The sequence below is a fragment of the Hydra vulgaris genome, chromosome 12 (assembly GCF_038396675.1).
Source record: "Hydra vulgaris chromosome 12, alternate assembly HydraT2T_AEP".
NCBI classification, from domain to species: Eukaryota; Metazoa; Cnidaria; class Hydrozoa; order Anthoathecata; family Hydridae; genus Hydra; species Hydra vulgaris.
The window spans coordinates 32,140,722-32,212,500 of NC_088931.1; the positions used below are offsets into that span (position 1 = coordinate 32,140,722).

The 71,779-nt window shown below is 27.3% G+C and overlaps 2 protein-coding genes and 1 long non-coding RNA gene across 3 annotated transcripts; 2 read left to right on the forward strand and 1 right to left on the reverse strand.

Annotated features, from left to right (window-relative positions):
• The first annotated feature begins 6,073 nt into the window (after positions 1–6,073).
• Positions 6,074–8,829, forward strand: LOC136088663 (uncharacterized). Its single transcript, XM_065812946.1, has 2 exons — positions 6,074–6,639; positions 7,091–8,829. The coding sequence occupies exon 2, from the start codon at positions 7,586–7,588 to the stop codon at positions 8,516–8,518; it is 933 nt and encodes a 310-aa protein (XP_065669018.1). The 5' UTR covers positions 6,074–6,639; positions 7,091–7,585; the 3' UTR covers positions 8,519–8,829.
• Positions 8,830–11,995: 3,166 nt separating this feature from the next.
• LOC101234380 (cysteine-rich hydrophobic domain-containing protein 2) lies at positions 11,996–39,422 on the forward strand. The gene is made up of 6 exons (XM_065812948.1): positions 11,996–12,292; positions 18,505–18,559; positions 24,051–24,206; positions 27,764–27,820; positions 38,622–38,681; positions 38,777–39,422. The coding sequence occupies exons 1-6, from the start codon at positions 12,180–12,182 to the stop codon at positions 38,825–38,827; spliced, it is 492 nt and encodes a 163-aa protein (XP_065669020.1). The 5' UTR covers positions 11,996–12,179; the 3' UTR covers positions 38,828–39,422.
• Positions 19,814–20,541, reverse strand: LOC136088664 (uncharacterized). Its single transcript, XR_010642380.1, has 3 exons — positions 20,377–20,541; positions 19,934–19,947; positions 19,814–19,858 (listed from the first exon to the last, which is right to left on the reverse strand). It is a non-coding gene; the product is annotated as an uncharacterized LOC136088664 (long non-coding RNA).
• Positions 39,423–71,779: the final 32,357 nt, after the last annotated feature.

Sequence of the window (71,779 nt, forward strand, 5' to 3'; positions counted from 1 at the left end):
AATATTGGAGAATAGTTTAAGAAATATATTGATGTTTATTAATTTATTGGGGATAATTAGTAATATATTGAAGTTTTACTTATGTCTAATTGTCGTGTAGTTCTTCATTTGAACAAGTAAACTATTACAATGTACGTGTTTTCGAAGATCATGGTCTTTTTTATGTCTTAGAATTATAAAAACCATTAGAAAAAAAAAGCAATTTTTTAAAAACTTTTTAAATCTTTTTTTCAAAATATGTGTCCGGGTTTTAACATTACGTTTGACGCTCTAACCACAGCCTACTATATAACCTATAACCTATAACTTTAACCTACTAAGAAAGCGCGACAAGCATCGTTACTTAAAAAGCTCGTTAAAGTGAATTTAAATAAATTTCCTTAAAATCTTTCAGAACATACGATCATGATTTTATAAATAATTAATTTAAACTTATAAATTAAATGCAAAAGTAAAACATAATGTTATTAGAGACTTTAAAAATGATTTGTGAAGCAATTGATTTCTGATTTAAATAATATTTAGATCTTTTTACTTTGATAAGGAAAATCATGAAAATAATTATTTATAAAAAGTAAAGCACTGTAAACCCAAAATTTTTAAATTGAACCTTCTAAAAAAAAACTAATCAACTTAATCGGAATGACAGGAGTAATGCAACAAGAGCAATAAAGCTGAAGTCTTTAAAACAAGCTTCTATGAACTTGAATGAACCAAAAGATTCTTTACATCAGCATGTTAAAAAGGTTTTGCTTGAAAGTAGTTTACATATTAAATCATTTGTTATTTTCGAAAACTGGTTTAGATAAACAAGATAGAGATCGAAAAATGACATCAGCTATTTTAAACTGTTTTTTAGTAAAATCAATTGCTTTAAGCGGGAGTTTCTTTATTTGACAATAAAACTACAATGTGCATTAACTGAAAGTTGCAAATCTCTTTGAATCTCTCTTATTTTATTTTTTTTTTTTTTTTACATATAGTTCATTATGAAACATAATTAAGAGTGAGTTATAATTAATGAATTTTTCAAAAGTCTGTGTAAAATATTTTCTCGCATGTTTTTATGTATAACTGAACGTAAATATTTAACTTTTTGATTTTTATTAATTTTAAGTGGATAGTTTTACATAAAAATGGGTAGTTTTACATAAAAGCCATATATTTAGATGAAATTATGTCAACAAAAAGTTTATAAAAAAACATAGTTTAAATTTTGCAACTTATTTGGGTTTAGAAAGACAGTTTAAAAAAAAATTCATATATTTTTATTTTTAAGTTTAAAAAAACAACAACATATTTATCTTTTTAGAAGATAAAACTTTAACTTAATGCAGAAAAAATAGTTAACTTCCAATTGAATCTTTTCGCTTTGTTTAACTTTAACTTATTTTTAAAGACGCATCTCTTTGTAATTGTACAAAAAATGGAGTCTTTAAAGAGGTTTATAAATGTTAGTTTCTCGAACTTATTTTTCAAATAAGATCGCTTTAGTTAACTTTAGATTTTTTTATTTTTGAGATAACTCATAATTATTTATAAAATATCTGCTCAATTTGAAGCATTTTAAAACCAAAAATTGCTGGTATCTAATACACATGTATATACGGTGGAGAAAATTGAATTAGCCTCACTAAGTACTGATCCAATATTTTGTAAATCTGTAAGCAAGTTTGTGCGGTGTAACTTTTGTATCCTCACACATATAATTATTGTTACAAACAACAACTTTTTAGATTATAATATAGCATAATTAAATAGCGGCACATTTGATAAAACCATAAAATATATAATACTTGATATTTGCGGTAACAAGTAGAATTAGCCTCATCAATAATTATTTTCAGTTTACTTGTATATATGGTGATGCGCATTTGTGACTTGATTTTTTGTTTTTATTTGTAAGTTAAATAAAGACTGTGAAATCAATGCTCATAAAATTTTTAACATTTGGTTTTTGATACCTTAGTTTGAAATGGGGCGTGGTAAGCGTTTAACGAATGAAGAATTAGCGTAATCAAAGCAATTTCTAGAAAGGTTTATGAAAATAGTAAGCAATTTGAATACACCTTGGAGCTGAAACTCGTATCTAAGAAACTTGGAATGAAATATCTATAGAAACTATCCAAAATTTTGTGACTAGTATGTCAAGTCGCATATTTGAAGTCATTAAAAATTTAAGAAGCAAGACTAAATATTAAAAAGCCTAAAAACAAAACATTTTCTTTATTTTTTTGTATATAACGTTAATGAGGCTAATTCAATTTTCTCCACAAATTGAACACTTTTAGTTTTTTTTCCATTCGTAATTAATTAAACATACCAATTTATAAACTTTTTAGTTGCAGTAGAAGATAATAAGAAATAAAGTAAGTTTAATAATTGTTTCACTGCCATTTTTGTTAAATTAGAACAAAAAATTCTATTTTCTCCGCTGTACAAGCTAACTGGACCCGTAAAAACTTGAGATTGCCGGTTACACTATGCGGTAAACTTTGGGTAGGCTTTGCCGTGTATTCAGTATACTAAAAGTTGCTATACAGTTTAGCGTAACTATATACTTTTTTTGTAAACTTTTTGGAATAGCTTGATAATTTAATAATATAAATTATTATTATATTATCCTAATGAATTAAATTACTATACCATAATTACTGTTTGACTTATCATGATTAAAGTATTTATATTTTTAGTTGGTTTTTTTAATATAGCGTGATAAAAATCCATTATCAAGTGGGAGCTGATATTTATTAAAAATTTCAACCTTTTTTTTTTTATCTAGAACGTGAGAACATATAACTAATGGTCATTAGTATAATAAAAAGCACAAACAAAACATTAAATAAAAAATACACACATTTGTTTAAAAACCAAAAACACATCTAATGCCTCCACAATTGCAAGTTCTAAAGTAGCAGAACGGGCTTATTAAAATAATTCTTTATTAGGTTTAAGGAAATAATTTCTTTTCAGATCAACCGCAGCTTATTAGGACTAATTACTTTAACACATTAGCACATTAACAACCTTAGCACATTAACATTTAAGCACATTAACAACCTAAGTATTGCTACGATGACATATGAATCAGTTTTTTTTAAAAAGGCGCATTTGCTCAAAACTTCTTAAGGTGGTAGTATACCATTAAAAAAAAATCTTGCATTTCAACATTTTTTACAATTTTTAATAGGGCATAACATATATTATATGATTAAAATAAAAGTAAAAATTTAAAAATTTAAAAAAATTAATTATGCACATAATTGTTGATAGACAAAAGCCTAAAAATGAATAACTGGCGACAGGGTTTTTTCAGTAACCGTAAATAAATTTGAACTGAAATTTTGGCTTGTGATCCTTTACTTATGCAATTACAACATAGACTAAAAGTTTTGGATTTTGACCAAAAAAAGTCAAAATATATGCATTTTAGTCATATTTGGAAGTTTTGGTGTTATTTGAGAACACAAAATCACTCACAAAAGTAGAACACAATTAGCTGTAAACATAATTCTAGTAGAGGTTGCAAATACATGTGTTACAAACAAGTGTACCAAATTTCAGATCAAATCGATTATCGGTTTGAAAAATATCTCCGTCGCCAGGCTATAAAACATGATTTTGAGAAAAACTCAATTTAAAAATTAAAACAAAAAAAAAATTGCTCAAAACTCCCCACTTCCATAAACTGCACCTTCTAATGTTTCGTTTTGATCACAAAAACCTTTTTGTATAGCTCTTAGTTTCTTGCGTCTTAATTTCACTATACTTGTGCATTGCTTTTCTGCTTTAGAAATGCGCTTTGAGTCATTTATAAGACAAAAGTTATGTAGATTGCAACCTACTGTTATTTCAAGCTTATCAAATAACGTCTCTAAAAATTGTAGTCCATTATTAAAGTATAGGACAGCTGATGCTACTCCAACACATAAGGCAGTTCTTTCAACAAATATATCTTTGGGACACCGCTTCCAAATCAATTGATTCAAGGATTCATTAGGATTTTGTGTTTTACCGTGCAAACACTTTTCTAAAAGAATATCACTTCCAAAATCTATAAATATTGGTTTTATAAAATCTCGAACAGCAGCAGGAATACAAATATTTTCTTTGTATGTTTTTTTTCCAGTTACTTTATCAGCCTGGAATTTGCACCAAGAATCCTTAGTGCGCAAACAAAATTGATGGCGTGTTTCATTGTCATAACTTTCAGAACAGTGAAAAAGAACAGCTGCTACACTTTTTTTCATTGCATATAAACTACCAATGTTCTGTCTGATTGCTTTGCCATAGTAATTTTGCAATGTGTTAATAACATTTTCTGTCAAACAACCTGCTCCTCCTAGTTTTTTACCATCACTTAAAATTTCTTTGCTGCTTTTTTTTAAGTTTCTTAAACGCGTGCCAACTCGTTTTTGAATATGACCAATGCACTCTGCTTTTTTAATTTCTACATTATGTCCATAAGGTTTAGCAGCAACAACACTGGTATAAGAACTACTATCTCTGTCACCAAGATATGTGGTATACCTTAAATTGTTTTTCTTTTCAGAACGATGAAAAAGTTTTAAAACACCACTTGATTCCATAGCCAATGATGATCCAGTATGACTAATTTTACACTTTTGGTAATGTGATGATTGAAACTTTTCATATTCAACTGGGTACGTGTATTTTTTTAACTTCCATATCGAACATAATTTACATGTTTTTGTTTCTATATGAAAGTCAATACATTTACTACTTTCAACTGAAATTGCAGAAACAACTCCGTTATTTGAAGTAAAACCACGCTTTTGCCATGAACCATCAAAGCTACACATAATGTCTCTTGATGTTTTACTTGCAGGGATTAATTCATCAGCAGCATTTTTCATGTTCTGGTCAACTAAATTTTGATAAACATCTAACAGGTTATGTAAAGTTTTATTGTAGCTTTTTTTGTTCATAGGTGGCTTCATATTCATTATTCCACAACATTTTTCTAATGATGATAACTCTTTACCCATTTCACGAAAAGCCACAATGACACGTGTGTTAATATCAAATGGTTTTTGTCCACTACATTTGATTTTACTAGGTTCTTGTTGTTCGATTAAATTTTTTTTACAATATGTAGCAGATGAAAAAAACTCAGTTTTCCAATTGCAACTGTGACAACATATTTTTAAATCAATACTTAAACCATACTTTTTTGAGGAATCAAACATTAAATAAACATTATCTTCACACAAATTCGGGCATTTCAGTAGCGATATAACGTTTTCCAACAGACTAAAGTTCATGATAAAGTTAAAATCTGAACTTTGAAAATCTTGAAAATCTCTATCAGCAATATTTAATTTTTTTGAAGAAGCAGAATGTGTGGCAGATTCAACAAAAGATAAAGTTTTCGTTTCTGAAGAAGGAATCTTTGTATATCTGTTTCCACGAAATTTTGCTTTTTTATTATTATATATTCTATTTGATAATTGTTTTCTCTTTGATCCACCCATATTATTTTTATTTTAAAAAGATAAAAGATTTACTATAGCATAAATAATAAAGTTTTGAATGCAGCTTGAAACCAAGAAGCGAATTACGTCAATTAAGCCATCATACTAAACTAATTAACAAGAAGTCGTTGCAGTCTACAATTTTGCACTTAAAAGAGTTGACAAAGTAAGTATTTATGGCTTTTTTTATGGTTTAACTTGTTTCTATAGCGCATAACAACGGAATAAACAAAGCGTTGCTAGGGGGGAAAATAAAAAACATTTTATACCGATACATTATAAACAAGTTTTAACATGTGAAGCTTTTTTTATTTAATTAAATCAACTAAAAATTCGAAATCTGCGATGATTATATTGGTTAAATAATAAAAGTAAAAAAAAATATTTTTTTTTACTTTTATTGGTGTACTACCACCTTAAGGAAATTCGCCCTTAAAAAATACTGATTCATATGCGCAACGGTTTACTCCCGGTGTTTTATAATGTTTTTAGAAATTTTAAGCATTTTTAAAAGTTTTCTACTTTTCGTTTGTTATGGTATATAATATTTTTATATATGTTAGGTATATAGGGGAGAGTTGCCGAAATTGGAACAGCTCCTTAATTGGAACACTTAGCTTTATTTAGAAACTGGAACTTATTCTACTTTCATGAATATTTTTTCTTGTAAAGAAAATAATTTTCTTTATTTTTTGAAACTTCTAGTATTTAAACTTAAAAACTGCACGTATGTGAATAAAATTACTTTTTTTTAAAGAAAAAATTTTTTGCGATCTAATTTTATCGTTGCATTTAAACGATTACAGAAGCTTAACGATATTGAGTTTGATGATAATTTTTTTAAAATTTTAAATTTTAAGGGTTTCAAGTCTATGTGATATTAAGAGCTTATATCGTAAGTTGTTACTTGTATGTAAATATTTTGCTACAACACCATGGTCCTATGTTGCCCAGAATGGAACTTCAAAAGTTGCCGTAATTGAAACGATGTCATCTCATAACACGCTACTTGACGTCCGAATTATCAGAAAATTTCATTAGTCCGACTGTATAATATTTTTTAAAGCGAATTTCTTTTATAGACATAGTATTATTGTTAAACACTTGTTGCTTTTTTGGAATTGGTATTTAGTCTTGCTTTAAAGTATGAAATGATTTTTCACAAAATTTTTTTCATAGTCTAAAGTCTAGTCATAGTCTAAAGATATAAAGTTGATTGTAAACATCGTATACTTTAATTAACAAATCATTTTATCTTTTAGTAAAAAATAAAATGTAAAAGTTTTACAAAAGTTATACATTTCTATTTAACGGATAAACTTGTAAGACAACATAAAGTATATACCCAGCATAAGTTTTTTACTGTATATAGAAGTTAATATATAAAGTTGCAAACTTTATATAGTTTATATAGATTTTGATTTATATAGTTAATGATTAACTAAACAAAAATGATGAAAAATAATGATTATATAATGAGTATATAATTAACTTAATCATATATGAATAACAAATAAATATATGAAAAAATAAGCCTGTAATAAGATTATAAAACTCTCCTTATGTATCCTCATAGTAATTTGCTTTTATTTTAGATGCAAACACCACGAAAATATGGAAAATGGAAAGTAGAAAACTTGAAAAAGGCTGTTGAAGCAATAAAACAAGGAGAAATCAGCTTAAATGAAGCCGCTTATGAATTTTGTATTCCAAAAGCAACTTTGTCAAGGCATATAAATGAAAAAAACAAAGTTGCTGTTGCAAATGTGAAATTTCATGGTCGACTTACCACCTTACCTAATGAAATTGAAACAGAACTAGCTGATCACTGTTTATTATTAGAATCGATGTACTTTGGATTAAGGATTGATGATCTTCGTTGTCTAGCATTTGATATTGCGGAAGCTAACAACATCACACATAATCTTAACAAACAAACACGAATGGCAGGAAAAAAGTGGTATTATGCATTTATGCAAAGGCACCCACAACTGTCGCTTCGTGGGCCTGAATCAACATCAATTGCACGTGCACAAGGTTTTAATAAAGAGTGAGTGCAATCTTTCTTTAATTTACTTTCAAAGTTATACATGGAAGAAAAGTTAACTCCAGACAGACTTTATAATATGGATGAAACTAGTTTATCAACAGTACAAGATGGTCAGATAAAAATTATTAGTGCAAGGGGCAAAAATCGAGTTGGAATTATGACTAGTAGTGAACGAGGAAATTCAGTAACAGCTGTAGTTTGTGTATCTGCAGCAGGGTTTTATGTTCCACCAATGTTAATATATAAACCCAAAAGAATGAAGCCAGAAATAACAAATGGTGCACCTCCAGGAACTGTATTTAGTACTCAAGAGAAAGGATGGATGTCAAATGAAGGTTTTTTAGATTGGCTCAATCATTTCATTAAAGTTGTTAAACCTTTAAAACAATCAAAAGTTTTGTTGATACTTGATGGTCATGTTACACATTCAAAAAATTTGGCAGCGATATATCTAGCACGAAATGCTGGAGTGCGTATGGTATCACTACCTCCCCATACTACACACAGACTGCAACCATTAGACGTTGCGTTCTTTGGACCACTTGGTACATACTATGATGAAGCTATGCTAAAATGGATGCCGTCACATATATCACTACCAGTAACAACTTGGCAAGTTGCAGAATTATTTGGTGACGCATATAGTCAGGCAGCATCATTGAGAATTGCTATGAAAGGATTTCAGGCTAGTGGGTTGTGGCCTTTGGACATAAATGTATTCACTGATTCTGATTTTACAGCCTCTTCATTTACTGATGTTGGTCCTTCAAATAATCTTCAGTCATCTGAAAGTATAGATGGGATGACAAAACTATCTACAGATAAATCAAGTGAAAAAAAATTAAAATGTCATGTTTCAGTTTCAACTTTGTCTCTTTTGCCAGTGGTTTCACTTGAAGTAAAAAACAAAAAAGAAGATCACGAACAACTCAGGCGGCTGATCTTACAAGCTCCCCATATAGGCGTGCTCTAGAAATTACACCAAGAAATCAAAAGCACTCACTAAATCAAATAGCTTCCAAACAAATTAAAAAATCTACAAAAAAAAAGCTCACACTAAATCCAATAACTGCCAAACTATTGCAAAAACCACAGGAAAGCAAAGTAGCACTTGACTCAATCACCATGGACCAAATGAAATTGAGCACATCAAATAAAATCACCATCGCCACCACAGCACACCACATATCACCACTACCATCCCAAGTGCAGAAGCTGCCAGAAAAAAAGACTTACGAATTGCGAAAAAAGGATTAAATATTTGCTGTAATTTTTATTTGTTATTATATCTTTTAAATATCTTTTATTAAAAAGCTAATCAATTAATTTTTCCTTTGAGCCATAAGTTTTATAGCTGTAATTTATTCAAATATTAGAACTGTTCTAATTAAAGAATATATGTGTTCCATTCAAGGAGACTAGTTGCCTTTATTGGAACAAAATGGTGCCTTGAAAAATCAAAGTTTATATCCAATAAGGGTGCGATCAATAGAGTCGAATCATTAATAAAAGCATAGTAGGGTTGTATATCTATATTATTTAATTCATAAATGTTTTCATAGTTAAGCCATCTTTGGTTAATAAATATTTTTTCCTAAAGTGTTCCAATTAAGGCAACTCTCCCCTAATATCTATAAAACTTCAAAAGTGTTTTACTTTGTATTTTAAAAATCGAAGTTTCAAAATACTTATCCGAACTTCCCAAAAAAATTATTTTATCAACTTGAAGTTCTCACGTTTGGGGTGGGGGGGGGGGATAAAATTTTAGATCTATTTTTTTCTCAGCCTCCAATCATCTCAACCATCCAGAGAAATTCTGGATTCCGTTTTCATGTTTTCTGAGTGCACGAGAAAAGAAAAATCAGAACATAAAAGAACATCGACTACTCCAACTACATAGCATAATTTTATTGGTATCGCTCAGAATTCTCCACAAAATTTTTTTTGTCAGCTGTCACTTGAAACAGGTATCCCAAAATCGAGCGTTCATTGCATTTAAAAGCGTGCGCAATAGAAGTTTTATTTCAGCGCAAGTTTATACTCTCAACGAAGATAATCCTGATCAAAGGATTATATTCTGCGTGTGGTATGTGCAGACAATGATATGTTTCCACTGAAAACTGATAGTTCTCAGTGAAAACATTGAAAATCAACCCATATTTAAATTAATTGGTTTGATAAAATGCCATAAATGCAGTTACTGGGTACAAAAAAATTCTCATCTTACAGTGAAACGTCACTTGAAATTTTCTGGAGTCACAGAATGGCATTATCTCGACAGGTTGCGAAAATTTGCTAGTCATAATGTGCTCGAGAGTTTTTAAAAACTGGAATCACAGATGCCATTTTCCAGCAGGAAAGAAAACAAGATTCAGTCGAGCGTTTATTAAAAAATTAGTTTATATAAAATTGAAAAGAGCTCTGGAATGAAACCCAATGAATGAAAGATTAAATGTTAGACCTACCTCTAAAGCCTAACTTCAGAGATAAAATACGACATTTAGTGAACTGAGGATAATGAAGCTTTGCATCAGACAGCACCATTATACATCAATTTTTTACAATAATAAATAGATGTTTGTCTTCAATCGTAAACTCCATCTCAAGTTTGTAAACTCAAATAGATTTGTTCACTTAAAAAAGATGAAAAAAAATATTAGAACTTGATACAGCAGCTGCACACTAAGCTAAAAACTATGGAGTAGAATGAGGCTTGATTTAGAACCGACAAAAAGGAATAAAAGCTTTCATTCCTGTTATGATCCAGGTGGTGACGTAGGAGATTTATCAGCGGAAAGAAAAGACATCTGCTCAAGGATTGTCCCGAAGAAAATTACGAAACGAGTCCCGGTTAGCTTTATGATAGGAGTAAGTAGTGCGGTGATAAGGTGAGTCCAAAGCAGTACAAGATGAAAGTTTTATAGAGATCATCCCTTGGTTAACCCCAGCTAAAGAAAAACAAGAAAAAAATGAACGCAAACTAGGGTCACGGACAAGACACAAATCAAAGAGTGAAAGTGTTTAGTGATCAGGGTTGTCTGCAAAACGAGTCACAAAGTTAAATATCTGAGTTAGAGACTGAGTTGTGAAGAATTATAGGCTTTAATACCAGCAGAGCCAAACTATTCAGTGTGATGAGCATTAAAGTCAAATATTATTTGGCATTGAATATTGCCAATATTTTATATATACCAATAAAAAAACAATTGTGGTAAAGAGAAAGGGAATGATCCATTTGATCTGAAATTATATCCAAAAGAGTGCAGTCTTGAGAATAAATAGAACAATAAAACTTCTCTTTTTCGACAGGAAAAAGAGAAAGGTGATAAAGTGAAGAGGCACTTAGAGAAAGAATAGTTCAAAAATTCTGATTTTTTGATAAATACATAAATTGATGCCTAAGTATACCCCCAAGCATTTAAATTAGTCTCACAAAGAGCAGGCAAATCTGATAAATTTTGCATAAGATAAGATTTAACTGACGGAAGGTTTCCTTAAAATTTAGATTTAAATAAAACTTGAATCATTCATAGATAGAGCACGTCATGCCAAGCAATGAGCTATGTAGTTTGTTTCATAAGTTACTTTAAATAAACACTTTTGATCAAGCTTTACCAAGTCATACTGTATAATTAAAGAGTGCAGTCATTTTTTATAACCATTTCAAACAACAATAACATTTAGATTAGTAGTGGAAATATTGATATGAAAGTATCGATATTTTTAAACAATTCATTAATCCTTCAAAATCATTTGTTAAAATATCAATATCTTTTAATAATTCAGCAAAAAATTTCATTTTAAACTTTTACTATAACCTTATATTGCATTACATTGCATTATTGAAATTTTGCATAGATAAAACCGTTATTGTGAAAAATTACACACACACACACACACACACACACACACACACACACACACACACACACACACACACACACACACACACACACACACACACACACACAAACACACACACACACACACACACACACACACACACACGCACGCACACACAAATATTGAACATAATATTAAGTAAAAATCGGCAAAAAGTTATATTCTTTAATGAAATGGTTTTCAAAATCTGTAAAAATAAAGCAAATATAATTTTAACTAAGCATTTATAAACAAAAACTCGAGCTGAAAAATAAAGATTTTAAGAGTTGCTAAAAAAACAAGTTTAAAATCTTTTTCATAGAAAAATAATTAACTATTTGTAATTTAATTATTTAAGTTTAATAAATTTTTTTCATATTATAATTAAAAACTTTTGAAATTCGAATTATTTTGTTGTTGTTTGTTTTTCTTTTTTTCTTATCCGGTATCTACCAGACGTCCGTTTTAATAATTCTCGACAATCCGGCTGATAGCATAAATGCTATTCGGGTCTGTTAATTATATCAACTTTTAATTTTTAGACTCGAATTTGTTTTAAATATATACAGAGTTAGCTATCCTTCTAAAATTGCTTTAAAATTTTGAATAAATTTTGAAATTTTAATATAACTTATATTGACTCCACGAACTATTTAAAAACAAAACCTGCCAGTCGAACTACATTATATAAGTGATGTTATGCGTTTTTTTAATAAATGAAAATTCCTAATGACAATGCTTTTTAAATTCTTATGGAAAGATTTGATATGATAGAAGACGCTTTACAAGATTATGGAGATGGTGAAACTGAACCTTTTCGAAGATGCGATCCTATAAGAATTTCTGGCGTTGGTCATCTTACTTTGTTAGTTTGTTTTATATGTTTTTTAAATAGTTTATAATCATATTTTAAAATTATTAATTTAATAGTCTCAAAATATGATTCAAACGTCCTAATAAATAAAACTGTAATTAAAAAGTTTAACTAAAAAAGTCTGATAATAAATCAGTTTCGAACAATTTTTACAAGTTTTATTTATCTTACCGAGTTTTACTGAATTTTAATACTACTTTTTTTTATCTTGTAGAAAATCTCATTGATTAACATATTCCAAACAAAAGTTTTGACAATTTTTAGTGCTCAACTTATAAACAAAACAAATCATTTTATCAAAAGTGTGGTTTTTCTTTTATTATATATTGTAGGTATGTGGTAAAAAAAAATCAAAATTCTGTGGTATTAAAATCAAAAATGTCATTTGAAGTAGTTTTTAATAACTAAAAAAATGATACCAAATGTTTTATTTTTTGATGTCATTTAAGAAAGTTATGAGTTTTTTAGGCACAAAATTTTTTATAGGGAAAGTTGAATAATGTTGTGACAGCAATTTTAGGGTTGGCAGATGTCCCGATTTTACGAAGGAGAATTCTGCGCCAAAATATGTAAAAATATTTTTTTTACTTAGTTCTCCTTCGTAAAATCGAGACATCTGGCAACCCTAAGCAATTTGTAATTATCAACTTAAATTAATCATAACTTCCATAAAAATGATCCAATTTACATAGATTTGGTATCAATTGAAAGCTGCAAAAAATAAGAAACATTTTGTAAGTAGTTCGAATAAATACAAATGATCGGGGGCAGGGGGGGGAGGTAGTGCCTTTGACACACCCAAAAGTGGATGAGGTTTTTGTAATTAACAACATAAGTCAATGAGATTCACAATTTATTTGTTGATAAATTAGTGATCAATAGAAAGTTAAAGAAAGAATCAATTGTTGCTGGGTAGCAAAGATTAATGAGTATATTTAGGGGTGTATATAGGTGGTAGGGGGGCGGGGGGTGGTAGTTAGTTAAGGTCGGTGGTGTAAGTAAATGATTTTCAAAAGTTTATATTTTTAGGTAAAATAAAATATGTAGTAAAAAAAAAGCAGTAGAAGAAAAAAAAGGGGTCAACACAAACTGATAGTTATATTCATTTTTTTCATAAAAGTTAAAACTACAAAAACTTCAAAGCCGCATAATGTTTTTAAAAGATATGTGGCTATTATAATAGCCTTTTTTAAATATTACCCAACGTTTAGTTTTCAGTATAACATAAGGTCTCCATAGATTATATCAGCAGCAAGTTCGTATTTTGAAATGTCATAATCCACTGCATCATTATCATAGGATTCATTATCTTTCCTGTATGCTACAACATAAACTTGCTTACCATTTTTTACCTTCATTTTTTCAAGTTTACCAAAATAAAGAACTTCTTCTTGCATATCTGAATTAAACCATAAATGGCAAATGTTTCTACCAACTACTGTATCTGATAGCATATTGGAGAGGTCTGATAATTGCTTAGACTCTAGTTCTTGAAATTTTGTTGAAATATCTGACAAACTAAGGTTTTGAATTTGAATAGCCAATGTTTTTCTACTTTTATCCTCCTTTTTTTTGCTTCTTCAACATGTTACGACCAATCATTTCAAGCTTTATTTCATAAATATTTTTTTATTTAACTCTCTTTTTTTTCTGGTTTTGTTTATTGCCCAGTAGACAACTTTCATTTTCTCATTTTTATCTACTTGGTCAATGTAATCACTTACATTATTTTTTATTGCTCTTAAGTTTGATGACAAAAAACATAAAGTAGAGTTAGCAGCACGATGTTTAGCAGCACTGAACATACCCATGACTTCTTCTGCATCAATATTATGAAACCTGGCTGTCTGCGTCTTTTTTTTAAGTTTTTCTGATAGCTCCAAATTAAAATATCTTTTATACTGTCTTTCTAAAACAGCAATAATAGCTGATAAACAAGATACATTCATTTGTTCAACTTCTTTGTTTTTTGGGCACACCCATTTGTTTTTTGGTCACACCCTTTGTTTTTTGGGCACACTATTTCTTCAAAGATCTTATCATTTTCAATTATATTTATGAACAAATCTTTTGTGCTAAATAAAAATATAGGATTGTCTTTTACATGATAAAGATTTTTTAAAACATCTTTAACCAATTTTATCTCTTCAATATGACTTAAACTTCCAGTAGCTGACTGATAAAATAATGCCATCCATGGTCCTGTTAAAGTTTTTCCCAATAGCCCTAAGACGCATATTTCTTTTTTAGCTGTTTCATTAATAAAGTCTATTCTTAAACTTTTTTGTAGCCCTCCACATGAAACTGTACTGGTACTTGTAATTTAATAAATAAGTGGTACTGTTAATTAAATAAATAAGTTGTAGTGCTGGATTATTATACCACATATATGAAACAAAATATGCAATCTGTTCCCTCTGTAATGGGGAATGAGTCCTTTGGAAAGTTTCATCTCATCTAAAAAGATTTTAAAACCTTTAGGATCTCCTTTACCATCTTTGTATCGCATCTTATTCAATTGTAAAACTATATTACCAGCGATAAAATCTTTTCCAAACAGCACTCCATTATGTGTTTCAATCATTTTTAATGCAGACCTGCAAGAGCTGATATTGTTTCAAGAGGGTGTAAGTTACAATTAAGTTTATTTAAAACTTTTCCCCATGAAGAATTTATTAGCTGAACAGTTGCATGATTAGTGGCAACACGGTTAGTCATAGAGTTTGAAATGTTTTGAATAATTTTTGAGCGGCTCTTTTGATAGTCACAATTATGGAAATCAAAATACAAAAAGGCAAGTTGATCTATTAAAGATACAACATGAGTTTGATAATCGTGTGCAGTACCACCTGACAGCTGATCTATTGCTATAACATGACACTTTGTTTTGGTTGTAAAATGAATAGAGTTTATATGTACTCCTTCTTGGGTTGTTGCATCAAACCCAAGAGTAAGATTAGCTGTAGAAATCGCAATTTCAGCAGCATGAAGGTCGCTGATTATACCTAATTCACGAACCATCTCTTCAACTGTGCTACGATGTGGGAAATTTTCTATATGTGCAATGCCTAAATGTTTAAAAAATTTTTGCAAACAAAATTGGAATACTTTTTGTTGGTACCTGGTTAACAATGGCATCATATATCATTAATCATAGCTGCCATGTAAATGTTTTTTTATCATTTTTGAATGGCAAATGTTTATTAGCAGAATCCTTTAACTTATCCAATTTGTATAGCAAGTTCATACTTTCATGTTCTAGACCCTTTATCCGGTTATCTTTAATTAAATTGGTATAACTCCAGTCATTTTGTTTTTCTTTTTTTTTAAGCTTTATTATCTTTATATGCTTTTTAAAACATTTATTTTCTTTTAGTATCAAACTTTTTGCATATGTAAAATTGTCTATAAATACTGAATACTGCTTTGCTAGCCCAATTTTAGAAAATGTAACAGGAAAACTTTTTTTTTGAATTCATATGAACAGCAATGCTATAAAATATATTAATAATAAATGATATTTATTTTGCTAAACCAATACAGATTTAGAAAGTCGAATTAAAAACTAGTTCAATTGTCACGTGACATCAGAATCAAAACATTTCACGGCATATTAACTGCCTTAATTTTTTTCAGAAAAAGTGAATCCACTACCAAAATTGCCAGCGATTTTAGCATATATTCCAATCTATAAAATTTCCTAAAATTTTCAGAATTAAAAGAAAAATACTTTTTCTTGTTGATATTTTAAAAATTGTCAAGAACAAACTCTTTCTTCGATGATAACTTGGTTTTCCTTTTTGATCAACTTTTTCAGCTTGTCTTAAATGTCATTTATTTGTAAATACTTAAATGTATTTTATACTGAAATTAATAATTGAAATATGAAGATTATAAAAAACAACTATACCTATTCCTAAACCATCAACAAGTTTAGTAATATCATTAAGGCAGAGGATGACCTTGACGCTTCATGAAAAATTCGGAAACACTTTTTTAAGCAAATTTTGGCTAATGTAACATTTAAGGCCATACAGCCCAATGTTAAACTCGTTGGAAATAATATGATCTAAAATTAAAAGTAACGTTAAAAATGTGATTCACATTCCATCTGTATTTAGTGCTGGGATTGTGGAACAACGAATGCAGTATTTGGAAAGAATTAGTACTGCAACAAAAAACACATAAATAGGAGGTGGTTATGCAAGTCCTAGTAAACATACTACGAAGCATTATGCAACAATTTTTAATTATGGAAGATGCCCAAGTTGGTGTTTAACTCAATGTTACAATAATTTTTTAAATTATTGTTTAAATTCAATTTAAATTTTTATTTTTTTTTGTAAATAAGTTATTTGTGTATTATTTATTATTCATCTGATTTCTTAAATGAATTGTTCACAAACAAAAAAAAAAGAAAAGAAAATTCTAACCAACACCTGATAGAATTTTGCCAGTTTTTGCCAAAACTGCAAATGCCTTAATATCACTTTTTTATTTTATTGATTATTTATTAAAAACCAACCTATAGGGCCACCTTAGCCAAATTAGGAACCAACCTTTAATTACAAGGTAAAATAAGTGACAAAATTAAAAAGAACTTTGTTCTAAGAATCTATTTTATAAACTTTTCTTAGGTATAACTATTACGCTCTCAATTACATCTTATGATTTTTTAATTACAACTTTCATCTCAATTACATCATATTTTTTAATTATAACTTTCAAGTTCTCAATTAAATCTTAAAAAAGTGTAGATCATCATTTTGTGTCAGATATACTTATGAAAATTTGGGCTGTTTGCCTGAATTTTATAAAATGTTGGGAGTAAATTCAGATTTATTCCCAACATTTTGAAGTAGCAAGGATGTACTCTTTAGGTTAAAGACTGTAAAATATCAAAATAAAGAAAAATATCCGATTTTATGCTCTGGGTACTTTAAGTTATACTACGTAGAGCTCCTTAAGTTTATACAAAATCTATTATACTCTACATATGCTTACAATATTTTTTTTTACATTTTGACCACTGTTTTTTGTATATTTTATTAATTTAGGCATTAAAAAATGTGCTGAAAAAACTAAACTATTTAAAGAGAAAATTAAAAATAAAAAAACCATAAACTTAAAAAAGAACACATTTAATGAATGATAAATAAAGGATAAATCAGAGAAAATAAAAAGATAAAAATAATATAATTTTTAATTTAGGAGTGTCTCAATTAATAGCTCAAACCTAATAATTAATTTAATTTAAAAGTGTCACAATTTTTTAAAGTTAATAAGTTTTGGTACATCACTACGCTAGTTTCTTGTTTATGTTTATTTATTTTTATATTTATGAAGGAAGACTGTTAGATTAGCCTTAAATGAAGGTTCAAATCCTATTAACGGATAGTTTTTTTTTATGTTTTACTTTCTTAGGTAGACATAAGAAAATATCAAAGTTTCAAGTTTTAAAATAAGTTTCTAAGTAATTAAGCTTGGATTAAATAACTTTGGAAACTTTAATTTTTTCGAAATTCTACGAAGTGAAACACTTTTAAATTTAAATGAAGGCAAATTAATTTTAAGTTTTTATTTTTTCTGGTTTATCTTTTATTTATTTAAATATTTGTTAAGATTTTAATTTTATTTATTTAATTTTTATATAATAGTTAATTTTTTTTTCAGATTTTTTCTTTCAGTTTATACTTTGTTTATTTTTAAATTTTGTTTATGCTTACATTTGTTTATTCAACGTTTTTTAATCTCTCAGATTTTCAAAACTTGCAAAGAGCTGTGGCCAAGTGTCAAAGCAAAATATTAAATGTGTGGTCACATAAGGCATGGGACTGCATGTCTTTCCTGAAAAGGCTTATTATGTCTATGGTATTGAAAAAATCATTAATTAAAAGAATAATAAAAAAGTAGCTTATTAGATGCCCCATCTAATGAGGTATTATCTTTATTATTTTTTAAGTAAGTCACCTTACTTCAGTTAACTATTTTCATTAGTTCAGCTCTTTGGCTTATAAATAAAGGTTGATAAATTAAGGAAGATTAAATAAAATATGTTTTATTATATAGTGTATTGATAAATTGATATTTTAATATAATGTAATTGTAACTTGCAAAACAAACCTAAATGTGAGTTTTAGTTAGTGCCTAAAAAAAAAAAAAATAACAATAATGTTGTTTTTGTTCTAACTTATTTGTTTTAGATTTGGGTTGAGTAACAAGTTTGAAACAGATTTTCCTTCAGGATTGACAGGAAAGGTAACTATTTTTAGACTTTTTTTTTAAAAGACCATCAAATACTTAGTAGAGATATCAGAATGAATAGTATTATGTTAGTATTATAATTGCATATAGTTTTAAATTGTATATTGTATTTATTAAAACATGGCATATTTTTATAAAAATTGTACAAAACAATAAAAAAACTTGAAGTAAAGAATTTTTATTAAGAAGGATAATTTATATGTACATACATGTTTAAATTTTTGAAACAACGTAAAATCCTTTTTTATGAAATTCATAAAATTTTAGGGTTTATATTTTATTTTAAAAGTTTGTAAAAATTTGTGAAAATATATTTTTTTATACTTATTTTTAGTAGTACATTACAATACAACAATTGAAAGTTTTTATATGCAATTTATTCATGATTTTTATCAGTTGTATATTATTAAACTAATTTGCTTTATACACTAGAACAATGAGAAACTTTTGTTTATTTTTTCTTTCTTGTGTTCATTTTTTTCGCTTTAAAATATGTTTTTGCTATATTTGATGTTTTTTCTATTTGGTTTTTTTTCTATTGTTTATTATATTATACTAGCAGAAAGCAACTTGTAATACGGGTTATGGTCAGTCTGTTACATAATTGGGTGTGCCAACTTTGTGTTCAATTTAGCATACATTTTACACGATCCTTGAGCTGTTTTCCACAATTTAATTTAAGGTTGCAAAACCTCAACTTCAAAAATAAATGTCTTATACCTTTTTAAAAAAACGCCTTTAAGTTGAAAGTATTAACCCATCAATAAAAAGAACATTAAAAGTATGAAGAGGTTATGAAAGAACTAAAAACCAGTTAATATCTAACATTATTTGAAAAATTTACAACTGACTTAAAAATTTACAACTGACATATCAGTTTGAGGCAGAACCATTTTCCTCGACATTCCCAAAGTTCAACAGTAAGTTTTCAGTTACTGACACAAAATAATAAGACTTAATCATGATTTAAATTGACAAAAATATCAAGTAACTTCTTGTAATATTTTTATAATAATATGAACTTTAGTTAATTATTAAGATTAATAAGAAGTTAACTTTTGTTTGCTGACCTCTAAAAAATTGAGGTCGGCAAACAAAAATGTTGATACAAAAGTCTTACTATAAAACATAGAAATTTATAATAACTAAGTTTATTATAAATAACTAAGCAATCGATGACAAATACGTTTTAAACAAAAATTTTTAGTTTGTAATTAAGCATTTGTATAACAAATTGAAAAAAATATTTAAACTTTGATCTTTTATATTGCATTAATGCGTCATATGACAAACCTAAAATAAAAATTGTAACAGATAAGTAGATATAAAACAAAAGAAAATAATAGTAATAACTGGAAAATAATTTACCTGCTTTTGGTAACCTGAGCAGCTGTGGCGCAGTGGTAACGCACTTGCCTCAGCAACAAAGGATCGTTGTTTAAACCCCCCACCTTTGGGCAAGTTTTACGACATTGGTTAGGAAAGAGGTGTTAACTTCCAATTAACCCTTTGAGGACAGAGGGACATATTTGTCCCATCCCTTTTATTATGCGTGCCGCTCAACCATTCGCTCTAAATGTTTTCAAATTCAATTATTTTACATTAATACTAATTTGTTTTTTGAAATAATAATGTTATTTGACCATTCTCCGAGTTAGGATAAATAAAGTAGCATGCAACTATGTTTAAAAAGAACAAACAAAAACCTTTATGATCCTCAAAGGGTTAAATTCTCATCCGCAGTGCTCTGTGATAAGACCATAAGAACTTTTTTGGATACCTAAATAAAATTAAAAAAAAACAACAAAAACCTGTTGTGATACTGCAGTTGCTGTCGTGATGCAGCAGTTCTTGTTGGTGTTGTTCAATTACCTTTTTTCATGTTGGCTTTTAGTTAACTTTTGTCACAATTGATTTAAAATATTATTAATTAAAAAACAAAATATAAAATGCTTCAAGGGGCCAAACTATAAACATTAAAGTTATAAAACCAAATCGAGATATAAAGAAGTTGTATTTATATAGGTAAATATATTGTCTTGGCTTTTAGTAAATTTTAAAAGCAGTGAATACAATAAATGTAAGTACCAATTAATTATTTTTAACAATAGAGTGCAGCATCACTATATTAGAATAATAGAACAATAGAATGCAGCATCATTTTGTTAGAATAATATAACAATAGAATGCAGCATCACTATATTAGAATAATAGAACAATAGAATGCAACAAAAGTCATAAATATCTCCACTGATAAAAGAGATTTACAACCTTTTGGCTGCTTCTTTTCCTTAAGTGTCTCCCAACACCCCGGTATAAATGAGCCCTCCATTTGAAGGTGGGCTCATCCACACTGCCATTGCTACACCATTTATCATAGAACCTCTCTGAGAGAGGTCTGAATGTTTTAGGATTGATTAGTCCAATAGTTTTCAAATGTTAACAAATCTAAAATTACAAATAGAAGAATATAATAAAATTTCTTCATATTTGTAATTTTATTTAATCAAACTATAAAGCATAACCTCACCATTTTCTTTTGAAACAGAAGATGATGCTAAAGAAATTTAAAAAAAAATTATAACAAATTGAGAAGAGTTAAACATGTTAAATTTTTTATTTTAATAAAAATATAGAGCATAATGCTACCAGTTAAAAAATGTATGTCATATTTATTAAATAATTCGTCCACCTATTGCACTCCATACAAAATATATAAAATATAAAACACAGCCCTACTAGTTACGCTTCTACCAGGCATTAAAGACAAAAAATATACCTCAAAATAATCAATAAAATAATATTAACATAAACTAAAATTAAATCAATAAAATATTATAAACTATAAACTAAAATTAACTTTAAATTAAAATAAATATTTTATTTATTTAACTAAACTAATCATATAATTTATACTTAGTTTTTGTTCAAACTCTCCTAGAAAAAGAAATAAAATTAAGCTAAAGTACTTGAAGTTTAAAAATTCCAGTTACAGTAAAAATAAACAAATTTCTCTTAACAGATATCTAATAGCAAAAACATTGACTGATTTCATTTTTCACTTCTGTGTCTAAACAGTTAAAACACCTTAATGTTTAGACGTTAAAATATCTACTAAATACATACTAAATGTCACATTCAACTAACTAGTGTAACTAATACCTTTATTAGCTCTCTCTTGATCAACTACTTACTTGATATAAATTGATAAAAATCTTGTCTTACTAAGAATTTTAATTTGCTTCTCTTTATTATTTACAATATAATTTTAGGTAATTCTTAGGCTTATTGTATAAGATAAACCTATTGTTCTACTTTATAGACAACAACAACATTTTAAAAAACATTTTAGTTACTTTATAAAAAATAAAAATCCTTTTAAAGTTACTACCACACTCCTTATTGTTGTCCACTAAACAGAAAAACAAACAATTGATAGTAAATCTTCACTTTGGTAGTAGGTTATTAAGTAGATTAAATAGATCTTTGATCTATTTAATCTACTCTAATAATCTACTACCATATTAATAAACTTTAATTGTTTTTGTACTACTCAGTGTTATTATAATATAGATATTTTTTAAGTAAAAAAAAATTTAAGATTATAGTATATAAAATTTGAAACTTTAAATCTACTTCAAAGAAAACAGATATATATTAAAGAGTATTTTTTTTCTTTTTAAAAAGTAAAAATGCTTTTTAACTAACTTGCTCCAATATTACTGTCGTCATCTAAACAAAAAAACAAACAAACATTCAAGTTGGTTCTTTCTTAAATCTAATTACTTCAATATTAAAAAAAAAATTTAATCTTTCATTATTGAATTAGTTTGCAAAATTTAAACCATATGAGATCAAATTTTTTTAATTTTTTATTAGAATCCACATATGTGAACACAGGAAAAAATAAATTTTCGCAAAACAAGAGTTTTTGGAGGATATAAATAAATGTTCCCATTTGGGAACGCTAGTCTTTATAGACTAAAAATAAACATAATTTTAAGAACTAACTACATAACATAATACAAATCTGTAACTTTATATGCATCTAAATAAATGCAAACTTTTATCGTCAACAACTTAGGTCATTCTATTAAATCAATATCTAAAAATAAAAACAAATATGCTTAAAAACAAATTCAGTAAAGGTAATAGACATGTTAAAACACAAAAAATGAAAATGATTAAAATGATTAAACTAAATATTACTTCTTGTATACAATGTATTCTTCCTTGTCTTGCAGCATTTCGTACATTATTCTCATTAAGGTTCAAATGAATTTCTGCTTGCCGAGCAACATTTTTTTCATTTTGACGACAATTAATTTCAACTCGCCTAGCTCTATTTCTTTCATTTCAACGACAATTATTTTCGAGCTGCCTATTAGCATTTAGCTAATGACTTCTGCAAGCCCAATATCATCCATTTCGATTTCACTATTTTTATTAAACATGTTACCAGCAGTATTACTACTTTAGTCACAATTGAATGCAAAAAAAACTAATGTTACTTGCTACTACTCTAAAGTGAACAAAAGAAAAATCAAATAACTTTTATAAATCACTGTTACTTATATCTTTTCATGAATATGATAGTGCTTATATTTAGGTCAGTCTTCTCCACTTGTAATTTAATGCCAGCGCACAAAATCTTGAAAAACTTAAGTTAAAAAAGACCATCCTGCACTGGCAGGATGGTCTTTTGTAACTTAGCTTGCTCAATTTAACAAATTTATTTTTCTGCTGTTTAAATTAAAATAGAAATAGCAAAAACAATGCTTTGAATAAATACAAGATGAAATAATTTAAAATTATTTTTTTGTAAAAGTTGAGCAAATAAACACAAAATTTTTTTGTTGCAATTTAAAGCAAAATGCTTTTATTTTTTTTGCAAGCGCTTTTTTATGCGCTCACTAAAGTTTTTGCAGGCATGTGGGCAAGCACGAAAAGACATAAGCGAAAAGTGCTGGCTAAGCAGAGAAGACTGTTAAGTGTTGTATCCACCATTGATAGAATGCAAGGGCCACCAACATCGTTTTTTTTTTCATTTTTCTAATATGTTATAGGTGTTAAACCTTAACCTACATTATTGTATGCCAGTGTATAATATTTAGTTTCAAAGTTGTTTTTTTGAATGTCCATAATGTGGTTTGTCATTATCAATTCCCTGTTGTTTTATTTTTAATTGAAAGTCTTAGTTTAAACCCCCCACTCTGATAAACCTTCGTTACACATCTGATACACCTCCGTTATACCTCTAGTTTAAAGTTTTTGTGTTTAAAAGACCTGTGTTTTTGTGTGAAAACAGACCTTCTTATTTTGTATTCTGATGACCTTGTTTATTTTTTGTTCGAAGACCTGTGCTTTTTTGTGTTTACCTGACCTGTGTTTAACAGGAATTTTTTTTTTAACTTTATTATACTGTCTAATGTTTGTCTGTAAAGTTTACAAATAAAAAAATAACATGTGTATTTGTACATTTTAGCTTGCTCCTGAAGAATATGATGCAACACTGTCTAGAATAAACAAAGTTTTAGGGCGTTCATTGCCAACAAATTTACGGTGGTTGTTTTGTGGCTGCCTATGTTGTTGCTGTACACTTGGAATGTCCATATGGCCAGTTGTCTTTTTAAATAAAAGAGTAAGGATATTGAGTTTTTTTAAATAAATATTATTCTCGCAGAATTATTATTATAGTTTAAAAATCATTTTTTTATTTTTTACCATTTTTTAAAATATTATTTTTACTTTTTTGTTTTATAAAACTGCTCATCTAAGCATGCATTATAAGTTGCAAAATATTTACATAATAAGCGTCATTCATAGCGTCGTAAACAATTTCTTAGACCAGCATTTTTTTAAGGTTTTCACACTAATTATCCATTTATTTAATAAAACTTTACTTGATAAAATATTTGACAAAAAAAAAATTGCTATAAAAGTTTTTTATAAAAAATCTTTTACATGTTTCTTACTGTAATAAAAAGCAGGAAATTCAAGAATTATTGCAACAATTAAATATTCCACAATAAAAATGTTTATATAATTACAATTTTTTTAGCAGAAGATTCAATTGCGCATTATTTTTTTTATTTTGTTCAAATAGAAACAAATTTAAATGTTATTTATTATGCAATTATTGGTTTATTATAAATATTACTGTTCTGGTATACATCTGAAATACAGCAATTACTGTTCTGGTATATCATCTGAAATACAACAATAATGCTTTTCTTTTACAAACAACTTTGTGAATTTAACCATATTGTTATTAATGCTATCGTAATGTTACACAGTACTTTACAATTAAATTAGTAGGAATTAAATAGGAAAAAAATCTCTGCATTGCATATCTGTGTTTCAAAAAAAAATCTGTTTTTTATAAAGTTTTTTATTATAACTATTATTTTTATAAACTTCATAATATTGTTATGTAATATTTATTTATTGTTATGTTTATATTCACATTTATAATAGTAAAAATTCTGCTTTACCAAAAACAAAGCAGTTGTTGTAGTATAAAATAACTTAAAGTGTTAAGTCAACAAGTTATAAGTCATTTGTTTAGTTAAAATATTATCTCAAGAATCATTGACTGTTACACAAAAAAAATTCAACAATTGCGTTTCAAAAAAAATCAACAATTGTAATTGCAAAAAATATATGTTTAAACAAAAAATACCGTAAAAAAGTGTAACTTCTGAAAAATGTCATTTCCCATGACACTTGATGATATGGTGGATGCCATAAATCACCAAAAATATTTTTCTCCTAATATATATCAAGTTAAGTCTCAAAAAAAGTGAAATTTTATAGAGATTTCATTAATAACAATCTTATTTTAATATAACCATCTAAAAGAATATTATGTTGAAAAAGTCTTTAAAATTGCCCCTTTAAAATTTTTGTTTAAAAATGTTAGTTTTTTAGCAATAAATTTTATAAAATTGATTTTTATTAAAAAATAAATAATTTTTATTGAAAAATAAATAATTTTTTAAACTAATTTTTATTAAAAATTTTTATTAAACTAAATTTTTATTAAACTAAATTTAAAAACAATTATTATATAAACTTCTACTAAACTTTGCTTTTTATGAGAACTTAACTTTTTATACTTTGGAAAAAAGTATTTTAGGTAGAATATAGCACCTACCTTGTCATTGAGTGAATTGCATGACATTTTTGAAAAGTTGACACTTTCAATTGGCATTTTTTTGATTCTTGCATAAAAACTTCATAAAATAATATGGGATAATATTTTAAAAATAGTCATATTCCTATATATATATATATATATATATATATATATATATATATATATATATATATATATATATATATATATATATATATATATATATATATGCTCAATAGGTTAAAGATTAGCACCACTACAGAAAAAAAAAAATTATTTTTTCTAGGATTCATCTAGTATTGGCTTTTCAACAGCCTCTATATTTATTTAAAAGACTTTCTTAAATATTGTAGTAACTAACAAAAAGATTATCTAAATGCAAAGATATTTTGTGCAAAATTTGCAAACTTTACCTTCAAGAAAGCAAAAAGTTTAAAACATCTAATGGGACTGTTTGAAAAATTAAAAACCTTATTAAATGTAATAGCATAAAACATATTATCTAAAATGTTTTTAAATGTAATCATGCAGTAAAAAAGCTTCATAGTGGCAATAGCTTAAGATAAACTAAATTAATAGCTTATTATTGTGGTAATAGTTTAAAGTAAACTTAATAGCTTATGATTGTTGTAATAGCTTAAAATAAACTTAATTAATAGCTTATGATTGTGGTAATAGCTTAAAATAAACTTAATTAATAGCTTATGATTTTTTATAAATGAACGTATTTCTAGTTGCAGAACTGACTTTACCTGTCAAATTAATGTTATTGAACTGTTTTTCCAAATTGTTCCTCAAGCTTAATAAAAGTCTTTTGTTATCATATCAAAAGCATCTTCACAATCAATAGCAAAATAATAAATGTTGCTGTCTAAAACACACCACAGTTTCATCCGAAACAGAGAATGACATTTGGCATATATTAGCTCAAATGTGGTATCTTTCACTTGATTCCAATCATACTCTCATCAATAGAAATATTTTTTTGGGAATAGTAGAATTTTATTGTTGTGGCTTTTTGTGCTTAAAGAGTTGACGCAATACACAACTGATCATTTTTTGAATACCCTCTTGATCTTATTATTTAAATAATAATATATATGTACTTTTTGAAATTAACTTATAATTTCAATCTATTAGAAATTTTTTTCGTTTGATTACTGGTTCGACAAAAAGTGCATATTGGAACCTCCCATACTTATTCATCTATTAAAAAAATTTAAGATGATTTGAAGCATTTTTTAAGGTCCTTTATTCGAGATTCTTAAACATCAGACAAGCTATTAATATTATGCAAAAAAAAAAAAAAAAAAAATTTTAAGAGAAATTCAAATGTTGGGTCTTAAAAGAAGTGACATTTTACAAAAAATTCAAAAATTATAATCATTTTATATATAAAATTTTGGTTTTATTTTATAACTTAAAAAGTATATTTTTTTTCAACAAAAAAGTTGAAAAAGTACATTTTTAAAAATAGTTTTATAACAATAATTTCTTTAATTTGTGTTTTCATAAATATTTTTATTGTAAAAAATATGAAAAAAAAGTTAGATATTTAATTATTTATGTGCATATATATATATATATATTCAAATATGTATGTATATATATATATATATATATATATATATATATATATATATATATATATATATATATAGCGCTCTACCACTACACCACTACAGCATGTATATGTATGTATATGTATGTATGTATGTATGTATGTATGTATGTATATGTATGTATGTACATATATTTATGTATGTATGTATATGTATGTATGTATGTATGTATGTATGTATGTATGTATGTATGTATGTATGTATGTATGTATGTATGTATGTATGTATGTATGTATGTATGTATGTATGTATGTAAGTATGTATGTATGTATGTATGTATTTATGTATGTATGTATGTATGTATGTATGTATGTATGTATGTATGTATGTATGTATGTATGTATGTATGTATGTATGTATGTATGTATAAATTAATTGAACTGAATTGATTTTTAATTTAAATTTTTTTAATACTACATTATTAATTTTATTTTTCAGACCAGACATCAGCTTGAAAAAATTATTGACTCAGAAAATCGAAATTTATATCACAAGGTATTTATGACATTTTACATTGTATTATGTATTTTAGTTACTCTAATACTCATAAAATGTTTTTGAGTTTGTTAATATTAAAAATAGTCTTGAAAATCCTGTTTCACCAATATTTATAAAATAATGTTTTATCCATACAAAACTTTACTAATACTTATTGATAAGAATAATTTCAGGAATCGTATGTTCTACCTATATCTATAAAATTAAATTTTATCAAAACAAGCAAATTTTGTTGGTCAATACATTATTAAAAACCTTGGTAGTTATTATCTCCTTTATTTATGAGAATGATGAATCCCTCATGGGGTTTAAGCTTTTTATCTTATAAAGGCCTTTTGAAAATAATTTTTTTTCTATATTCTTTAAATGATTGGCAGATAATTTTATATTCACTTCATTTATGCTATCACAAATTAATTTTTTTAACTATATGTTATATAAAGTGTTGAACTTTGAGCGCATTTATATAAGTATTTTGCATAACAAAATTCAAACATTATTTTTTGTCTACTTCAAAAATAATAACAAAAATGTTTTTTATTTTGTCATATAAGTTGTTTTTATTGGTTGTAATAAATTAAAGAAATCGTATTGATGGTTTAATTAAGAACATGGTAGTCAGATGGTGATTCGCGATCCTGATCCAGTCAGATAGTATTATTTTAATTGCTACAAAACAATTAAATGATATTAAATGATAAACTATATTTGACAAAAAATACTAAAAAATATTATTTTTCTATGTTCTAGAAATATATAATAATATTTTTCTATTTTTCTAATAATATTTTTCTTCGGTCTCCTAAACTTTTACCTTCATCTAAAATCTATCATTACATTTTTAAGCAATAATATCAATGCTGATAAAAAACAATTTTTTTTTTAAGGCAATGTAGCGCTAATTAGTTTACTTTAAGTTTAATATTATTTTAAACATAACTTTTCTATATTTATTGCTCTTTGTATTCACCGAAAATAAACAAATTATCAAAACATATTGTCAGCAATAAACAATGTTGATAGCTATGAAATTAGTTTGGAACATGGTTCAAATGATATTGATATCAATCCATGTATTTTTAAAAGTATTTCAATCGCTACTCAACCAGTATTTCGAAAAATATCTACTCAGTTTAATCAAATAGATGCTGAAGAAGTAGCACAGGAACAAATAAGCTCTTGGTCAAGATGTCTTTCCTTACTACCTAATATAAGCCAAGAAAAAATACACAAATACTTAATAGTTCGCCTGATTTCAGAGCTAGAGGTGCTTCAAAGCATAAAATCTCTGGGTATCAGCTATTTAAGGAGAACTTCGTTAAAAATTTAGTTGTTAAAACTTGAAATAAATTCTTTTTTTATTAGAGCTAATGTTTCAGCTTCAATGAAGAAAAATCATTAGTTTATTTATGTACATCTTTGTCAAAAAGAAGGAAATATTTTGTATGCTAAATGTAATTGTAAAGCTGGTATGGGAGGATGCTGCAAGCATGTTGCTGCAGTATTATTTCAATTTAATTAATATAAACAATTAAATTTAAACTCTGTACCATTCAATAAAATATGCACAGAAGTGTTACAGCAATGGCATGTTCCTGCTGAAGGAAAAAACTCAGAACCAATTTAGCTTTCTAAAGTTTCCTTTGAAAAGAGTGATTTAGAAAAGGATCTAAACAACTCACAAAAGCGTCCTTTTTTATTGTGAAATATAAACTTTTGTGCAACCCAAATTTTTGCACATAATCCAAACGATGAAAAAATTAAAAAACTGTCTGATAGATTATATAATCTGGGAGAAGGAATAGCATTTGCAAATCTTTAGAAAACAATTATCATTCCACCTCCTACTAAGAAACATCAATATCTGAATATCAGCTAAAAGTAAAAGAACTATATTTAAATTCTGATATTATATTTAATCATGTTGACGCCATAATTTATGGATTTGAAGTAGAATTCAGTGCCTCATTTGAATTTGATAAAACTCAATTATTGTTTATTTCAAAATATTTATTTTTATCAAAAGAGAAAATAAAGACTTTGGAAAGAGCTACTTTATCACAATCTACAAGTTTATGGCTTGAAGAAAGAAAAAAACGCTTGACATCTTCAAACTTTGTTATTAATAGACAAAAAAGTATATTTCCTGCCTCTATTTTGAATAGAATTTTGAAAAACAATAAAAATAACTTTTGCAAGAAAGCTTGTAATTGGGGCAAAATAAATGAAAACACTGCAATGAAAAAGTATAAAAATCAGTAATGAGATGCGGATTTATCATTAACCAAAAATGGTCTTGATTGGTTACAAGCCCTGATGGAATCAATTAGTAAATGAAAAAATAAGGGCTATAGAAATCAAATGTCCTTATTCATAAAAAGATTTAACTATAGCTGAAGCTTGCCTAGATAAAACATTTTTTCTTGCTGGCAAAACAATGCTTAAGCAAAATCATGTTTATTTTTATCAATGTCAAGGTGTTATGGCATTATTAGAGATCAAACAACTAGATTTTATGAAAAAGATATTTTTATTGAGAGTGTTAAGTTTTTTAAAGAGCAATGGAAATAACTACTTTACCAAAATGAACTAAATTTTACTTAGAGTTAATGCAAGAAAATATATTTGCAGTTTAGATTAAAAGTTTTTATATTTTTTACAAACATTTTATTTATCTGAAACAAGTTGTGGCAAAAAGTTTGCTAGATAACAGCAAACTATCCAAGTTTTATTAATTTCTGGGGCCATAGACAATTTAAATGGTGTTTGTAAAATGTGATAATTTTTTATTCTCTGTATTGCTCTTTCTACATGAATACGAACAGCAGCAGTTTTTCTAGTTTCATTCTCATCTTCTAGACTGAGTTGAGCTTTTCCATTTAGAAATGGTGGTATATTTAATGAAACGTTTTCCGGCAAATCATCAGCAATATCAAAACCTCTATCTGCCATTACACTGTCTCCTGGTTCAAGCAGGTTGTATATGCCACAATCTTTAGTAATTTGTTTGTCTTAAAAACGACCACAGTATAAATCAGGAAAAAAAGTTATGGCTCCATTTGGTGCTATTCCAATTAATCCTTTTTGTTGTATTTTTATGTTTATAATTAGAAAAAGTTGCAGACTGGCTTCGAAAAGATGTAGGCATTTGGATAAATAGTTCAGTGCAGTCTAAAATTACCCTTGTTGATTCATATTTTTCTTTAAAACATTTTGGCATTGTTTCTTTTTCAGTATGTTTTGTTGCCCAAATTGGTAGCATACGCATTTGAGAATGCAAAAAATCAGTCCATGTCACTATGATTCTAACATGACTTGAGGATATGTCAAAACCAAATCTTCAACCAAAAAGCCAAGTTGAAATCTTGCTGAAACTAAAAATAATTCAGACTCTGAACTCATTATGTGTCATCTACCCTTTTTATTGTAATTAAAATCTGTTTTTTCAATGTTTGTATTTGACCCCCCAATATATAAGTTTGCTTGCAGCAGGTTCTAAATATTCTAGTAGTACTTTAAATAGATTGTATGATTCACAGCCAGTATAAAATTTAAAGAAGCTTGATTATGTTTAAATCTGTCAACTGTAAATTTTAATTGATTGATATTGTGATTTTGGTTCATAATATTTTTCATTTCTTTCTTTTTAGTTTTTACAATGTTCAGTTTGTCCTTTAGGATAATAATTTATTTTTTTAACTTTCCAGGCTCGGTTTCTTCAATTTAAAAATTAACATCGTTTTTTTTCGTTTTCAATTTCGTCTATTTTTCTTTTATAGCCAATAGAACTATTTACTGTGATTTTTGGTTTTTTTATGTTGTCTTTAACTTTTTTTGGCAATAAAGATGGACAGTTCATATAAATCTTTTTTCCTCCTGTAAAGTGGACTGAACAAACCCAATGAGAAATAGAAGGAACAAAGTTTTTCCTACTAATTAAAGATTTTTTTCTCAAATTTCTTTCCTTTGGGATGATGTAAAATGATAAGTTTTTGTTTTTGAGCGAATTATTGTTGCATAATGGAACACGTTATTCCACATCGATATTTTGTTGTTGTTATTGACTCAACAGTAACTTTTCTTTAATAGAATGAATTAGTTTATCACAAGATATTGTATTATTTGAAATCGAAATTTTGAAAAATTTTGAAAAATTTAATTACTTGACTGTTTATTTTAAAAAGCTATAACTCTAATTTGTTTATTTTCGTTGAATATATAGACTAAAATGCATTGCGGTTTTTTTCTATAGAGGGAACGGTCCATTAATTATTAATTTGAATTTTCATTTCGGTATTTATTTTATTTTTTGTCGGTTGGTTTTTATGATTTTTAAAGGCAGATTTTAGCTTTAAAATTTATTTTATAAAAATTTTAATGTAATGGTTTTTTTAATGCTAATAGAACCAGTACTTTTTATTACAATTTGAGTTATGTTATGTAACATTTGGTTTTCGCGCTTAAGTTTTTCGCTATTAAAAGTAATCAGAAAAACTTAAAGGTGTATTGGTAAATACATATTTATATAAATGTAATTGCGTATAATTTTCTTTGATAATTTAAATAAAGCGGTTTTATTGTAAACAATCATTAGAATTAATTTGTTAGAAATCCATAATAACTTTTTTTATTTAAAAGAATAACAAAATTATGTGTTATTTATGGTTTCTTAAGTAAAATATAAAAACAAAATAGCAATATTTTATGTCGTCGATAATTCTACGTCACTATTTACAAATATCGCAAATAATTGACGAGTGTTCTCCGCAAGTGTGTTAAGTGCACTTTGAACATCTTGTAAAGACATGTTGCTGACAAAGCTGATACAATTGACATGTTTTTCTAATTTTGAATCATCTTGGGCATCTTGGGGTGGATTATTCTGTTCTGTAGACATAGAAGTAATGGCGCGTCTAGGGCCAGGTTGAAATGCCCCTCTCAGATGCTCAATAATTTGGTGTTCCATTGCTGTTTTCATCATTTCTAGGCTCTTTTTCAGCAAGAATTGTTGTCTTTTTGATCCACTATGATCACCTTCTTACTGTGGCTTGTTAAAGAGGAACAAAATTCTGGCATTAATAGCAGCAAGATTGAGGAGATGGCCAAACAAAGTCATTGGCCAACGCAGTGTCTAGAAAAAATTACAAGATACAAATTTATTAAAATGATAAAAATCGTAAGAAAAAAAACTATTGTTACTAAATTTTAGTCTTAGTTGGTCAACAGTATCTACACCAAACTTAATGTTATTGTATTGGAGGATCGAAAATGGCTTTCGATGCGTTTCTTCTGACACTTCCGTAGATGTATGGAGAGTAGATAGCATAATGACAACCTTGTTAGTTTTTGGAATTTAACTCACTAGCTGTATTTTTTCAGAATACACAGTTATAGAATCAAATTGAACTCAAGGAAGAAGTAGTTGGGGAGTGATATCTGGTTTGTTACGATTTAGGGTTCCGAGCAGAGTGAGGTTCTGTGCTAGAAGTTCTTTGGCTAGCAGAATAGATGTGAAAAATTGGTCAGTTGTGATATTTCTCCTCTACCATGAATTGGTACAGTTAGCTGTAGCACCACTCATTTCCCTTGCTTCTTTTTCCCTTGCCCTACTTCTTTTTCCCTAGCAATCATTCCTAAATAAATTTCAGCATTATAAAAGTAGCAAGACTTTGTACAAGTTAACACCCACACTTCGATGCCATATTTGTCAGATTTTTTGGCATGTAACCTTTAAAAGGCACTCGCCCACGTGTTGGAACTATTTTGAAAAGATTTTTTTGAAAAATTGTTTCTAATACAAATGATTTTTTGTTCCATTCATTGATTTAATGATGTTTCATAATGGGATTGTTATATATTGTTAGTTTTGCTGTTGCTATTATATATTGTTAATATTAACAATATTTTTATCTTTATTATATATTGTGAACAAAATATTTATATTATTTAATTAACTATATGTAAATATCATTGATTGAAAGACAATCAGAAATATATGGTTAAATAATTTTTAGAATGTTTTTTGATTTATGTTTTAAACAGTACTATCATCAGTTTTGTGTTTTCTCTATTGCTAATTTAATTGCAGTCAGTTTGTAAAACTGCATTTAAATACTTTTAAAATGCTTAGAGCAATCATTTCAAAATTTTAACGTAAAAGGTTTTAAAATTGCTTAAGAATGAGTGTGTGTTTCAAGAAAAAATGGGTGTACGATGATTTGAGTTGCAAAAACAAACGTTTTTTTAAATCTTTCTTTTGTTTTTTGTTTTTAATAATTTTTTTTTCGTTTTTTTTTTTTTAATTTTAGATTTTTTAGATTAAAAAAACTTATTACATGCTATTTTAAAATTTATTATAATGTCAACAATTAATACAAAATTTTAAATAATTGTCTAAAAATAATTGAAATTATTTTTTAAACATCAGGTTAGGTTACTGAACCAACCTTACTTAACATACAGAATGTTTAGTAATGTAGGTTCAGTAGCTCCATTCATTAACACTGCCCAGAAGAAATTCTTGTCTTTGTTTTTGAGTCACAGATTATTCTGCATCACATATTTGATTTTCAATCTAAATTATGGGAAATAAAAATGTTTGTTCAGATATTTGGATACATTTGATTCGATTCTTAAACACAATGTCTACTATAATCAAGTTGTCAATATTGTTTGTTTGTTTGGTTTATCCATGGTTAACAAAATTTACAAGTTATTGACAAAGAGTGGCACACCAGGCCACTCTGTGATAAAAATATAATTTTTAGATTTCTGCTATTGTTAAGAAGCTGGATCAAAGAATGTTAGTATTTAAAATTGTACACCGCATCCACCGCATTTTGGGTTAAAGCATTCCATTTTTGACAACATGGTTGATAAGCAAGTTGCTTCTTTCCGCGGAAAGAAACAACTTGATCACCAACCATGTTGTCGAAAATACAAGTTTCATACAAGTTGTGTTTTCAGTTGTATTGTATGTCCATGCGGTCAAAGACTGTACTTTAAAGACTCTGTGTTTGGTTAAAGCTGAGGGACTGAGAAGTTAATTTTGTCAATTTTACTGATGATTTCGTATTGCTAAATAAGGTCTCCTCCTTCTTGTCGTTCGGTTAGCATTGCCGAATTAAGTCTTGATAGTCTCTGAATATAGGACAAGTGTTTTAAGTTGGCAATATGTTTTGTGGCTCGGTGTTAAACCTGCTCGAGTTTGGCTATGTCTTGAGCAAGAAATGGTGATAGCTTTTACTGCAAATTCTAAATGTGGGCAAATGTATGAAGTATACATTGTGCGCCATAATGCTAAACTCTGACCTCAAAATGCTTTCTTTAGCCTGCTAAACATTTGGTTACCAGCTGATGCAGCCATAAAGACTTGTTTTTTAACCTTCAGATTGTTAGTCATAACAGCACCTAGGTCTCGCGCAGTTGTTGTGCATGACAGCAGATGCGGTTGGCCTGCCAAATTATTCCTTGTGTATATTGCAGTAGATTTTTTAGTGTTGCTGCGCGCAGTGTGCATCATAAAACATCAACTTTTCAAATTTTCAAATCAAGTTTTCTTTTGTCAGTGTGTCAAACTTTAAGAGCTCGGTTTCGGAGCCCCCCTCTCTCCACGCACACACATACACACCCCTACAACATTTGACTACTCTTTTTTGTTGTTGTTTTTTTTATAATTTAATTTATTTTAAAAAGTAACATTGTTGGCCTCAACTTTTCTTGACTTCCCCTTACCCTTGTCAACAATTGTCAAAAATTTACTGACTTCTCCCCCCTATTTTATTGAAACAACTAATGGATGTACCTAAACTATGTATAAAATTTATTACTGTAGTATTAAAAAATAGTAACTTTACATAACATAATTTTTCTTGTATGTGTAAATGGTTATAGGTAATACATAGGGTAATAAACATTATATTAAATAAAAAAGCATATATATTCAAAGTTTATTTGATATGGATCTGTTTCAAGGTTTATTAATATCTAAAATTTGAAGAATACCAAAAAAACCTAGATTGTTTTTAGGACTGCTCTGTTTTTTTTTCCGAACCCAAGGTTTTTGAAAAAAAAACCTTGGGTTCAGAAGAAAAAATTTCTAATATTGATATCGCAAAGACATTCCAATGTGGTAGTACAAAGGCTTAGTATGTGGCTACATATGTACCTCCATATTTTCCATATTTTTTATCATTATAAGTAAGCTATTTTTGACACTTTCAGCTGTTCCATGCAACACTATTTCATTTAACAAATCACTTAATCAAATACTGCAAAAAAGTACACAAATTGACCTATTAGTAAGGTTTTTTAGAAGAAAAATCTGACTCTTGGTATCTTAGTTCAAAGTTTTTAGGGAGGTTCCACTGCTGAGGATGTTTTAAATAATTTTCTAATGGGTGTGTCAGAAATTAATACAGCAAAGATTTTTTAAGTATCTTCATCTTCAAATCAACTTATTATTTAAAAAAAAAATAAAGTGAACAAATACAAGAGGTCTCCTCATTGATCTAGAGACCTATAGTCTCCACACAATTTATGGAAGCTTAAAAGCTAGGGCAAAAGTGAGTGGCTGGGAAATGGATAATTTTCTGAAATCGATTTAGCAGTTTTTACACAATTCACCTACGAGGCGAAAAACATGAAAGCATTGCTAATACACTCGAACATATCAACTAAAGTTTTGTGGACACGGGTGGGATGAAAATAAAAACTGTTCACAAAAAGCTGAATCTTTGCTTGATGGTTACAATCGGTAGTAGGAATCGATCAACTGTATGCTGTTGTCTTTAAATTGAGCTGTTCTAAGGACATAGAAAGTTTTTCCTCTGACTGGGTTCAGAAACGGTCAAGCTTCACAGTAAAACTGACAAATATCTTAACAGCAAGTTCATCAATAGTAATTTTAATACTGCACTTTATGTTGACATATTTTTTGATAAATGATTTGTAAGCAGATAAATATTTTTATGGTTATACCATATACTGATTTCAACACCTTGTTAGGTGCATGATTTTAAAAAAGTTATATAAATAAAATGAAAGTTGTTTCAAAAAATTATAAGCATAAATTCATCATTTACCACTAAAAAAAAAATTTTCAAAATCTCGTTACCCTATGTAAAGTCAAACTTATAGTTAGATTAAAGGGGGGATTGCATTCTTCCAGTTATTTTACAAGTTCCACACCCAAATTATTTATGTAATTTTTCTTCTTTTTTTTCAAACCAGTCTTTTCATTAACTACTCGGTGTAGCAATTTTTAAATATTATGGCGTCTGTATGATATTTTGTTGACTAAGACATATTTCCGTTAAATATTCAAGTCTGTGAATTATGAAAAGAAAAAAAAAGTTAAAATGATAAATTTTGCGGTATCATAAAATATAGATGTTTGTACCAAAAAAACCCAGACCAAAGATTACTTTAAAAAAAAAAATTTTCTTAAAATCACAATCGCTTGTCCAAATTTGAATAAGATTTTAAATAAATAAGTTGCTTAAAGTGAAATGAACATAGTTTAATTATATGATCTGCTCTGATCGTTTATTGGCAGTTTTTCTTTATTATAAGCTCTTTGTTGATCGGAATTCTAGTATTTTTTGTGAAAATTGTTAGAAAAGATTTTCCCTAAATTCATGTTAACGCCGATGAGCGAAAGTGATTTAAAGACTCCAAAATGATGTTCTTTAGGTTCGGTATTAGGGGTAGTAAAAAGGTTTTGAAAATTATATAAAAAAAGAAAAGTTTCTTTAAATATTGAAAAAAACTTCAAGCAAAATAAGTTATAACATTTATAGCTTTTGTTTGGACATTATACGCTGATAAAATCATGCTAATTCCAAATAAAAGAATTCGATTAATTTGTAAATCGCCTTGACTTCGCTGCACAGTGGGACAAAATCGAGTTTTTTGTGCCAAAATATTTTCGTAGTTTTTTTTTATTAGAATAGCTATATTTATATATAAAATGCATAAATAAACTATTAAACATGTAATTATATAATATTAAAAAAAGTATTTAAAAAATTAATTATTTTGGTGAAAAATACAAAATAATTTTAATGGACAAGCCAACTTTTATCAGTGTAAACATTAAAAATAATACTTTTCGATGCATGTATTTGTTATAAAATAATTTTTTTAGATTTATATTTAAAAAACTTATATATTATAACAGGAATGAAAGATTTTGTAGGTATTCTTTGTGTACAAAACATCTTTTTTACATGTTCAGTATTTCTCATCAACTGACCATTAACCAAAGACCAATCTTTTGTTATAACTTTTTTTATTGCAAAAAGTTGCAAAATATTTAAGATGCAGGATATTGGAGGATAGTTTATCTGATACCTAATAGTAAAGGTTAGTAGCAAAAAAAATATCGAAAACTGTCTGTTTTCGATGCATAAAAACTACTGATTACATTTACGTTAAATTATTTTTAAAAGCCTTTAAAAGCGAAAAAAACATTCTTAATTAAAATAATATAGTTTAAAATGAAAGTCAATAAAGTTAAATTAAATCAATAGTAGCGTAAAAAAGTTGATAAATAAAAAAATGCAAATAAGCGTTTTGGAACACATGTCAAATTAACGTGTAAATAACCGCATAAAATTACGCTTAAATGAATATTTAAATTAATATTTAATTTATTAACTATATATTTCCTCTAATGAACATATCTTCACCATTATGACAAATTTTCACCGTGCAATGCTTTTTTGGTATTTTGGCACACTCTGTCCTACTGTGTGCCGAGTAGTAAAATTTATTTGAAACATTTTTATTTCATTAGCTCGGCTTACATTTGAAGTTAAAAAAGCAAATGGTGGTTTCTGGTAATATGATGGAATATGTGAGCAGTTATTATTTTAATTTTTTTTTTTAATATTTGTTACTTATAAATATTTTTATTACGAAAAATTAAATAAATTTGGTATTTACATTTAGGTATTACTTGTCGAGTTTCGTCCAAAGGTTGCCTTGTTTAAACCTGACTAAAAAACGTTTTTTTAATGCCTTTTTTTTCTTTCTATGTTCTTAAATTTAACTTCTTTGCGTTTGCGTTTATTGTTTTGGAAAAAAAAGGAAATAATTGACTGGCAGGCCAGTTTTTTTTTCTAGATTTCTTTTTTTTGTTTTTAAGTTGCAGACTAGATTTTACATTTATTAATTACTAGTTTCAAATAGCAAGAAGTTGTATTTTGAACAACAAGGATTATGTTGATATTTTGTTTAAAAAAGAGGTCTTGTCATTAAATTTGACCACGCTTTGTAGACATTTGTATGTATTATTTGACAATACTTAGGGGTCATCCATAAAGGACGTCACATTAAGTTTAACTAATGGCAAGAAGTAAAAGAATGTTGGCTCTCTTGCGCAGATACTTTAAGAGTAATACAGCGCCTTATGTTCTACAAAAATCTCCGCTGAAGCGAGCCAATAAACTTCTACTACTGGTTATTAATTAAATTCTGAATGACGTCCTTTATGGACGATCCCTTATGACGATAATTTAAAAATTCTATAATGGAAGTATATTATTGTATATTATTTATTTTATTTGGTTTATTATCAGAGATTTTTTACGATAAATGACTTTGAAGTTCTTTTGCGTTTAAATGCTATTAAATTTGCGCTATTTTGGAAAACGTTGCGTTTAAATTCAGTACGTAACATTCTTCAAGCGATATTCACAACGGACCAAAAAGTGACTACTATGACTAATATGATGGTAGTTTATTGGGAAAAGAAACAGTTGAATCTATAACTTTGAGTAAAATTGAATATATAACTGAATAAAAATCAACTTGTTCGTTTAATTTTAAACGTTTTCATTGGACCTATGCTTACTTTAAATGACCTAATTAGTTTATTCTCTTTGAATAAAATATTAAAAAACAAGAAGCCGTTGTTTATTCGTTAACCGTTGTTTATTCGTCGATTGAAGTTAAAGATAAGCTGATAAAACGTTAGATCATTTAAAACTAAAGACGCGACTTTTTAAAATCAATTGAAGCAAAACTTTTTGCGCATTACGTCACGTGGCAAAAATGCAAATAAGGATTTTAGTATAAAAAGTTTAGGAAATTTCTTCTAAAAAAAAAATCAAAAAGAATATATTTTTGGGGCTATTTTCTGTTAAAGCGTAACTTAGTTGTTTCTATAAAACTATTCTGTAAATCTATAACTTTTTTATTTAATTAAAAAGAATTGATTTGAAAAGTCGGTAAAAATAACAAAAAATATATATATATTTATTGGCCATAGAATAAAATACTTTTGATTAATTGGCTTCAAAGTTTTTTTTTCAATGTTTTTTTAAATTCTCTCCTTATTGTTATGATCTAAGTATACAATAATATAACTAATCATTTTGACTAAATTTGTCGAATGATGAGATTGAACATCATTAAACATAAGATCTCTGTTCTCAATAAAAATAGAAATACAAATACTGGTCAAAATATCAATATTTAATTTTGTCATGAAATTTTTTTCGAAATGTTCTCTTCTCTTTAAAAATTCTGATTTCGCTTTCTGCAACTTAACATGTGAATAACATCTTTCAAGGGTTGAAAAAAGCATGGTTTAATACCACTAATTTTTTTTAAAAACAACGTTGAAGTTGGATTAAATTAAGGTTAAGCAAATGTCACAATCTAAAACCTTTTTAATTTTTTTTACATTAAATCCGGTAATATATTTAACAACATCACACACATATTATGATAAATAATATGTTATCATTATAACATATTTTTTATCATAATATGTGTGATGAATTATAATTGTGAAAAACTGATTGCTGAAAATATTGGTGCCTAGTCGATGCAATTGGTCTGAGAAGAACCTAAAAAACTTGTATGCTTCAATATTTTTTTGTAGGCAGCTTGAAACTATTTTGTGTGGGATTATAATAATATAAAGGGATTATAATAGTATAATATAAAGCTCGTATTAAGAAGCAAATAAGTAGCAAAGTTACCGGTAAAATAGACAAACAAAAAATTAATTAGTTAAAATAAAAATAATTATTTAATTATTAAGATCATAACATTTTAAAAATTTCTTTTTTTGCTTGAAACTTAAGGACTTCACCGTAAATGAACTTAATGACTTCACCGTAAACTTAAAATCTTTTTGACATTCATTCCATAATTTAGGTCCTCGATAAGATATACAATATTCTGAGAGTTTTTTACATTTCCGAGGCAATTTATAGTTAATGTTTCTATTTGATCTTAGATTATACTTATCATTTAGCTTTATTTCGAACTTACCACTAAAATTTACAGGTAAAAGATTGTTGTAGTATCTATACGTAAAAATTAGATGCTGATAGATATTTATTTCAAATATATTCATCATTTTCATATCTTTCATAAGAGGTTTTGCATGCTCACGTTTAAATTTAGAGTTTATGATTCGGCAAGCGTGTTTTTGTAGCTTATAAATTTTTTCAAGTTTTGTTTTATGCGTACTTGCCCATACGTAATGAAACAGTGAATTAGCCCAAAATATATCAATTTGAGACTTGAAATATTCACGTAATGGCGGGCTCGATACATTACGCCAATAGTTTTGGTAATTTTTGATTGAATATAGTTTATCTGGGGAAGCCAGGACAAACTTTCATCGACAAGAATTCCTAGGAACTTTATACTTGTTTGCATTTTAATTAATTTATCATTTAAATAAAGTTCAGGCAACTTAAGTGGAATGTTTAATTCTTGTTTTTGTTTATGAAATAGAGTATAATTTGTTTTCTCAACATCAAGTGACAGTTTGTTTGCCCTAAACCAAATGTTAACTTTATGTAATTCCATATTCATATCTGAATAGAGATGTTTAATATTATTATTGGTAAGAAATAGATTTGTATCATCTGCAAACATTATTGAATTTAGTTTTAATGATGCATTACAAAAGTCATTAACATAAATAAGGAATAAGAGCGGACCAAGGATTGATCCCTGCGGAACTCCACATACGACATTTAATATTCCAAATTGTTCATTATGAACATACTGCTTTCTATCTGTAAAATAACTTTTTATCCAGGAATATGTTGTATTATTTATAAAATAATGCTTAATTATTTCTAAGAGAATGCAATGGTCAACTGTATCGAATGCTTTAGATAGATCTATAGATACTCCTAAAGTATATTTGTTATTGTTATAACCATTAGTGATATGGTTGACTATTTCAATAGTTGCATGTTCAGTTGAGTGATTTTTCTGGAACCAGAATTGTTTTGGGTAAAACAAACTGTTTATAGTGAAATACTCGAATATTCTATTATAAATTACGCTTTCAAACAATTTTGAGAATACAGAAAGTAATGATATAGGTCTATAGTTTGTAATGTCCGAATGATCGTTGCATTTGTAAATTGGGATTATTTTAGCTATTTTAAGAGCATCAGGGAAAATACCGAACTTTAATGAAAGTTTCAGTATATGAAACAAAGGTTTGCTTAAGCTAGTTTTGTTAAAAATCACTATATTACTAGAGATTTCATCATATCCTAAGAATTTTTTTTTTTTAAAGAAGAGTATGCTTTTTCAAATTCTTCATAACTTAATTCATTATCATATAATATTTTGTTAATTGAGGATTTTAGTTTTAAAATGATTCTGATGTGGCCAATATTTTGTTGGCAAGTTTAGGTCCAACATTTGTGAAATACTTGTTGAACTCTTTTGAGATTAAATTTTGACAGAATATATCAGTGTTGTCAATATTAATTCTCTTAGGCAATGAAAGAGCAATATTTTTGTCTTTTCCGATGATCTTATTAATTATGGACCATGTTTTTTTACTATTAAATTGGCAATTCGAGATTAGCCTACTGAAATAACTTTTTTTTTGCATTTTTGATTAGTGATTTGTAAAAGTATTTATATTTTTTGTAATTTAGTTCATTATTTGTGTTTTTATTTTTTAGAAATTTGTTATACAGTTTTTGCTTTTTTTTGGAGCATTTTAATAGCGATTTGGTCATCCATGGTTTAGCAATAGCTTTTGCCTTAACTTTAATATCCTCATATGGACAGGTTTCATTGTTGTGTTTTAATAATGTACTTAAAAAGTTAATAAAAGCTTCGTTAGTATCAATGCATTTATATACATTACTCCATGCGTTTTGTTTTAATCTACACGTCAGTTTGTTAATACTACAAAATTTAATGTTACATTTTTTCAAATTAATAACATTTAGTTGACTATCAGACACAGTTTTTAGATAATTTACTTTTAAGAAGATAGGAAAATGATCACTAATATCTGTAAGGAAAATTCCAGTTTCAAATGTTGATTTTAGGTGGTTATTAATGAAGATATTGTCAATCGTAGTTGCTGAGTTTTTTGTAACACGTGTGGGTTTATTAATTATTGATAAGACGTTGAGTTTAAATAGCATTCCAAAAAAGGATTTTATTTTAGGAAATTTTTGATAAGTCAGAGCATCAAGATTTATGTCCCCAATAATATATAGATTTTTATTTTCATTATTAACTTTTATGATAGAATTTTTCATAAAATTTTCAAATGGTTTAATTTTACCATTTGGCGGACGATAAATACATCCTACTAATATATTACTATATTTATTGTTTATAATTTCGATGAAAAGACTTTCGTAGTTAGAATTAGAGAAACATTGAACTTTTTTAATTTTATACATATATTTATCGGAGACATAAACCCCTAATCCTCCATATTTTTTCCAGCTGGCTCTTGGTTGGCTAACTAATTTATAAGATTGCAAACTATAGATAGAATGCAATTCAACAGAACTTTCTGTATCATGCCAAGTCACTGTAAGTGCTATGACATCAAACGCGTAATTTAAAATACTTAAAAAATTGATTCAACTTCACAATATTTTGCTGCATGCTTCTAATGTTGTATATCACTTTCGCGAAGTATCCGTTTTGCCTATGGTTTTTTGCTTTAGCAAAAAGTTCTTTTCGAATTTTCCTTGTGGTTTCGCTAAAGTCTTCATTAATATAAATGTTGGTACCTTTAAGATTGGAAGCTTTATCCAAGATTATTTTTGTCCTTAAAGTCGTGTAGTTTGAGTACAATTGTTCGCGCACGCTCGTTTTTAGCAAGACCAACTCTATGCGCACGTTCAATTTTAATATTCTGTTCAATCCCAAAATTTTCATTAAAAAGTTTTTTAACTTTTTCTTTCGTAAATTCCCACTCTTTTTTGTCACTACTCTCTTTAAGACCGTCAATTCGTAAATTACACCTTTTATTCCTGTCCTCTATGTCCACACTTTTTAGCTTTAACTCACAATTATCCGACGAAATTTTTCCTTGTATTTTTTTAATATTAGATAATTCATTACTTACTTGTTTAACTTTTTCTTCGTGAGTCTTTGTCACCAATACGGTGCTAAAGTTTGGTGTCTATGACGCTGTAGCTAATTTTAATATTGGGATGAAATCGTCAATCCTTGTTTATGAAAAACTTAACATGATTTCTGGCAAATATACAATAAACGGTTCAAACGCTATGAACAAAATCCACCTTAAACAGTCAATCTATCGAGGAAAGCCAAATAAATAATAGGGTCGTCAAAAATTAAGGGCTAAAAAATAGAAGAAAAGTGACAAAACCTTAGAAAATGAAGGCAAATTATATAAAAAAGGAAGTTTTTAAGTTAAATTAAACTCTAATACGTAATATTTAGTATGTTTGGAAATTGTTTTATTTAACAATTTTACGTTTTTAGCGTTTTCTCAGTTTGAGAAAATCATATTTTCTGCTTATTTTGGGGTTTTTTTGGGGTATATGCAACAACCATTGACCAAAAAAAATATGTAAATTTTTTGTTTTCATTATATTGTATGTTAGATTAATTAAAAAGTTTTCTTCTATTGACTATATTTAAGTTTAATCACTCCTTTAACCACTTAGATTTAATAATAAATTTTGATATCTCTCGTTAGAAATAAACTCTCTAAACAATCGTGTTATTCAAAAACGCATACATTTTTAAAATCATAACAAATAAAATATTAAAAGCATTATAGGTAAAAACTATTATATATGAGGAATCGACTAGTAAACCAGACATAAAACTTTTTAGCTGTTATTGAATTCTATTTACTATGTATTTGTTCGACAATATTCTGCTAATGCAAAGCTATGCTAAGCAGTCAAATCAATCTTGGCAAAGGTTATTTTGTATTATTCTTAGTTGTCTGTTTAATAAAAAAGTTTAAAAATTTGCCATGGCTGTTTAGTTCATAAATTAGACATAATACTTGTCTGACTCACTTGATAAAGTGTACCAATGAGAGGGCAAACCATAGGACTTTGCACTCCATCAGTAAACTGACGTGTGATGATAGGTGAATGTCACATTTATCGTTCCCGACCGTTCGTCTGCATTTTTTAAAATAACGACGTCAAAAAAAAAATCTTAAAAAAAATGTTTAATGGACAAAATTAAAAAAAATTATTATCTTAAAAAAATGTTTAATGAAGCGTAACCAAAGATTATAAATGGAAAAAAATTATTTTAATAATTATTTGAATAGAATCAAAAAGCAAACCATTACAACAACTTGAAACTACAACAAATGTGGCAGTGGTAAAACCGTATAAGCCAGATCCGCTATACGATTACGGTGGAACTCACGATTCTCATGGAAATTATGTTCGCAATTTCGAAGTACATTAATAAAATAAAAATATTGAAAGATTTGGATAAAAAAATGATTGCGTTTTTAGTCCTTACATCGATTATTATTATCATTGAACTTGGAGGTTATTTATTTGGAGTATTGTTAACTGGTTTTATTCTACTTGGAACAATTGCAAGTGTTTGTTTTTGTGAAAAAATATGGAATTAAAAGAAACTCGTGTATATAAAGGTTTAGAGAACATTATAAGCTTTATTATTTTGATATTAAAGTGTATAGCCATACCTTTCATAGGACTTGGATATGGTTTTTATGGTTTTGTAGTAGATGTGTTGCCTGAACTATTTAATATAGTATGCGGCGTAATAGTTTTATGTTTTTATATTATGTTTATAGTAATTAATGAAACGATTCATTGTTGTAAAAAAGAATAAGAAAAGAAAACGTTGTAATTTTTGTAATAACATGTTTTATTTACATAATAAATACAATTATTTTCCAATTCGATTGATTCCGTACGAAATTCCACCTGAAAGAGCGCTACCCAAAAAAATAAAGTTGGGGCTACAAGTGCTGCTAACAATGATAGATGTTTACCGCGCATTCGTCTTCGTTTTCTACCTGCGCCTTTTTAACGGTGGTAAATAACTCTTCCTCTTTTTCTATGCATTACGTTGAGTTTAAGTTTAGCTAAATGTTTTTTTATATTTTAATTACTTTAATTCGTTTTTTAACACATGTAAATTTACTTTTTTGTTTTTGTTATTTATGTTAATTTGTTACGTTTGAAAAATAATTTGGAGGAGCAAGTTTAGCGAAAAGTCTGAATTGAGGTGAAATGTTGTATAAGTATTCAGTAGAAAGTGTTTTTAGGAAATCACCTGTCTCACCTGTACCGCGCATTCCTCTTTTTCGTTTTCTTATTCGTTTCCTTGTTTTTCTTTAGCACGCGACACAACAAAATTTTTTACGCATTACGTTGTTTTTGCGATAATCAAGGGCGTAACCACCTATATCTGATTTGAATAATCGTTTTGCTAAATTTTTAACTCGAGTTATAAATTTTCCTCTACCTCTATGACCTCAATGTCTGCGTCGAGTTCGACTTCTTCTACCACGTCTTAGAGCCATAAAAAATGATTTAATAAAGAAAAAAACAAACAAATTTGATTTTTTAGGAATTTTTTAGAAATAAATAGTCGTAAGCTTGTAAAAATTACAGTTAAAACACGGTTAATTTAACTAAAATAAAAATATCGTATAGTAAATTATGATGTTTTAAATTTGTTAGGAGCATATGCAAAATTTTCGTCTTCTCCTGTTCCGGTTTAAACCATTTGAGCTGGATATTAAAGATACATAGTTAGCAAACCTTTAAACTGTTCTAAAAATTGAATATTAATTAAGAATGAATTATTTCCTGCGATAATTGCGGGAGGTTTGTAAGTTCCTACAAGTTCTAATTGTTAATTCATATCTTTTTCAATGTAAAATTCAATTTTAAGTTGTTTTCCTTTTCCATAATAGCTTTTAATTTAAAAAAATTCGCATGATAGATTCAATTGCACTCTAAATTTATAACTTTTATCTCCGTTCATTAATGCGTTGTATCTTACTTTTAGATTTGTTTGATAAACGAGAGTTGCTGTAGAGTTTTTAGCTCTAATTAAACCGTTAACTTCATTAGCATGAATAAGAGCTTTTGTTTTGGCAAAAATGACATTGTTATCAAGATCGTCAACTTCAACTAATCCTAAATTTGGATTAATTATTTCTTGTCTAATTCTTTTTAAATAACTTTTTTTAATGAGTAGAGCTTTAAAACGATCGAAAGCACGATTTGTTGTCGCGTTGTTTGCGCTAGTAGTGTTATTTTTTCGAAAATTGGGATAAACTTTCATATTTGTTATTAATTTAAAACAATGTTTGCTGCAAAGATATTTTACCTAATAAAGCTACATCGTCGCACAGTGAGTCAAAATCCATAAAAAACGGCAAAAAAAACTCCATAAAAAAAGTATAGCTGGAAATTAATTAATTTAATTATAATGTTACTAAATACCACTAAAAGTCAATAATTAACTTTTTTGTGAACAATTTTCAAGATTTCACCAATTTATACGCCTTTTTCCGAGACTTATTTATTTTATTTTATTTATCGGAAAACTCGTTCAAAAAAACCTAGCTTTTGTGTCACTCTTTTAAGATTGACATGGGTAAAAACAGTTCAAAATTTAATTTGAAGTCATATGTTTAAGATGTTTGGCAACTACTAACAACATTTTTGAGAATAAATTTTGTTTTTAGTTTTTCATTACTGAGATCTCAAAAATGTGTCATAAATTGATTTTTTTAAATTAGTTTAATTATGAGTTTAGTTTAAAAACTAAACGATTCCACTAGATTCCATAGTAGTTTTAATATTTTTTCATTAATAGGTATATATGAAAGCAGAAAAAATAAAAATCATTTGCCCAAACTTGCCCTAATTAAAATAAGACCTTTCAAATACTTCGGTTTTTTTGTGTTTTTTTTTTCGTTTTTAATTAAAACTTGCCGTATAAAGTAGCGAATATTAGTTCATTGCTTTCATTCATTACACAAATTATACATTTAGTTCGTATTAGTAAAAAAACTCATGCAGATGGTGCTAATCATCAAACCTCAAAAACCAATATATGCAACGTTTGATGGCATAGTGCACGTTTTAAAATCAAAACTTGTGTATAAAATAACTTAAAATAGTTCATTGCTTACATTCAATTTGAAAAGAATACATTTAGTTCCTATAATTCAAGAGTTAGGAATTAATCATGATAACTTACTCGAGGCTCTTCTACGTGAGTTTTGTAGACTGGAGGGTCTATACTATGAAAGTATTGAAAAACCTGAAATGATAAATCTAAAGAAAACTCTAATAATATTTAAATGTAAATTCCGATCAAAGTTGCGGAAGTATGCAAGAACCTTCTCTAGACTTTTAGAACACGAGCGAACTTGGTTGAACAAAGATATTACTATTTTATGGCAACTGAAATTTATTATGTTATTATTTAAAACCTTCTAATGAAAAAATGTTGATTTTTAATATAACTATTAAAATTTTAACGTTTCGATTGAATAAACTTTTACTATTTATTAAATCAAATAATACAAATAATAAATAAATATGCAACTAGGAAATACTAACGAGGTATGTTAGATTCGTATATTTAGCTGGGAATGTTAAAAGGCTTCTTATTTTTTCTAGCCAGATAAATGTCACTAATATACCCCATTACCATTTCTAATTAAAAAAATTTATTAAACTTTAGCTTTGTAAATATTTAGTAAAAAAATATTTAAATAATGTTACTTATGTATTTCTAAGATCTTTAGTAACTAAAGATCTTTGAAATACATAAGTAACATTTAACTATATTTTCCTTCATAATAATTTTTTCATAATATTTCAGATGTGCTTAAAGCTCACAAAATAATTTGTATAGCTTAAACTCAACATAAGGAGAAATTTCTCCTTATGTTGACAAATTTACTTATGTTGAGAAATTTCTCCTTATGTTTAACAATAAAGCATGTACAACTTAAGTTGTACTTGCTTTATTGTTAAAATTACCTTTATATTATATATACTAAATATTAATAAATATAGAATATATATATATGTATATATATATATATATATATATATATATATATATATATATATATATATATATATATATATATATAAATATATATATATATATATATATATATATATATATATATATATATATATATATATATATATATATATAATAGATATAAGTTCTAATGGTCAGTTTTGGCCAATATTGGGTTTAATTGAGTATCATCAAAACAATATTCAGAAAAACAAATCTCCATTTATAATTGGTTTATTTTATGGTAAAAGTAAACCATCAAACTGCAACGAGTTTCTAAAAAAGTTTGTTCAAGAAAGTAAAGCACTTTTACTGGAATTGTTATCTGTGAAAAATTATACAAATTTAGTATATCAGCTGATATTTGTGATCCAGCACGAGCGTTTGTAAAAGCATGCAAAGGGCATGGAGGATATTTCGGATGTGATAAGTGCTGCCAAAAAGGTTTTTATATAGGAAGTGTAACCTTTCCTATTTTAGGTGCTAAACTTAGAACAGTACAGTAATTTTTAAACATGACTCAAAAAAAACATCACAATGATGAGTCTGTTCTTTTGGAACTTGGTATTGGAATGGTAACACAGTTTCCTCATGACTATATGCATCTTGTCTGCTTGGGAGTGATAAGAAAGTTGCTTTACATATGGTTGAAAGGTCCTTTATGTTAGATTAGGTGCAAGAGATTCAACACAACTTTCTGTTCGTTTGGTTGGTGCTTCCAAGTATATACCAGAGGAATTTGCTCGTAAGCTTAGGGCTGTGTCTAAATTTGAAAGGTGAAAAGCAACCGAACTCAGACAGTTCTTGTTATATAGTGGTGTTGTATACTTATCAGATATACTAAATGAAGCCATGTATAAAAATTTCTTGTTGTTATCTGTTGCTATGAGAATTTTAATGTGTCCAAAATTATGTGTACATCATGCTGTCAGTGCTAATACTTTACATAATCTGTTCATAAAACATACCTCAGATATGTATGGTCCAGAGATGATAACTTATAATATGCATGGGTTTTCACATTTGTGCCATGATGCAATCAATTATGGACCTTTATAAAACATATCCGCGTTTCCATTTGAAAACTATCTTGGTCAGCTGAAAAAGTTAATACGAAAGCCAAATTTTCCATTGCAACAGGTAAAATTTATTTGGAACTAAAAGCGGTTGAATTGAAGTATCCTATATTAAAACAGCAGCAGAATATTAGGCTTCCAAACGATATTACAGATATTGAATCTCAGCATTAGCAAGTGATTTTAAGAGATTTTTGCATTAAGTGTACTGTGGGTGACAGTTGTTGTCAATTGAAAACTGGTGAAATTATTTTTGTGCAAAACATAGTTAAAAAATATGGAGAAGATGGTGATATTTTAGTTTTATACAACACATTTGAAAGCGTAGAAACACTTTTCACATACCCTTGGAACTCATCATCCGTTGACATATACTTAGTTTGTAATTTATCAGACAATACAAAGTCTTGCTCTGTTGGTAACATTGATAAGAAGTATGTACTTTTGCCTTACAACCAAAAATATGCTGCACTCCCACTTTTGCATTTTTAAAAGCTTTTTTTGTCTATGTAATGGATTATTTATAAATTCAAAATATATTTAAAATTAATTTCTATTTTGTTTCAAATTGTATTTTTTTAATAAAAAATTTAAAAAACATTTAATTTCACTAAATTATGCAATATATTATAAGTTAATTAAGTCTAATGTCAAGAAAAAAATAAGCAGGCACTAGAGCTATGTATACAAGGTTTCATATAAAAAACTGCTCATTGCTTGCTATTATAGAATGTATTTTTAAATATTAATTACTATTTGATTTGTTTGTAGATTGTTTAGTTTTTTTTACTAATAACATTTAAATCATAAATAAATATTTGTTTAGCAATATATTCATTCTACAGCTATGAATCTTTTTTAATATTTACTCGTCAGGATTAGGGTTAGGGTTAGCCATAATACCTTAACCCCTAACCCTAACCCAGTAGTGTTTTTGATTTTGAGAAAGAAAGAAAAATAAAATACCTTGTTGTATCATTTCTCAACGAACAAGGTTCAATGTATGTTATACCAGAAAATTGGTTAGTGGATGATAGTTTATGCTATTGGCCACAATATGTTAGTGATGCAAGAGTTAAAAAATCAAGCAAAGCCGGGGAGATCCCAGATGACATCTGGTCAAAGCACACCATTTCCATCATGTATAGAACAGGTATAACTTATTATAACTTTTTTTTTCAGAAAGTAAGAGATTTGTATAATTAGTGGGCAAACTAAGGTAAACCATCTTCAGATAATATCAAAATCACCTCTCGAATGTTTATGAAATTAAATAAAATTATTTATTATTCAGAAACATATGAAAAAGCTTGTAAAAAATTGGTGGTTGCGCAAGATACTTCAGATTTACAAACAGAAGATGAAGAGCATAAGACACAAAGCCGCCAAAAAAGGTTATGTTTTAACAGTTTGTTGAATTTTATGGTTTATTTTTATTATTTTTTACTTATTTTTTTAATACCTTATTGTCTAGTATTTTGTTAGTTTTATCTAGTTTCAATAGAATTTTTGCACAGTTTATAAAACTAGAATTTAGTAGATAAGAATTTCTTGTATTTAATAAAAAACTCTCATTTATAAAACATTAACTTATTTTCTGCATTAACTTACTTTATTTTTAAAAGATGAAGCCAAATTGAACGTGATAAGGAGAAAATTGGTTTGCTTTCATTTCATAATAAAGAGATTTAGATGAAATATTTATGGGGTTCTTACTTGTTTTGGTGATTTGAAATCAATATCGTGCGTGTTTCGTTCAAAGAAGGTAAGCACCAAAAAGTGTAATAATTATTAATATAATCACTAGGAATACACAAAAGTTGGTAAGGTTTATTGAGTAATTTTTGATTATCGAAGATATTAGGTCCTTCATAAATAAAATCAATGAACGATATTCCGTTTAAGTTTAAGTTGAGTGAATTATTTGGTAATTGATAATTTATACCTTCGGTAAAAATGTTTAACATTTTAAATTCTCGTTCAGGCAATATGATATGCTCAACATTAAAAAAAGGAATTGGTAAAGAAGCTAGTGGTATTTTTTTAAAAGTAAAACAATAATATTTTCTTTCGCTTTTTTTTGGAAAAAATAATTGATAAAAACTTGTAAATAGTTTAGAAGATTCGACGCCAATAATTGATTCGCTAACGCAGAGAAATTTTGTCCCTATACTTTCAAAGGCAAATCTAAAAATGTCTACAAAAGCTCCTAATATCATTTTTTCTTGCGTATAATTGTTATTTGCGTCTTTGATCGTTATTGAGTGTTCCAGATTTTCCATAAAGCGTTAATTTTGATTAAAATATCGACAAGTTCAGTTTCTATATTACATATATTGCCTACAGATTTTGTTGTGTTTGTGTTGGTCAATATTTTTTATTATTTTTAATTTTTAGTTATTTTTTTTTTGTTTTTTAATTTATTATTTTAATTATTATATTTAATTAATATTTTAATTAAATTATTATTATTTTAATTAATATATTTAATCAATATATTTTAATTTATTTTTTAATTTTTAGTTATTTTAATTTTTAATAAAATAAAGCAGTTTGCCAAGGTATGATATGTCTCATTTTATATGTTTTTACGCTTTCTGTACTAGATAAAAGGTTATTAATATAAATATCTAAATCAACACTTAAAGTTCTTAGCATCACGTGTATCTGGAACAAAAGGGCCTGAAGCAGAATTTCGAACGAGCGTTCCACCGTATTTTGGTGTTACCATAATATGAATAAAAGGTCGTACAAAAGTTAACCATGAGCGAGACTAGGTTTTTTCAAACCGAGACGAGACCGAGACGAGAAGTTAGTACTTCTCGTTAGACCGAGAACGAGACAAGAAATTTAACAATTTTTGAAAACAAATTTATTAAATTCCAAGTAAAAAAAAAAAATTTGTAAACATGGTTTTGACAAATGGACACAAATGACATTTGTCAAATGTAAACAACTTTTTCAAATATTAATTCAGAATTTTTTGCCAAATTTTTCCAACAAGACAATCTTTTCTCTGTTTAAGATGATTTGTTCTACTTTTTCTGGGTGTAAGTTGTGTCTGGATGATCGGACGACATTTCCATCTGAGCTAAAAACTGTCTCTGAATTAATTGAACTTGCTGGAATAGCTAAAATTTGTCTAGCTAATGAAGAGAGTTCTGGCAATGTATTTGAATGCAATTTTCAGCAATCAAAAATCGGAAAGTCTTTTTTGGCATCAGGGAGATATTCATACTGGCACATTTCGCTCAAAATAGGATTCAGTTCAGATGTTGGCTCTTGTGTTTCAAGTCTGACGTTTAACTTGCGCTTCAGTTTTGAATTAGGGGACAAATCTGCTGAAAGGACTCTGGCAACAGGTTGGCACTCAACATTATCCTTAACATGTGAGGCTAACCATTCTTTTGTTGAAGTCCCTTTAAAGCAGGATTTAAGTAGTTTGCTGCAGCACTCAATAAGTTTCCAGTGTGACAAAGAGGAAATCTTTTTTCAATGCAGCTAAGTTTTTAAAGTAAATGTCTTTATCGTCTTCGTTAATAGGTAATAAATCTTCTCGCTTGACTTTGTACGTTGTATTTAAACCGTCCACTAGTTCGACTTTATAAATATTAACGGGTAAGTAACCTTTTACTGAAGGGTTGGAGCGTTCGGAAACTTTCATGATAATTACTTTTTTGTAGTGTCTCAATACGGACGATCGTGTGTATTTAATTTGCTAAAAGTTTCTTTGGGATCTTTTTTATATTTTTTCAAATAACATTCTGTTCCGATAGATAAAGGTTTAAATGTTTTGAGTTTTTGACTTTTTTTACTCGATGTAAAATGTTGGAAAAATCGTAGCCTCGTCTTTTGGTGTTTGCTTATTGATCAGTTAAACGAAGAGCTTTACCTTTTGCATCGTCAGCGTCTAAATCTTCAGGACTGATTACGCTAATCGTTTTTTCTTTTTCGTTTAATTTTTGTTCAATTTCTTCGATAAAAAACTCCAATTATGTTTTTTAAGGTCGCCTTGATTATTTAGCTTTTGATAAAGTATTACGTTTAAACGTCCTATACCGGTTCTGCCAAATAAGCATTTCCTTAATTTTTAGAATGAAAATAATGAATTTTTTCAGTTTTGCACCATTCTTCCTTTTTGTTATTGAAAAACTCTGTTCCTTTATCAGTTTGCAAATAAATATAACTTTTATCGTCTGCTCGTTTAACGTCTTTAAAAATATGTTTAAAACTGCTAAGTACTTTGTCTGCACTTTTTTTACTTGTTACTCTCAAATACACCTTTTCCGAAACACCGTCAACAACAACAAAATTTTGGACGATAAGGACTAACATTAAGATTAAAACTGTTTATATTGGCTAAATCGGCTTGAAAATATTGATGAGGATTTTCGTATGAAATTGATGAGTTTCGTAATCGTACGGTTTTCTTGCAGCTTGTTTTTAAACGTTAGCGTCTGTTTTTTTTTTAAAATAAAGTAATGTTTAATGCTACTAGGCTGTTATCTTACCTACGCATTTTGCATAAACTAAACTTTCTAAAAGCGGTTTTAGTTTTTCATAAAATTTTAAATCTGTAGGATTTTTTTTACAGTGTGAAATTTATTAAAACTTTTTTAATTTTTGTCACGTCAGTCAAACCAAAAAACGACTAGTTAATTTTGTTAACTGATCTTTACAACATAGTCGATAGCGTCTCTTAACAATTCGTCCATTTTATATGGGAGGTTTTGGTCTCAATCTTTTTCTTCGTTCTGGTTCGGTTTTTTTTTAATTGTAAATAATCTTTTCTAGATAACTTAATGTCGTCCAAGTTTTCTTCAGACGCAGGTGTAGGTTCAGGTGTAGGTAAAGCGGTAGCACCCAACGATTTTTCGTCATCTTAATTTGGTTTCAATTGGAGTAGATATCGGGGTAATATGTAGTGTAAATGGTGAGGCTATAGATTCTGGAGTGTACAAACCCAAACAGCAAGGATATACTGGTCCGATAGTGGCTAGCCTATGCCAGCGAATTCATTACTGACCCGATAAAGTTCCGTTATTGGATTGCCAGTTCTGGGAAGCCATAACAAGGCCATTGCCGAGTTTTTACAAAATTACCTAAGCTGGGCAGCCGCAAAAAAACCATTAATGATCCAACAAAGATTTGCCGAAGCAGAATAACAGAGACTGGGTCGATACTGGCCCATCAGTTTTAAAATCACATTAATAATGATATAAACAAGAGCATTTACGTTTACAGCGCAGATTTTCGCATCTATCTTAAAAGTTGTTTTTTACACTTATTATACAAATATATCTAAGAACTTTATTATTTAAAAAAATACTTTCAGGTGAGAATGTATTCTGTTTTTTATATTCTACATTGCGTACATAATAATTTCTAGATAAATTTTAAAAATTAATATTTACAAAAGGAAATTTATGTTAAATAGTTTGTAAATAAATTATTGCAAGTTAGTTCTTTTGATAAATAAATAAAGTTTCGGATAGGATCTATTGTTAGACTACAAATCACATAATGATCATGTTGTATCAACATTGTTTACAAGTCTATTTATCTCAAACGTAATTATTTACATCAAATATTAACCATTAAGTTGGTTTAATGTTTAAATTAATTTTTTTTCGCCAAGCTAAACTGGTTAGAGAAACTTAAAACCTAATTTATTGAAACAACGGCAATTGAAGAATGATAGATATTAATAGAAAAAAAACTGATAGAAATGTTGGTTCGATAGAAAAGGAAATATGTTAAATATATGCATGTTATTGTAGAGATAATTTGAATAATTATGCTTTCTTTTATTATCTTTTTGTTTTAATAATCGTAACTTTTCTTTAATATAATTTGAGTGTTATTAACACAATTATCTTTTATATTCTTATAGTTTAGTAGGAATAATATTAAGATAAAATCTTTTTTATAATTATAGCATAAGAATATTTTTGTGTTATGCAAAGTTGTTGAAATCAAAAAATGGATACCTAAGTATTATTAACATATGACGCATTAGATAGGAAAAGTTATCAAGTCTATATATCCAGATTTGGGCATATAAGTGTTTTTAGCAAAATAATTTGGAAAATTCGCTGTGGACTTGTGAATTTTTGTTTTTTTCTAGGACTTTAATCAATATTATTATTTTTATCTAAATAAATTTCCTAATTTGTTTACTTATAAATACAATAAATAAATATAAATAAACCAAAGTTGTGATACACATTATCAAGCCTAAATATCTAGATTTGGACATATAAGTGTTTTTCGCAAAATAATTTGAAAAATTCGTCTTGGACTAGTGAATTTTTATTTTTTCTAGGAGTTTAATCAATATTTTATATTTTTATCTAAATAAATTTCCTAATTTGTTTACTTATAAATACAATAAATAAATATAAATAAACCAACAAAGTTGTGATACACATTATTAGTAAATAATCTGACAAAAGTAGATGACTTTACCAGCTTTTCACAATTTAGTATTTATTTATCGTATGTTAAAAATATAATTAACTTTTTCGCTTTCTCAACTCAACAACTAACTTTTTGGATTGCTGTTTATATATTATTTATTGTTGTCTTTTTTAATAGAATTTTCTATAAAGATTTGAGCATTATACCAATTAATTACATCCAAGTCGTTAATAATTCTGTATAGTTGTATCACATCACTTCTTGATCTTCTAATTTTTAATGTGGAGAGAAAGGTTTATCAGTGAGTTTTTACATAATAAATTTTTTAAACTATATGTTGGAGCTGTTTAATCATAATAACATGTTTCTGTATATGTAAACTCCTTAATGGGTTCAATATTCAAGGTGAGGTCTAAATAATGATGTAAGTAATAATGTTATATTTCTTTTATTTAATTATTTCAAGAAGTATTTGATTCGCCCTAATGTTAAACTTCCAAAGTCATTTTTTCTCTATAATTTCATTTTTAAAACACTTTCATTAATCGTTATAAAGAATTGCCACTAATGCTTTTTCTTATTTTGTTATTTTATATGAAAACACCTCAAAGAAAATAATTTCAATTATTAGACTTAATAGTATTGATGTTTTGTTTTTAGAGATTGTTTGTGATGATTAATGTGCCACCTCATAAAAGTATCAAATATTAATGAAGCTATAGCAATAAACATAATGTTGAAACAAAATGCCAAATCTCAAGTTAAATGATTCATCTAAAACTGGTAAGTTTACACTTATTCAAATAAGTTATTAATATTTCTGTTTTCAGTGTTAAAGTGAAGGAAAAGTTTTGTTCTTTTATTTTTACTATTAATAATGACTAGGTTTACTGTGTTTTATAAAATAGTTTCTGTATATAAAAATATTTAGGAACAGTGAGAGGCAATTAATTTTTTTCTTTTTCTTTTTCTTTATTCAAAACAAGTTTTACGATAAAAGAATGAATAAAGTACATAAAATACATACATTAAGAATTAAAAATTTTGTTAACTTTACAATAAGTATGCAGATGCTCGCAGAAGATCATATGATCTTATCATCAAGAACCGCCTTAACAGTTTTTAAATAAAAAATAATTGTTTAATGATACATATGTCAATATTCACCCATAAATACATATATAATTATTTACTCACATATAAATATGCAAACATATTAGTATATATAATTTCACATACACACACGTATACATGTATGTCTAAATTTGCACAATTGTCTTGTTTATTCAAATTTGATGAATTGTTTTATCAATGTTGTTTTTAAGTCTCCTAACATTTTTAGTGCTCCCTAACACCTTATACCTACCAGATACAAAGTAATTTTTTTCTGTTTCATTGCTGACAAGTTTGTGTTACGTTACAAATTGAAGCAGAAATTTAAAACGAATCATGCTGACGATTGAATATGAATCGGAGAAAAGCACCATTGTCGAATGGTTGTGAATCAAATCTTTGTATAATAATTGCTTTTTGTCGCGTAAATATATATTTTGAAATTTAGGCCTGTTTTTTAAATTTATTCATAACAATTAAAATTGTCAATAATCATTTGTTTAATTCATTTTATTGTCCTTAAACTAATAAAAAATACGCCAATTTTTAACCAAAAAAATACAGTCGATTCTGTTAAAGATAACTTTAAATAATTAGGAAGTCTAAATATAAAGGAATATATAGGGACTTCAAATAGGATTGCCCGAAGAAAATCCATAACAATCCCATGCGCGACCCAGTTAGTTAACAAAGACAAAATCACGATGGTTACGATGTAAAACTAGCTAATCGTTGTTCTGCCAGTTCTTGTCCTCCACTGGCTAGCCGCTGTTTTGCCATCACTGGCTAGCCACGGCTGGTCCATGAAAAATCCTTTGAGCAAAACGGAGCTTCGCCAACGCTGGCAGCCATAGCAGGTCCAGCGCGGCAGCCTATACAGGACCAGTGCGGGCCATTATAGCCTTGCTGTCTGGGGACGTACGGTATTTTTTTGGTGTAGGAGTATATATAGCAATGATAACGTTTTTGAATAAATGAAAAACTTTCGTTTTCTTAAATTTGTTTCTAATTTTAAAGTAGCTTTTTATGTTATAAGAATCAATTTAATAATATTTTTTATAAAATAATAAAAGAGAATTTAAACGAGTTGAAAATCATACACAATTATACACAATTTTTACAACAAGTTGAAAATTATACATTGTACCCATTACCATCAATATTTCAATCAAAGTTTTTTTTTTATTGTATTCTTGGTATTGTAAAAGTGATTAGATTTGGATTTAATGTTTTCTAAAAAAAGATATAGATCTGCTTTGGTACAAGTTTGGTGCACATTTTCTTTTAAAATTGCAACTTCTATGCCACATCTCTAAAAGGTAATAAAGAAACATTTGAAAAAAAACGTTTTGAATGTTTAAAACAACATGGTTTCACCAATTGCTCTACTTCCTAGAGCCTTTTCGTCATAATCGTCCATCATTTGATTATAAACGTTTTTGTCAGATAATAAATAACTTTTATTTTGAATACATTCTTTTAATATTTCAAATTTAACCCCTCAAAACATTTCTCTGTATTGTATGCATCGTCGATTGACAATGTCTTTAGTTTCTGACAATAATTCAAAAGCTTTTTCTATAAAAGCTGAAGTCATGACGGTATATGGATGTTTAAATAAAGTGCTGACGCTAGTACATTCGGGTGTTACTTTGCTTTCGTTACGAAAAGGTGTTGTTTTTTTAATAAAATTCCATAATTTTGAAAAAGTAAGTTTTTTATTTGATAATAGTCGGATACCACTCTCATACTGCCTTCACTGTAAGAGGATGTAAGTAAAATTAAAAATTTGTTAGCGTAAAAAGAATATTGTTTTGGATCGTTTATTTTTTGATAGGTCGTGTTAGACACGTTATTAATAATACTAGCTAACGATTCTTCAACGTTTATAACGTTGGGTAAATATAAAATGAATATTTTTAAACTGTTCAAAGTGACTTTTTTGTTCTTTGGTTTAAAAATGCGTAAAAAAATTTGATTTCATCTGAATTGATAATTGACTTGGTTTTTTCATGTCGAGTAACTGTCTCGGTAAATTTTGTATTTTTTTCACTTCTTCGTTCTTGCAAATTTCTTGTAAAACTTTAAAATTAAAAAAATTCTTATAGGCGTTAAACATAAACTTTTTTATCAGGGGGATGAATGCTATTCAAAGTAGTAAAACGCAGTAAAGAGTTTAAAGAATATTCTATTGATGGAGGCGTTGGTGCTACTTTGCGGAGTACATTTTCTTAAATTTCTCTTTGTTCCTAATGTTTCGCTTATATTTATTTGATCGACTTGAGCGTTAAATTCGTTTTGTTTGTTTAAACTTAAAATTTTTTTAAAAGCGTAAGAGTCGCCCCTACATTAAGATGAATTTGCCATTTTTATGATCACTTATCAGGGTTGTAGCCAAACCGCTGTTAAGAATAGTATCTAGAAGTAACAAACTATTTAAATCTTGATGAAAGTGTACTTCCCCTTCAGTTTGATTTTTAATAGTGATGGGATCCGCATAAGTAAAAGAGGAAGAAAAATCATATCTCTCGATTAAATTAGAAATATCTATACTGTTTATCTTTTCAGATTGAGGTCGCTGTCTTTGTTGTCTTATTCGTCCATTTACAATAATTTTTTTATTATAAATATCCATATTGTAAGCATTTTGGGATAAAACTTTTTGCAAAGATAATGAAGGAGAATAATTTAAATTGTAAGGTTTACTTCTTCTCATATTTCAGAAAAATACAAATTATTTTGACTAAAAATTCCTTTTGGCAATAATCAATATCGAATTGTTGTCTTAACAAAATCGATAAAAGTTTTTGTAGATTGTAAAGTGACAAATACGATTAATTTATTAGAGAAATAATTTATAATTTTGTGATAATGTTTAAAACGAGTAGAGTCGTAATACTATTTTAAGACGTCGTAATTATTATAAACAAGTCAGATGTAGCTTGACTTATGATTTTCATTTTTTTTTTACCATTTTCTTTAAATTTTGGATAAGGATATAAATATTCTTTAACCAAGAGTTTAATTTCTATACAAACGTGTTCTTGAAAAGCGTTTTTTAATTGCTATCTTTCGTGATCAGATAAAAGTTCGCATTTTAACATTTTTACAGCGTTAAAATGAGTCAAAATTTCTTTGATCAATATTTTATTTTCGTTTTCATCATTTTATTTTCGTTTTCATCATTTTATTTTCGTTTTCATCATTTTATTTTCGTTTTCATCATTTTATTTTCGTTTTCATCATTTTATTTTCGTTTTCATCATTTTATTTTCGTTTTCATCACGTTTTTTTCACGTCTTTTCGTCTGTTCATTTTTAGTACAAAAATTCGTCCTTGCACAGGTAACTTTTATTTCATGGCTTGAAGCTTAGTTCTTTTTTGATTGCATATTTCATAATCGTTTTGTAAAATTTGTAAAAAGTCATCGCTTTCCCAATTATTCAGAATCTGAACTTGATTCTCTCCCAGAGTCTGAAGATTCATCTGAAGATTCGCATACTCCATATCGTTTTCTATTTTTAATGTCTTTGAGTAAAAGTATTGCTCTGACGCTTTCACTCCATATTCTTTTTTTTATCGGATTTTCTTTTTCCTTATTTATGTTTTTTCTTCTTTGTTGGGTTGGTTCTCTTTCTCTTTTTCTTGATTTTTGTTGTTGTAATAAGATTTGAGATAATAGATTTTTAAAACTTTGACCTTTCACATACGGAAACGATTGAAAACTGACAATTTTTTGTTAACGCTCATATCGTTATAATCAAAATCCAATTTCCTTGAGCGTCTACTAAAATAAATACTTTTTGTTCTTTATAATTTGTAATTTGAGTTCTTAACCTTGCAACCTTACAGTTTCTTTTAAATAAAGTTAAATGTCCGTGTTTATTTGATGTTTCTTTATTAAGCAAATCGCTTAGAACGTGAAACATTTTTCCAGATGAAGGAAAATCGCTTTTAAATATTTTTTAATTTGCTATTATTATCAAAAGGAACAATGCCTTTGTGATAAGAAACTAAATTATTTCAAGATTGACTCGCTTTAGAAGGAACCGAATGAAAAACTGTAATTGTACTTTCTCCGTGATGTGAACCCTAGAACATGCGCTTGTATATTGCTGACTCTTTAAACAAAACGAACTAATGTCGTCAAACAAGAGTATGGTATTCAATAATCGATGATCACTGTTTTGAATACCGTATTTGTCTTTTGAAAAACTGATAGCGCGTTGCATAACCGAATCTAAATTTTCTGGACTATTTACCGTTATTACGTCGTAGGATTCAAAAATGTTTTTAGAAGAATTAATAAATTCACGCCATGTTTTGTGTTGAGATTCGCTAGGTTCTCTCATTTGAATAATAAACAACATTTCCGCATCAGGAAATTTACCGTATTGCAATAGTTTTCTAGACAGAGTAAATTTTCCACTTTTATTCGATCCTGTAATAATCGTATTTTCAGGACAAACATCTTTTGTAGGTTTAAAAATATTATATTTGACTTGAGAGATAGATTGTTCGTCTTCAAATTTGAGTTCGTTTGTTTTTCCTGTTAAACAAAAACTATGAAATCTTTTTTCCTTTAATATTTCCGTTATAGGCCTAGAACCTTTTTTCCTATTTCTTTAGGTTTTTCTTGATTTTCAATTAGTTTCTCTTCTTTTTCTTCCATTTTTTTGTTCTCTTTTAACTAAATAAAAGAAACAAAATTCTTTTTTTTCTTTTCATATTTTTTTTCAAATAAATTATTACAAAAAACGCTTTTTTGTAGTAATTTGTAAAAAATTGTTCCATTTTTATTATACCATATTTTCATTACCATTTTTATTATATCATCTTTTCAACATTTGAATACATTTTTCGCACGTTGAAAAGTAATGAACTTGTATGAAATCGAGTTGACTTTCATCGATATCAAGATATCTTCGAAATTTTTTCCAATCTCGACCTATTAGTCTTGATATTTCTGACAAAAATTTGTTGTCGCAGAATAGATAGTTATGCATTGCGTTATCATGCTTACGTTATAGATCTATTTGACACGTTTCGTGATTACTCTTTTTTGTTCTTCTAAAATACAATGACAGTTATAATGAACTTTATCGTTATATAAACATTGATCACAATCGTCTACATGACATATAGATTTCACAAAACAATGTTGCAATCATTCAACAATTTCATAATTACTCTGGAACTAAATGTCTTCCGTTAAGATTAACTACAAGTAAACGAGAAGTAAAAAGTTCTTTTTTCTCCTTTTGTATTTTCTACTAAATAAAAATTTTCAAAACATATTCTGTTTAATTTAGCTTCTAGTGGTTTTGCAGACAAAAATTAAATTAAAAAAAAATTCAACTTTTTTTTAAATATAAAAATTTTTACAATTTTAATTCTTTTTAAAATCAAATAATAAAGGTATTAACAGATTGCAATTAAACGTAATCATTGTATTATAACGTTCCAATTTTTTTATAATCTTTTTCTCAGTTCGGAGTAATGTTTATATGTGCTCGTCGCTACGAAATATTTCAAGATCAGGTAAAACTTTTAAACTTGCTTCTCGACTAGAATCTTATAAATAACGGTCTCGAATTTCTGTAGTTATTCCGTCTTCAAAAACATAATTTTTTTGAGTAAACTTTTTTAAAAATCTATCAAATGCGTTTCAATTTTGACTTCTTCAAAGTTAATACTTATTCTCTTTGTTCAATAGGTTGACTTTTATTAATCAAATGATTAGACATATCTGTACACGATCTTTCGGCAGCAAAACCTTTAACATAATTTGAAGCTAACAATTTATGATTGGGTACTCCTTTTGCTCTATTTTTATAATGATTTACTTGTTCTAGTTCGCGGTTTACAATGTGAACGCTATAACATTTTGATCTCATTGCAAAAACCTAAATTATGTAATGCGGTGTAGATATTTTGTTTTGAAAATGATCAGTTTTTTTGGCATAAAAACCGAAATATAAATGATGTGTTTTTTTATAGTTAGAATAATCCTTTCAATTTTGTCCAATTTTAGAAAAACAAATTCATTCCTCAACTATTAAATGAAAAATTTCATCGTTATCTTTTTTGTTATCAATAAAAAAACAACCAGTCTGTATTTGTCACTACTAAATGTTTTTCGGCGCCATGATTACGTAATACTTTGCCTAATTTCCAACTAAAACGTACAACGTTTAATTTGGCATAAGTTAAAATTTAAGAAGCTACAAAACGCAATGATTTGTTAATAATTTTACATTTTTCGCTCATAGTTAATATAAGAAAACTTTTATATACTTTATCGTCGGATTTTAAAAGTTCAAAAACGTTTTTCAATTCTTGGTTATAATTTCCAAATGATAATAAGCTTGCTCACGTTTTTAGCTATAACAAATATATCTTCCATCATACAATACTTTATAAAAGCGCTAAAAGATTTTTCTTCTGATTCAGCCAAACGACCGTATAATGGAATATCCAAAGTTTTTTTAAAACCTTTTACAATTATAATACGGTTATTAAAAGAAGCATCGTGCGCAAAAATTGGACAAAATGAGTTATTACTATAACATCCTAAATTTTTATAGCAATAATCGTGAGCTAAACCGTATATTTGAACTGAATTAGGATCATGATCAATAACTAAATAATCTTCAAAACAATAAAGTACAGCGTGACATTCTTTTAAAACTTCTACTCTGTTTTTTCATCTTCAATAGTTTCTTTTAACAATTGTTTTTTTTTCAAATTTGTTGTTAAATGAAACCAACATACAATGAAACCACAAGTTGACTGAAGGATGCGCTAATCTGGTCATAGGATGTAAAAATGTGACAAGATCTTTGATTCCTTAACCATATTCATATCTTCAAGAAAGGCAAACTTCTTTTATGCATTTATGAAACATACAAGTTAAAAAATATTTATCTTCTAACAATTCGATGGAATCATTTTCAAACCATATTGATATATTTTTTTCGCTCATAATAAGACGAGCTAAACGTTTCATATAAGTGACAAGTTGTAGAGCGTTTATTCTGACATAGTTGCTTATAAACCGTTAGTAGCAGGCATGTGCATGTGAACTTCGGCTTTTAACATGAATATTTCCAATTTTCTCACTTTTAAAAAAATGTAATTTACAAGTTGAACTTGCTTATCGTTATAAAAACGGTGTTCGTTGTGATTTATTCTTTCTCATTTTTGAGGAGACAAATGAGAAAATTTGTTTTCATAAATATCAGATTAACAAATTTTGTCTGCAGGATATCTACAAACTGTACATAAATAACTTTCTTCTTCCCATATTAAATTTTTTTCTTTAGTTGTAATGTTTAAATTTTGAAAACGCGGTAAGCACATTTTAGAAGTAAAACGAACTAATGCATCTGCTGGAACTATCAAATTATACACTCTTAATTCCATTTAAAGTGTTCAACATCTTCATTTCTTGCATTTAATTTTTCCCATAAAATTTTTCTGTGCGTTTGTGAAGTAAAGAAACACCTTGTTAAAAGTATTCAGGTAAAAATGTTAAATGGATTTCTTTGTAAACTTTTGATAGTGTTTTTGTAATAAAAAATCCGTTGTGTAATAATTTTTCCTTGTTCGTTCTAACCAAAGCATTATCTAACTAGTTTTTCATTTAAACATTGAACAACGATGCGGATTTTTTTCCCGTACACCATTGGCAGTATCATTAGTCGTTGGCAGTATCATTTTAACCGTTGACAATAAATAGCCGATTATTTCGTAGTCGAAACATTTAAAAATGGTGGTTTTAATTAACAGGATAAAAACAGAATTTGCATTTTAATTAAAACCGATATAAGTTGAAGTTAAAATTTACATATAAACACTTTTCTAGACAACCTTATATAATAATAATATAAATTAAAGTTTAGAATATTTATAGTTGATTGATTTACTTAAATTTTTTATTAAAATTTCTACTCCAGTTTAGTCTCCGTATATGAAAGGAGATTGTGATGCTATTGAAAGAGTGCAACATAGAGCAACAAAACTTGTACCTTCAATAAGTAACCTTACATATGAGGATCGACTTGTTTCTTTAGGCTCAACCAATTTAAATGTAAAAAGAAGAAGAGGTGACTTGATTCAATTGTATAAATTTGTTCATGGCATTGAAAATATAGATTTCAACATAAGTTTTTCATTTCTAAATAACAACTTGAGAAGTAATTGTTGTAAATATTACAAAGAATATGCTCGACTTCCATCAAGAGAACACTTCTTTTTCAACAGAATTGCGAATCTGTGGAACTCGCTTCCAAATGAAGTGGTAACAGCACATTTGTTTGAACATTTTAAAGTCGTTCTTGATTGCTGGTTGAGGAGCAATCAAGCATAACAGCTGTCAAAGTGTGCATGAAAGCACACTCACTGGCTTTCCCAGCACAGCAAAATCTACTACTATTACTACTACTACTACTACTACTACATACTGTATGACAGTAAAATACTGTAATAAAGTATATATGTAACATATAAGTTATATACATACAGTCTGTATGTATGAGCATATTGTATATATATAACTATATGTATGTATGTATGTATGTATGTATGTATGTATGTATGTATGTATGTATGTATGTATGTATGTATGTATGTATGTATGTATGTATGTATGTATGTATGTATGTATGTATGTATGTATGTATGTATGTATGTATGTATGTATGCATGTATGTATGTAAGTATATATGTTTGTAACCTTTTTATATGGTTTTTTCATATATGGTTATAATTTAAACTTTATGGTTATAAATTATAAAACAACTTATATTGTTAATATGAATTATATTATATTATAATTTATTACCATAAAGTTTAAAGTTATTTTATAACCATATATGAAAAAACCATATAAAAAAGTTACACTTAAGTGTAACCTCTTTATATGGTTAAACATATTTTTAAATAAAAAAGTAATCCTATAATATGTACAATTGCTATTATAAATATTGTTTTATACTATATTGATATATTAAGAATATTTGAAATAATTTCATCAATGGTTGCATCTTTCTGCACTTGATTTAATAATATCAGTCAGCAATGATTGGCATGAAAGGTAATGCCAAGCATTACCTCTCAAGAACACTCAAAAAGATATCTCATCTCATCATGTATGTATATATATATATATATATATATATATATATATATATATATATATATATATATATATATATATATATATATATATATATGTATATATATATATATATATATATATATACATATATATATATATATATACACACATGCACATAGTCATTGTATATTAAAATCTATAAGTTATGGCATAATCTTCGTCATTTCTTTGTTATGTTATACAATATTGGTTATCTACTATATATTAAGATTATTCATAATGACATCAATCCTTGAATCTATCCAAGCTCGTTTTATAAATGTTGAAAATACAGAGTTAAAAAGAAGGGTCAAGGACATAATACCGTTGAAAAATGATGTTCTGTATATTAAATGTAAAAGGTTCGGTAAAAAAGTTTAAAGTACTTATTAAAACCAATTTGTTAGCTGAAGAAGAAAATAGATTTATTCAAAAGTATTGCGATCAAACAAATGAAACGTTGCGTAAATCAACTCCAAAAATTCCAAAGAAAGGAGTTTATGACAAATGTGTCTACTATAGGTGTCATCATAACACAAGATATCAGGCAACAATGAATGCTTGTGAAATAATAAACAAAATCCAAGCCAACGATTTAAAAATACTGATTACCCATTTCGCTTAATATTAAAGTATTGTAGGTATGATAAAACTAAAACATAGATTTGAATGGACACACAATCATCCCATAAATTCTTTCCAATCCTTGTCATTTAAGGACATACAAACAGATATATTATCTTCAATTTATAATCTTTTTGAGACTGGTTATACACCAGAATTAGCATATTGTGAGTTTTATAAAAAGACAAAAGATATGTGTAAAAATGAAATAGAATTTCATAAATTTATTTCTGATCGATCAGTATTTCCACGAAGAACAGACTATAATTTTTTATATACAGATTATCATCAGTCAAAGTATGGTTCAAAAGATATGAATGCTATGTTTAAAGCTTTGTGTGGTAAGAATTCATTTTTGTGTGTCAAAAACTGTTTTTGTAGTTGATCTGGCCATAGTCAGCCATTAGTTTTAATTTATAACTAGTTTGTTTGTAAGTTAGTTATATTTACTAGAAATCTATTTGATGTTTCAGATATAATTAAATATGTATATATATATATATATATATATATATATATATATATATATATATATATATATATATATATATATATATATATATATACAAATACAGTAGAAACCAAGGATAAAGAAAAAGATAACCACTGGTGTCATAAAACCCTAAGAGTAATTTATTCCTTTGTTTGCATTTTGAAACTTACTGATTTCTTTTATTTAGTAGGTTTCCACCTTTATATGTTAAAGTTTGAACTTTTTCATATAAGCAAAGATTGCAGATTTTTGACGTAGGATTGAATGGACAACAGCGTTTTACAATTTTCCATCTAATTTAATGTGTAAATTATTTTGTCTTTTAGATCCCAATTTTCTTTAAAAAGTTGGGATTTCAATTTTCTTTAGAAAGTCTAGTCTTTATTATTCCAATTAAACATCTTTCTTTATCATTCATATTTTTTAGTTTTGTAAGAAACAATTTTAAAATAATTATTGTTTGAAGATTTGAAAACAGAAAACCCTTTAGCTATTAAACATAATGATCTTAGATGTGAAATGCAAACAAGTTTATATGTTATAACTGTACCTGAGACAGCAAGATTCTAAAAATTTTTAAAAAAATGCAAAAAATAAATGCAAATAATATTTTTTCATTATAAAATAACATTTTTTTGCTATTTTTAATAAAGCTTTGAATAGAAATAAATCTGATTTAAAAAAGAAAACCCCTGCAGTTTTTTTACGGGGTATCAAAAATCTTACAAAAAGTGTTACACCATTTTGAAAATGAATTTTAATATAGAAGCTTAAATTTTAGTGTGATTAAGCCATCATCTTTAAGTTCCTTACCCTAACAAATAGTTAGGTAGAAATTTTTACCACTATTAAACAAGTATTTCATAAATTAATGCTAATTGTGTCGTGCAATGAGCCTAAAAAATAAATGTAGCTGAAAAAAAAAGTTTAAGAAGAGATTGGGGCCAATTATCAATATTTCTGAAACCGTAAGGAGTCAGACACTTAAATTTGGAGTGAAGTTTTCTTTCACTAATTCAAGCTTGTATTTCAAAAATCAGCAAAATCTGAGATGGCATGGTGCCGAGCATGAATTAAATTGACCTGGAATGACCTTTTCGTTAAAGGTTCTGCATTAAAGAATACATATATTTTGTACTGTGGTTAGGTTATTTAGTTATTTCAATGGTGCTGTGTAAGTGTTATAAAATTTACCTAATAATTTGATTTTATGTTTTTACAATATGATTAGTTATTGTTTATATATTTTTTATTAATAAATAAAGGAGCATCATTGACATTGCATTGTTGCTATTGTTTCGCAGTGGACGCTATTAAAGTTCCACCACTTATTTGCAACACATCAGGCCGTTGCAGTTTAGAGGGAAGAAAAGAGATAATTTATGAAGTGCTAGAGCGTGCAAGATAGGTTACCATATTCAAATAGATGTATAGTGTTTAGAAGTGAAATTTAGATTGGAATATCATTTAGTGTTCAGGTCTGTGTAAGGTAGGTGTTGTTTAGGTGTTCCGTAGGTTGTTTTAATTATTGTGTTTCGACACTTCGGCCCAAAATAAATGCGTTACAGTTAATAGTTAATCGTTTTAGTGAAAATATTCGTTTTTTATCGAGATTATAAGTTATGGTTCTTGAAAAATCTATGTATTCACTTCAAAAAATTATGTTTTTACTTCGCTTGTTAGCAAATTTCTGATTACAGTGAAATGTGCGCACATAAAAATGTAGAATTTCTGGTATAAAAAAATCCATTGTTCTACCGTTGTAAGTTTTCAATGGTCTATTGTTCTATTTACGCATCAGAGATTCGTTTGTCTCCACAACTAAAGTTAGATAAATCTTAAGGTGTGTTTTTCTAATGTTTTTCATTAGACTTGTTTTTTGTTATTGTTCCTGGTTTTATTTTAGAGACAGGTCAGCTGAAATCGGCTCCACCGGAGTTGTTTTTTATAGAATAGTCTAAAGGGAATTGTTTATTTGCCTTTCTAAGCAAATGCCTTAGCAGGTATTTTCAGAGCAGCTGTTCTAAGGGGAATTTAGATTTTCTGATTGTGTAATATTGTACATCTAATTTAGATAGTTTGTGTGTTTTCTATTTTTGTTGGTATTTATTATATTTAATATATTACATTTACTATATTTATTATAATTATTATATGTATTATATTTACTTTATTTGTTATATTTATTATATATAATATGTTTATAATATTTATTAAATTATTTATATTATTTATATTAATCATAGTTATTATATTTATTACTATATTTGTATTTATGTACATATACATGTATGTATATCTACATAAAAATTAAGTGTTCTTACACACTTAATTTTTAATTTGTGAAAAATTTATTTTGAAATGTGTTTATTTTCTCTACTTATGGTCTAATTGAGAGAAAGGCTTTTGAAGAAGCAGATTCTATTATCAAATTTCAAAAGTTTGATGCTATAGAGAATAATCTGTTTATTCTTGTTATAATAACCTCTCTTATGAAAAGAGTCTATGAGAGGGTATGGTATACTTTTTTTTTTACTTTTAATATATAGTTTAGTGTTTTTATTATTACACTTTAATGTACCTAACAATTAATGTACCTAAATAAAGTGTGAGAATAAAGCTATTAGGTTAAAGTCAGTGTTAGCAAAATTTAAGTTATGTGAAAAAACCATAACATAACAACCAAAAAGGCAGTAAAATTTAATTCACAAAAATTTGCAAAAATGCATGCCGGAAAAGGGAATAATCTAGAAATAGAGTGTTAACCTTAAGCAAAATGAAATTTACAGACGAAGTGCAAAGTCATATGGCTTACCTTCTTGTTGGTGCACTTTTTTAAGTAAGCTAGACTTTTAGTTACAAGTCTAATTTATGAACTGAATAGCCAAGGCAACATTTTGTATTATTTAAATTAAAAATAGGTTACACTGCAAATAATATAAAACATTATAAATAGAATTATTATTCACTGCATACAAGTGGCGCTTTTGACAATCAAAAGCCTAAAAAGTATTTTTTGGTTAAAGCGGATTTTATTAGGCATGATTTTGAATGCCAACACTAGTTGTAATTGAATATATTATATAAAGTATATTGAATTTAACTTTCATTTTGCCATAACTGTCATGCATTTTGAAAACAATTATTCATTTAAATATATATATATATATATATATATATATATATATATATATATATATATATATATATATTCATATATATATATATATATATATGAATATATATATAAGTTTTTGTAAATTTAATCAAAAAATATTAAACTTAGTAACACAGCGTTTCACTGTGTGCCATAAAGACCGCCAGGTTGAACTTCTCCCCACCTCTAATTTTTTTTCAAATAACGATAAATACTGCCTAAATATGTTAGTTTTTTTGTATTTTATAAATCTAAAGTAGATCAGAAGTACCAAAAAGAGATTTTGTTGAAATTAATAAATATATCCTTTATACATGTTTTAGTGTATTTTTTTTGTCTAGGCGATCTTATGGGCCCAGTGTAAGGGGTCTTTTTAAATCACTTTATCTCAGAACTACAAAATGTGGAGATCGAACGCTGTTATTCTAGTCACGTCTTGCTTTGTCTGTTGATTTAATATTTGATAAAATTAAACACATAAATATTATTTTAGAATATGCTTTCTATGGTAAAGGAGTTTTGGGTCCTGGTGTAATAATGACGGACAACTGCGACGAATTAAAAGATGCTGTATGGC

What these genes read in the sequence shown, in the direction of transcription:
- LOC136088663 (XM_065812946.1), top strand. Translation starts at nt 7,586, where the DNA reads ATGGAAGAAAAGTTAACTCCAGACAGACTTTATAATATGGATGAAACT.
- LOC101234380 (XM_065812948.1), top strand. Translation starts at nt 12,180, where the DNA reads ATGGAAAGATTTGATATGATAGAAGACGCTTTACAAGATTATGGAGAT. An exon ending in GGCGTTGGTCATCTTACTTT is followed by an intron (nt 12,293 to 18,504) that starts GTTAGTTTGTTT and finishes TATTTGTTTTAG; the next exon opens with ATTTGGGTTGAGTAACAAGT. An exon ending in ATCGAAATTTATATCACAAG is followed by an intron (nt 27,821 to 38,621) that starts GTATTTATGACA and finishes TTATTTCATTAG; the next exon opens with CTCGGCTTACATTTGAAGTT.